The sequence below is a fragment of the Pagrus major genome, chromosome 17 (genome assembly GCF_040436345.1).
Source record: "Pagrus major chromosome 17, Pma_NU_1.0".
Classification (NCBI taxonomy): Eukaryota; Metazoa; Chordata; class Actinopteri; order Spariformes; family Sparidae; genus Pagrus; species Pagrus major.
The window spans coordinates 19,143,777-19,200,760 of NC_133231.1; the positions used below are offsets into that span (position 1 = coordinate 19,143,777).

At 40.2% G+C, this 56,984-nt stretch overlaps 5 protein-coding genes across 7 annotated transcripts; 4 read left to right on the plus strand and 1 right to left on the minus strand.

The window, feature by feature from the left end:
* The first annotated feature begins 9,742 nt into the window (after positions 1-9,742).
* On the plus strand, positions 9,743-11,785 carry LOC141012566 (mpv17-like protein). The gene is made up of 5 exons (XM_073486073.1): positions 9,743-9,871; positions 10,055-10,398; positions 11,214-11,284; positions 11,398-11,427; positions 11,523-11,785. The coding sequence occupies exons 2-5, from the start codon at positions 10,065-10,067 to the stop codon at positions 11,640-11,642; spliced, it is 555 nt and encodes a 184-aa protein (XP_073342174.1). The 5' UTR covers positions 9,743-9,871; positions 10,055-10,064; the 3' UTR covers positions 11,643-11,785.
* An 806-nt stretch (positions 11,786-12,591) lies between these two features.
* Positions 12,592-17,681, plus strand: rpl18 (ribosomal protein L18). The gene is made up of 7 exons (XM_073485336.1): positions 12,592-12,676; positions 13,309-13,395; positions 13,563-13,670; positions 14,739-14,837; positions 14,980-15,103; positions 16,326-16,395; positions 17,548-17,681. Exons 1-7 carry the CDS (start codon positions 12,674-12,676, stop codon positions 17,621-17,623), a joined length of 567 nt encoding a protein of 188 aa, XP_073341437.1. The 5' UTR covers positions 12,592-12,673; the 3' UTR covers positions 17,624-17,681.
* Positions 17,682-18,053: 372 nt separating this feature from the next.
* sphk2 (sphingosine kinase 2) lies at positions 18,054-30,447 on the plus strand. 2 transcript variants are annotated; one of them, XM_073485991.1, is made up of 8 exons: positions 18,054-18,120; positions 20,326-21,982; positions 24,046-24,195; positions 24,689-24,783; positions 24,892-25,007; positions 25,567-25,770; positions 25,895-27,476; positions 28,059-30,447. In XM_073485991.1, exons 2-8 carry the CDS (start codon positions 21,520-21,522, stop codon positions 28,119-28,121), a joined length of 2,673 nt encoding a protein of 890 aa, XP_073342092.1. In that variant the 5' UTR covers positions 18,054-18,120; positions 20,326-21,519; the 3' UTR covers positions 28,122-30,447. The 2 variants fall into 2 exon arrangements, with proteins under 2 accessions (XP_073342092.1, XP_073342094.1); XM_073485993.1 differs by lacking the exon at positions 18,054-18,120 and adding an exon at positions 19,827-19,840.
* Positions 30,448-31,827: 1,380 nt separating this feature from the next.
* cyth2 (cytohesin 2) lies at positions 31,828-42,640 on the plus strand. 2 transcript variants are annotated; one of them, XM_073485995.1, is made up of 12 exons: positions 31,828-31,997; positions 34,671-34,821; positions 35,528-35,594; positions 35,681-35,799; positions 35,886-35,966; positions 36,203-36,315; positions 36,986-37,134; positions 37,240-37,351; positions 37,987-38,063; positions 38,716-38,787; positions 38,886-39,040; positions 39,211-42,640. In XM_073485995.1, exons 1-12 carry the CDS (start codon positions 31,931-31,933, stop codon positions 39,296-39,298), a joined length of 1,251 nt encoding a protein of 416 aa, XP_073342096.1. In that variant the 5' UTR covers positions 31,828-31,930; the 3' UTR covers positions 39,299-42,640. The 2 variants fall into 2 exon arrangements, with proteins under 2 accessions (XP_073342096.1, XP_073342095.1); XM_073485994.1 differs by having other exon boundaries at positions 34,671-34,820; positions 35,518-35,594.
* Positions 42,641-44,406: 1,766 nt separating this feature from the next.
* LOC141012329 (neuronal pentraxin-2) lies at positions 44,407-48,706 on the minus strand. Its single transcript, XM_073485779.1, has 5 exons — positions 48,020-48,706; positions 46,635-47,124; positions 46,003-46,253; positions 44,864-45,043; positions 44,407-44,616 (listed from the first exon to the last, which is right to left on the minus strand). Exons 1-5 carry the CDS (start codon positions 48,704-48,706, stop codon positions 44,407-44,409), a joined length of 1,818 nt encoding a protein of 605 aa, XP_073341880.1.
* Positions 48,707-56,984: the final 8,278 nt, after the last annotated feature.

Here is a 56,984-nt window from a genome sequence, read left to right on the forward strand (position 1 = left end):
GGAATAGTTTCACAGTCTTGAAAGTAAAGTAAAGTAAAGTCGAGAGTTAGACGAGAAGATCAAAACCACTCTCATGTCTGTACGGTAAAAATGAAGCTACAGCCAGCAGCTGGTTAGCTTAGCATACCATAAAGACTGGAAACAAGGGGGAAAGCTAGCCTGGCTCTGTACAATGGCAACAAAATACACCTACCAGCACTTAAAGCTCACAAACTATGTCATGTAAAAATAAGTTGTGGTTTTACAGGGAGTGCCTGAGTACGTCTCGGCCAGGAAGTCACTGCACCCTGCCAAAAAGTAGTCCGACACAAAATTCCTGTAAAAAACGTCAACTTGTTTTTATACGTGTGAAACAAACAAGATCAAACATGTTAACTGGAGAGTTCAGAGGCGCTGGTAGAGACAGGCTAACGGTTTCCCCCTGTTTCCAGTCTTTGTGCTAAGCTAAGCTAAAAGTCCTCTGGCTGTAGCTTAATATTTATTGTACAAACATGGGAGTGGTTTTAATCTTCTCATCTAACTCTTGACAACAAAAGCAAAAAAGTCTTATTTCCCAAAGTGAGGAACTATTCCTTTAAATGATAAAGAATGTCACTGGCGCTTTAACTTTCAATTGGAACTAAAGAAAGATGAAGATTGTGTCGCTGAAATCACAAATGTTTCTGGAATTTCTGGATGTTTTCTTTTTATCCTGGTTATATTTATGTATGATACATGGCAAAGGATTAATGATCACGTTATTGTTTACTGTTAGTGACCAGTTCAGTAGTTTTCGGTAAACAGGGTTGTCATTACTGCTCCCTCCTCTTCCTTCTGTTTTCAATGAACAGGTGTATATTTTAGTGAAACAATGCAACGTTAAGACCTGCACGGACAAAACAAGAACAAGTGTGTACATTATGACTACAGTACGTCCCATGTGTATCCATATTTTCAGACATGTTAAGCTTTCATTTCCGCCATGCCAGGTTCACCGTGATTCAGGTGAAGAATGATCGAAACAGTTGGGTCAAGAAAGAGTTTGACTACTGACGACATATATTTAACGCCCTATTAAAGGGTTTTATTTTTTATTTTCTCTATGTACAATTCTTTTATCTTAGCAATATGCAAAGGATTTGTTTGACGCTTTGTTTTTTTAAGATGTTGTGTAAATGCTGCACTTTACACATGACCCGTGGAGGTAAACACAGCCGGACATCGTCGGCACGTTGCGTCCCTTTTGACGAGTTGTAATATATCTCAAAGAGGCCGACAGCATTAAGCCAAATGAGCTGACATCACGTGTCACCACGATACAGTCTGTCACTCTGAACTTAAATGTCGTAATCTCAGAATGTCGTATCAACGCTTAAACGTGGCGACTTTGTTGGCGCCTTGATAGACCAAAATCTGAAGACGCGTGGATTGAACCGCTGGAACGAGAACAGATGAGGTCTGTTCGTCTGTAGCAAGAGACGAGGCCGGTGCTTCTCTGAGGTGTTACTTTTCTCTCTGTGTTTGTTTATGGCTACTGTGCAACTTGAAACATTTTGGACAAATGTGTTTTAATGTTTTAGCCTTTTTTTTGTTAATGATGCTGTAATTATAAAACATCTGACTGGGGTTACCTTTAATATATGTCGTTGGTTTTGATCTTTGTGTTTCTGTGTGTTTCTTTGAGATCACAAGCTGGGCATGCACACATACTTAGTAACGTCGTACTTTCATAAAGTACTGTACTAAAGTTTGAGACACTTGTACTGTACTTGAGTATTTCCTATTAATAAAATATGATGCATTTTTGTAACAGTAGAAAAACAAACAAAGCTACAACTGTAAAACGCTACTGATAATAACCAAATAATATACTGTCTCATATATAGTGTGTTACACTCACTTTATTCTGCATTATAAGTACTTTTACTTGATACTTTAAGTATATTTTATGATATTTGTGTACTTGAAGCCACATTTTCAATGCATGACTTTAACTTGTAATGGAGTATTTTTATACTGCAGTATTGCCACTTTTAGGATCTGAATATCTCATATTTTAATACTTTCTCCATCACTGATACTGCACACACACATTAGAAAAGACAAGTTATTAACATTATAACAGCATTTATCATCATTTATTGGCATTATGAACATTTTTCATTACTTTAAACATTCACATGTTATACTCAAGCATTAATATCACTGTAATCAATACACAGATTGAGACTCGTACGTAGCTGAAGTAACAGTTAAAAACAGTCCTGATCTTGAATTTGTGGTTGAATCTCAAGCAGTAAATTGATTGAAAATACTAAAACATGTTATTGTAGTTCAGATTATATCTTTTTTTCTCACAAGTAGCAGTTCTTTTTGTGGGAAAAAAACACAATAAGACAAGTGAAGACTAATTACAGTTATATTTGCATATCTTTTCAGTGCACCTCCATTTAAATAAAAGCTGAGAGCTACTGTGGGAGTCTGAAAGCCTGATTAGACCTGTCAGGAAAAGAAAAGATCCAAAACATGGATAAAACTCATCAAGTCACCATGATGAATGAAATATTTTTGACGTTAGAAATTCAAGAGCCTGTTAGCTCCGAGGCACATGAGACAAAGACACAAATGTACAATATGTTATTCCTGGTTGCTCGGTTCCTTCTCCAGTTTCACAGCATTTACAAATAAACTGCTTGAGATTTAAGCAGATTTTTTTGACTTGTGGAGCACATCCTGAAACGCTCCTGCTGAGTTCAGATTGTCAAAACCACAGATTTGTAACTGCATTCAAATCAGGACATTCAAACATTCAAATAAGGAGCATACTTGTGTTTAACCACCTCAATGAAGAAGAGATGGTGCTCCCACTACTCCTTCAAAAGTCAAGTGACCTCCTGTCCTTTAAGATGTCAGTGAACAGCCAGTCATCCTCGTGTGGCAGTGTTGGTATGGGACGATGCTCAGGAATAAGAAGCGGGGCAGAGAATGACTGAGCAACACCCTCAAATGGTGTAAAGTTTTGGTTGTTCACCAGCATACAGGAGCTCTCCTCCTGCTGGTGCTGATATGTCTGCAGCTCAGAGGCGTCGCAGTGGAGGTTGACTGATGTTTGGAGCTGGTTGATGATGCCAGACGGCTTAAAATTGGTAATAATTGTCTCTGAAGTGTCTTCATTTTGTCTCAGGAAGTGGTTAGTGGTCAGTCCCTGATCTGCATGACAGCTGTATCCATAATCATATCTGCACTCACCTGCCTCACAGTGCAGATTCTCCACCTCAGCACTGGATTCCTGCCCAGCATCACCTTGACATGCACAGATACTTTCAAAATAGGCTTCCACATCCACACAGCCTCCTAGTTCCTTACTGCCGACACTGAAAAAATCCAAGATATCTGCCCACTGAGCCTCTGAGATGTCAGCGATGTTCCTCTGGACCTCTGTGCAGGTTGACATGTCTGTGAAGTCACAAGAGTCGAGAGACAACGGCGAGAGCTCTGGAGAGAAGACAGGGTACACGTCTACATTTTGGATGAGACCAGACTCCTGTTGAGCTGTTTGAGAGTCGTCTGAAAGGCTGTGTGCTGACTTCAATGAACTTTGATCATCATGACACTCAGTATGAAAGAGCTCTGCCTCATGGTGATTGTTTGAAGGGGAACTCATAGATGTGGCTTCAACCAGTTTGTGATTTCTACTCGCTTTTTTCTGTCCCCCTTTGCTGTGGTTGGAGGGCTGTGATCTGGGGTGTTGTTTCCAAAGATCTCCCGAGTCCAGCTCCCTCTTTTTACTGATTTCAGCCTCATGTGAGCCAGTAGAGACGTCAAGGTTAGAATTAGAGATGCCATCTGCAACTGTGTGACCGCTGCATTTATCAGGATCTTGTAGATAACCACCTCCAGAGGGGTTACCTGACCGGTCAGGTGTCTCAGGCTCCTGTGACGGCAGAGAGGTCACGTTTTTTTCCGGCTCCTTAAAATAAAGAGCAGATGCCAGCCGGTGGTTTGCTGCTTCTATGTCGGCAAACTTTCTGTCGAGAGAGACAACGAGGAGTAAGATGAAATATAGAACAACACTAGTTTCCAAAATGCTGCAAGGCAGTCATCCCCAGCTTTTTATTAACATGTGCAGCCTGAAAGGAATAGTTCAACATTTTGGGGAAATTATCTGTACATTAAAGGGGCATTATGTAGTTTTGGAGAAGAAATTAAAACTTTTAATATTTGCAACATTAATGAAGTGATAACGCAAAGTTAGAAATATTTATTTTTTCCATAACTGAATAAACAAGCTGTTCTCAGAGGAAAATAAGGTCCCCAGAACACTGTTTGAAGCTAGAAAGGTGGCAGGGTCCGCCAAATATAAACAAAGTAAAAATTGTGTTGTCCTTTAAGGTCAGTTTGTTTATTCAGTTTATTCAGTCATGAAAACAAAGAGAGTTTGTTTATGTAGTTTGTTTAGGCATTAAAAAAAAACAGCCAATGAAGATCTCATCTCCAAAACTACACAGTACACCTTTAAGTATAAAGATACAGCCAGTAGCTAGTTAGCTTAGCTTAGCTTACCACAAAGACTGTAAAGAGAGGGAAAAAGCTAGCCTGGTTCTGCCCAACTCTCGCACGTTTTTATGAGGAATTATATGTGGCGTTATTGTGACTTTTGAGCATCTCAGCTGGTTGCAGCCTCATGAGGACTACAGGTAGGCTAAGGCAGATTTTCTTACATTCGTACAGAGCCAAGATACTGTAGATGTTTGGTGGCGTGCCGATATTTCAACGGCCCTTTATTCCAATTTCCCTGTGGATTTTTTCCCCCACCTGTATCAAATGAAGACCCAGCCCTCTGATTGGCTCTGACCTTAACATCTTTTCTAACCCAAACCACCAAACCATAACCCGAACCAAGCCGCAAACACTAGCCAATCAGAGGGATACTGGGCTGGTGTTTTTGACGTTTTTGGGACTATTGGGGTTTTATAATAATTAGCCGTTTGACATGTTGGGAATCAACTTTCTTACGAACTGGTCCTTTAACAAAAACAACAGAAAGCATTTTTGAAAATTCTGGAGAGAAAAAACCACATAAACTTGTAACAGAAATATATTCATCTACATGTTTCATGTTAATATCAGCTGACATCAGTTTGATTGTGACGCTCCAACACACCTCTGAATCATGTTGTGCAGGAAGCGCCGGTGGTTGACCTGTCGTTTGGACGGTCGGTTCTTGCGAGGTTTCTGAAGTGTCCTCATCATGTGACCTGCTGCTGAAGTCACAAAGGTGTAGAGGTCACGACCCCACGGGACCCCTCGCTCCAACCCGGGCTCAAGAGTCACAGAGATGGATGGCCGCATGGCTGAAAGAGAGAGGGTTGGAGTTAAGAGATGAGAGAAATAAGAAAAATGAAAGGACATTGATTTGATTTTTATTTTTTGAATGATCTGTTTCTGTGCTCGTCTGATTTTAAAGAGACCGTCAAGCATTATTTGTGACTTGACAAATAATTTGCATGAACACTGGGAATGGACTTCAGTACAGTCGGAGACGTCTCCTGTGAAGGAGAGTCCAAATTACACTTAGTTGCGTAATCATAGATTTAGGACATTTTCATGAAGGAGGGTTAGGGTTATTTCCTTCAAAGCCATTGACCTCAATAACATTTATCATGCATTTTAAACATCAACAATACAACAGTGCTCTCTAAAACAGTTTTAAAAATGCTTTTATTTCTAAATGACACGGACAAAATAGATTTACTCAAGTACTTTACATTACTGCAGCGTTTTCCTACTTTAAACTTCACATTTCAAAGGTAAATAATGCACTAAATTAATTGTATTTCAAAACTATAGTTACTAGTTACTCTGCAGATAATGTTATTATACTGTAAACAAAAGCTATGTTGAGCTTATAGAATACACAATCTACAGTACAATATATACGTTAACATTGGCTTCACCTCAACAAGCTGCAACATAAAATGCTACTTAATGGCAAAACTACAGATATAATAATATAACACCAATAAGATAAGATAAGGCTTCACTGATCCGTCACCGTAGAAATTCATTAAAGCAACTCAAAAGTCATCAGCAGAGGGACAGACAGTGATTCAGTGATAGCTTAAAGGGGCAGTATGTAGTTTTTAAATTCAAACTGAGAATTTCAATGTTCACAATATTAATGAGGTAATAATACAACCTCTTTTCCATAACTGAATAAACAAGCTGTTCTCAAAAGGAAAATAAGGTCCCAGAACACTGTTTGAAGCTAGAAAGGTGGCAGGGTCCGCCACATATAAACAAAGTAAAACAGTATGAAATTGTGTTGTCCTTTAAGGTCAGTTTGTTTATTCAGTCATGAAAACAAAGAGAGTTTGTTTATTTAGTTTGTTTAGGCATAAAAGAATCAAGATCAATCAGAAGATCTTTCTCTCATGATAAAAATTCTTCCCCAAAACTACAGAGTGCACCTTTCAACAAAAAATAAATGAGACAAAAGAAGATAAAATAGAATAATAGAAAAATAAAGTAAAAATGTGAATAATACAGATATGACTAAGAAGGACAACTGCACGTGATAATTGCACCCATACTAACAGTAAAACACACATAGAGTGTAGCAATATATTAAAAAAGTATGAAAAACTATAAATATAATTGCACAGACACTGGATTGCACCAGATAGTTGCATAGTGTATAGTGTGTGTTGTTGTGTATATGTTGTACATATAAATATATACAGTGTAGGAGTCATTTTCTATATATATTTTAAGTACATTTGACTGCTAATACACAGGTATATTTGCTTAACATTTTAAATGCTGTCTTATTATCTTGTAGTATTGCTACTTTTATGAAAAGGTAAAGGGAAGGTCAAGTTTTTTACAGGCCTTTACAGAAAAGAGACAGACTAACATGAGCTTGAGATGCACTGTAAAGCTGTATGTTTACATTTGTATTTGATAACATTTGAGCAGAGCAGGCCTGTATTTTTTGATTTTTCGGATGTAGACAGGCTAAAAAACTTACACAGTGCACCTTTCAGTAAAAAAAGTATAAATATATATTTACCTTGTTCCTCCTCAGGCCGCTGTGTGTCTTCTTGAATCCTCCGCCAAACTGCAGTGAGGACTCAGTTTGACATATGCAGGCTGCTTCAGAGGGAGAGAGAGGTGTGGTACATGAATTGTTCCTGTATGTCTGTGTGTGTGTCTGCAGCAAATTAAGTCAAGTGACACAAGCGTTCAATGCAAATGCACAAATTCCCTTTTTCCCCCGGCAGGATGAATGAAACCCAACTTGACAAATTGATAAAGGGTGAGGAAGTGAGACACGATGAGAGGCTCTGAAAAGAAAGAGGCAATTATGTGAGAAGTCAACGGCTCGTGGAGGTGTGGGCACACGTCTCCATTGTTTGCAGCACTAAAGGCGGCTTGTTAAATACTGCCAGACACAAACGCACCAGTTGAGGCAGTTAACAAGCCCTTAATTGATCAGCTTAAACTCTGGCCCTCATTATCACATTCTCAGAGGGAAGAGCTAAGATGGTTGCTAGTGGCTTTAATTGACCTTTGCAATTCAATAGCTCACCTTCCAAATACAGAATTTTACATATCTATGGCAGCAGGTGGGTGAATAGAGGCTGTCCGTTTCACAAAGACTGAGAGGAAAATAAAAATCAAACAAGTTTTATGTGCATCTTTTTATTTTTGCTTCCACATCTTTACTTTGATGAGTCTGATGATTATTTTCACAAATCGCAAGTAATTGTTCAATAAATTGTCCAAAAAAAAGTGTAAAAGGCCCAAAAGTCACATCTTCAAATTGTCTCTTTTGTCCCACCAACGGTCCAAAACCCAGAGACTCTTCATTTACTGTCATAAATGACAAAGAAAAGCAGCAAATGCTCACATTTAAGATGTGTGACCAGCAAATGTCTAACATTTTTACTTGAAAAATGACTGAAACGATCAGTCGCCTAATCGTTGCAGCTCTAATTTGTTTGTTTTTTACATCCAGTGTCCCGTTGAGATACAAAGTCTTCTCCCGGGCTTTCTTTTAGTTAATGCTCTAATTGTTTTTGAGTTTCAACATGTGACGTAACCAACACAGAACAAAACATGCCATGAGATATTCATGTACATTGTCATTTCCAGTTTTTACATATTAAACAGTTAAATTACTTGTTCGGCATTTTATGACATGCAAATGATCCACTTTTTCCAATTTGTGTCTAAAATATATTTTCCTTAACCTTCAAAACACACAAGATCAGGGCCAGATTAAATGGACAGACTCCTCGAGCCAGACTGTATTATTCAGGGCCCCCCTAAAGGTACATTTTGATATTTGGTAAACAAAAAAAATTACTCAAATTACACATTATTATTATTATTATGCTCATTAACTCAATCACTTACCTCAGTTGGTTAGTCATGTACCTGTACAAGTATAGCTGATGTTGTGTGTGTTCAAAAATGAACCAAATAAATATGTAAACATTGAAATAAAGTTTTAGACTGGAGATTATTTTGAATTTTTTACATATCAAACATTAGAATATTTAAAAATGTATGATAAACATTATTTAAGGTAGGCAGTTGTTTTGTCCTCTGTCTGGGCCCTCTAGTGGCAATAAGGCCTTATGTGCCCAGAATGTCTATGTCAAGGATCCTACGCAAGACAGATCAACCTTTCCATCAAACAAATAACTGAAAATTATCAATGACGGATCAAACATTTTTTTTATTCTAAAGATCTGTTTGTTTTATTTGGATGAGATGAGAAATATCCAGTGTTATTGGTGCGACCGCCTGGATTAACATCAATGTCTTACAGCTTCTTAGTGGCTGCAAGCAGTATTTTTGTCGGGTATGTGTCTCTTCTTTGTATTTCCTCCTCGGTCTGACCTGTAAGTACATCACAGCACAGTTGTTTGTAATGAAATACCACATAATATCTTTCTGGTTGCATTTACATTTTCCCAGAATAGCTTTAGTTTGGTGCAACTCCAAGAAGCATGATTATAGTTTGCCTCCAGGTCACCAGAGAGCCTCCGACATGTTGTGTCTGCTGTGAGTGTTTGAAGAACTGAGTTACATTCAGCTGAACTCTGATCCCTGAGTAAGCAGTATTATGTTGTGTTACAAACATCTTGTAGCTCTGTTGAGCCTTGTATTCCTATAACACTCAGTAGTAACAACTTTATGGGCTTGTTTAATGATAAAATCCTATTTATTAGAGACCAAATCAACCACCTCCGGTTCAAGTTGACACTTTATCCCAATGCAACCAGTTGTCTTCTGTTTTTTACTCTAATAAACTGAAAAGTCGTCTTACTTATGTTCCTCAAAGCAAGGAAGCCTTTCTGCGGGAGTGGCCTCTATTTATAGTGATACCACATGTGCTTCTGACTGGAGAGCTGCACAGCTTACTTCCTGCTGTGGTCTCAATTTCAACACTTCAGCAAATGAGAAAAATCTGTGGTGAGTGACATTTACTGTTCTGCACACATTTCACGGGAAATGACTCAAGTGACAAGGTATAAGAGGCTCATCTCCACTGCTAATGGAGCTGCAGCCCTTTAATTCAGTATAATAACTTGACAGGATTTGTTTTTCACAGCTTCTCTACTGTCTTCTGTGGATCTTTGCTGTATGGGTCACTTCTTTAACATTCCTCACAGGTGGTGTTTTCTCAGATTCCTCTCAAGCGGGCTGATAAAGGTCTTATCACACATCCACAGAACTTTGACTTTGGTGAGAAGAAAACCTCCCTCGCTTGTAGATCCATCTCAGCTCCTCCTCGTCCAACAGAACCAATCAGGAAAGAGCTTGTGTCTTGTTGATTTTTGTAAATTAAAGGAGAGGGTGAGAAGAGCTTCACTGAAAGGTAGGTTTAAATACCTCCTGGGAAAAAGCCATATCTTACAGTAGAATGGTTCAGCATTTTCAATTTTGCTTTTTTCCTTTAACATCCTTTTGAAGTATCTAAAAGCCCCCCTCGTAATATAAATCAGTCATACCCAGTGTCTTTATAATAAATGAATTCAGCTGTAATCCTCTCTCTGCTCAGATTTATCACCATGAACCGGGCCTGGGCTGCGTTCAAGGCTCATCCATACATCAGTAACGTCCTGGGATACACAACGCTGTTCGCCTCTGCTGACCTCATACAGCAGAGTGTGCTGGGAGGGAAACACACATCAGGATCCACGTCTGAGGATCCAGCTGGCATCGACTGGTGTCAGACGGCCCGAGTGGCGACTGTCGGCTTTTGTTTCCATGCCAACTTCAACTACCACTGGCTCAGGTGGCTGGAGAGGATGCTGCCGGGAGGCGGAGTGAAGGCGGTGACAGGGAAAGTTGTGGTGGATCAGCTGATTGCAGCTCCACTCACCATCAGTGCCTTTTATATTGGTGAGTGTGTTACAAAAGCCTATTTGAATCATTTGTTGTGCTTATTTTTTTTTCTGTTTTGGTCTTTTATTGTAAGTGATTAAAGCTGGTGTCTGTTGTGGTGCTTTTATTATCTTAAACCCTATTTTTCCCAACAGGCCGAGCTTTTATTTCATATAATCCTTTAAATTCTGCACTCATATACTTATATAATTAGATAAAACACTTTGGTAGAACTTTATTTTATATGTCTACAGTTTCCTAAAAAGAAATGTGTAATATGTGGCCGGTTTCACAAAGACAGACTGAATATGGCTTAAATCAAACTAACAGTCAGCATCAGATAGAAAAAAGAGTCCCTATTAGTCCATACACTTAAAAAACTTTGGCAAGACTAATCAAACAAGAGTATTATTTGTTTTAAATTCTAAATTTTTCACTTTATTTATGCCATTTATTTTACTTGTATTGTTTTTTGTTTTTTTTTATTTACCCAGCTAGTGTAAGTTGTGTCTGTGTAAATGTAACATGTAAACTCTTTGAGTCATAAACCCGCTAATTCTGAGGATATGACATTGGTGTCCTAGACAGTGCTGATTTAGTCGCTGATTATCGGCAAAATGTTGATGTACTGAATGATAAATTGTATGTTTGCTTGTAGACAAATTTCACATTTTTGCATGTACAGCTGAAACTTTATAGAATTATGCATCCAGAACATGAAGTGTTGCATCTTACACATGTGACAAATCTAAATCTTTTAAATAAATGTGTTTCTTAATGATGGCGCCAACAAAGAAACAATAAAACATTTAAGAGCTGCGTCTACTTTTTAGGTTTAAGTTTACTAGAAAACAAAGATGACCCACTTGAAGACTGGAGACAGAAATTCTGGACATCTTACAAGGTACACATTCAGTCAAAGGCTGCTGCCCTTACTCTATAAGTATCAAATGTCTTGTGATAAATCTTCTTGTCTGTCTGTGTATGTATAACTCTACCCTCTGTTCCTCTCGTTAGGCTGGAGTGGTGTATTGGTCCACAATGCAGGTGAGATATTCTTATATTTATCCCATCATTGGTCAATTTCTGTCTGCACATCGGATTCACGTGTTATTTTCTTGTCATCTCTACCACCATCTCAGGCAGTGAACTTTGCCCTGGTCCCACCTGTGGCTCGGACAGTGTTTCTAGGAGGAATCGCACTGACGTTCACAATCTACCTGTGTCACCTCAGACAGCAGCAGGGCCACAAACCTGAATAAACTTAAGATCTTTGGCTTCATGATGCAAGGTTTTGGACTAAATGAGCTTTCTTTCTTTCCTTCTGCTTTTTTATTGATAGTTTTTTCATTCAAATGAATTACAAGGGACCCAACACTGATGTTCTACAGATACGTTGTGACGATGACTGTTTTATTAAGTGTTATATTTGTTTGCAACTCACAGTGACATCAGTTGAGGATGATTTAAGGGCAGAGTCATTACATTTACTGAGGAAACAAGGGAGGATCTCAAATAAGATTTACAAATTTAAATAATGCAACTCTGCATGAGTTTATTCCCGCTGATAACGGTGGCGTTACCTCTGTGACCGCAGAGAACAATGGTTCTGCCACACTGTGTGTCGTTGAATCATATACTGGAATAACTGTTGAAGTTGTCTTTTAATTAATAAAGGTAAAAAGGCTTTTTTTCGGTCTGTACATTTCATTCATTCATTCAGATTATATAATCATGTAAATAAATCCTTTTATCAAATACAAATGACAGTTGTGGGAAGAACAATCTATCTATTATTGACTAGACTGTTAATTCTTTGTACAATAAAATGTCATTTATTACAATAATTTATCAGGGACAGTGTGAAAACTATTGGGGCAGGGAGGGGGGCTGAATACTGAACAATACTTTTTAAAAAGAAAACCCTCCCCGCGGTTGTATTTTCTGTGGACACTCCCTGTGTTGTTGAATAGAAATGCAATACCCTCCCCCAAAATCTAGAAACAAACAAACATTTATGGTAAAATATAAAAGGTGAAAATACAGCCACTCTTAAAATAAAACGAAATGACCCTTTAAATCAGTAATAACGTGAGTGGCATGTGAACTATGGCTCGTCCTGGCTCTCTCTCTGTCTCTACCACTAGAGGCAGCCTCATGGGTCACCACATGTTTTGATTTTGGTCATAGCAGGAAGCGCTAACCCTTCAACCAATCAGAGACCCGAGATTTCAGCGCACAGCTTATCGCGAGACCTTGGCTCTTCCTTTTCCCTTTTCGCTCTGAGTCCAAGATGGTAGGTACCGCTAGTAGAAAACTTAAAATACGAAAGCCTGACTATCCACGGTCATCCTCTGAATTAAAGCATCCCGTATTTTTAATGGCAATCATAAGTAGCTCTCGACATCATTTACGTTGAAGTCCTGTCATGATTTCGTGTTATTTGACCATGTAAACCGTGTTAGCTTAACCTCTTTGCTCGCTCCGTACAGGCAGCCACATCACAACCTCATGTGGGTCAGAAACGAGCTTAGAAAGTGGCTAAAATGCGGAATATTATGTTAAAACAATAATACACGTTTCCTAAAAGTTATCGTGTGTCTAAATGTAGAACTCAGCCGTACGTAAAAGTGTAAGCTGGTTAGCTGTGTAGCTCATGTTAGCTGTGGAGTGTCAACGTGTGAACCGGCCTGTACTGTGACAATTGGAGCTGTTTAAGTTATCTTAAGATGCATAACCATTTAATTAATGCTTTAAATGCTGCTCATACTTATGGTTTGGCAGTGGTAGACTCAAATATAAGCTGTTCAGTGGAACCTGGATGTAATGGGTGTCATTGCTGTTATACAGGATGTTTAATGTCACATTTACATGTGATTGTTACTGCATGAATTTGTTGTATTAATGTTCTTCTGTGTACTTTTTAAGGGAGTCGACATCAGGCATAACAAGGACCGCAAGGTGCACAGGAAAGAACCAAAAAGCCAGGATATCTATCTGAGGCTCCTGGTCAAGGTATTTAAAGTCACATTTAATGCTAGATTTATTGGAAATATATCAGCAGTAGCACGGTTATTCCTCTAAGCCTTGAACGTTCAAATCTGTTGATGATATGCATGTTTTTACCACTACATAGTCTCATCCTGTATAAAGTTACTAACCACCCTGTTTGGTTCTTACAGTTGTACAGGTTCCTGGCCCGTCGCTCCAATGCTCCCTTCAACAAGGTCGTCCTGAGGAGGCTCTTCATGAGCAGAACCAACAGGCCCCCCATCTCCATCTCCCGTCTGGTGAGTCTCTATCCTCTCATCCTGCCCAACACTAATGAATTTTTGCTCTTAGATATGTGTACTGTCTTAGCCAGCATGTCGCTTTTTTAAAGTGGAACACATTTTTGACAAAGTGCATTTATGTCAGTGCCTGTATCATTTGGCGGTGTAAGTTTTTGACTGACTGTAGGGGTTGCACCAGTTCGATCCACTAGATCTGATTAGACTAGATTAAATACAGTGTCTGTCAAGATTTCTAAAATTCCACCATCGGTTTCATTCACTCAGTCACAGTGGGCAGATGTTTTCAGTGCCACAGCATCCTTGGCCTCGTGTGACCTTACATAAAGATGATGCTATGAGTTGTGTGCACTGAGGTGTACAGAATTTGAAATCAGGGGAGGTCGGTGGTATCATTAATAGATGGTATCTGTAGGTATCCTGATTTAAGGTGTGGGTAGTTAGATCATTGTAACTGCTGCATCTCTGGTTGTTTTTCATTAGGCTTTTCTGCTTCCCAGTGGCCCTGAATTTTGTGATGTGGTGGGATTAGGTTAACAAATGTTTATTTGTTTTATTAAGTAGGAAAGAAGTAAGGAAATGCTATTGTAGGCATCATGTTATCCACTTGGACCACAAAGTTAATCAAAATATTATTGAAATTGCAATATGGGCATGTGTAAGATCCAAGTCATAGGTGTAATTTTTTTGTTAAAGGTAAAATATTATAAAACAGCGTTATGACGTACCACAGAGATGCCCTATCTTACAGATCTTGTCCTCCAGATGTGACCCCAACAACTGTCACATTATGATTCAATGAAAAAATTACATACCACTAATCGTGAATAAAATAACAATCCTAATCTGTCTACTCTTTTTTTTTTTTGTTTTTTTTTTGTATCATATTGTGCAGCCCTATTCATGTTATCCAGCCAATAGCGGCACTGAACTTGCATCATATTGACCAATTACCAACCAGACCTTGTAATAATACCAGTTTAATGTTGATTATGTATGACCCTTTTAAGTTGTTCAGACATGTGATTGTGTGTGCTGAATTTCTCACTTTGCTTCCATTGCAACCAGATCCGTAAGATGAAGATGCCCGGCCGTGAGAACAGAACTGCTGTTGTTGTGGGAACAGTCACTGATGATGTCAGGATTCAGGATCTTCCCAAACTGAAGGTAACCTGCCTCCTTTTTTTGAACGGCAGACTTCACCTGTTGGCGTTTCCCTTAAAGCTATACTTCAGTCCATAAAGGATTCTCTCGTAACACTGTTGTTGGCATTCTCTGAGATGGTCCTCATCTTCTGTTTATCCCACAGATCTGCGCTCTGAGAGTTACCGATGGTGCCCGCCACAGGATCCTGAAGGCAGGTGGTCAGGTGATGACCTTTGACCAGCTGGCTTTGGCTGCTCCTAAAGGACAGGGCACCGTGCTGCTGTCAGGTAACCAAACATGTAGATTTATATTCAAATTATATTGTGACAGGATTGTAGTAGATAAAGTAGTTGTTCCATTGGTACTAATTTCAAATGTGGTCCTTTTTAACAGTCTACTCAGTATAACTGTATATAATGTCATTAGGAATACCCATGTTAAATTATACTTTGGGTACTTCAAGGCCATAAGATTGGTGTCTGCAGGGATGAGCGATGAATAGTTGTTTGAGAACTGTTTGTAGTCATCATACTTTTTGTAATTTCACATTGGCAGGTTTTAGTTGCTTTAACAAGGCTTTTGATTATGCTACCGCATGGTAATGCACACCACACTACTGCTCTCATGTTGCGGAGTGATGTAGATTTTTGCTCTTGTGAGGGAATTTGGTCTGTTATGCCGTAGATAAGAATACTGTTTGAGTGAGGAAAGCAGGTTTTGATGTGTAGTCTGGCCTGGTTGACAATTAAATAGTAGATATTCAAATGTCTCTGTCATCATGTGTAAGTTTTGCTGACCTCACTTTGTTTCTATTTGTCGAGTGCTAATTTGTCAGGGTGAGACCCAAATGTGTCTCTGGTAATGCTTTGTGTGACAGAGTTCTATTTAAAGATTAAAAATATTACCTGATGCCGACTATCGGCATCAAGTGTTTGAGTTTTGTGAAGAAATCATGTTGTGATGGTTTTTAGTGAATCAATCCCCCATCAATGTGAGGAATTGGTGTCCGGTATCTGCTGTATCAGGCCGTTATCTTTGAACCATTGTATTGTCAACTATCAGTACAATGGTTCAGTTATATTCTGTACTGTACAGTCTGCTCATCCATATGGTTATTTCATGAGGCCAAAAACAAAGAAGTGGTTAAATTGCAATTTATTACACGTTTAAAAAAAAAACCAGTAAATCAAGAATCACAAAAGAAAGTACATGTTTAACTATTACTTTTCTCTCAACTATTATTTTAAAATTACTTCATCAGATCTGTAATTAAAGGAAATATTGTCAGTCACCTAGCCACTCTTAGGTATTTATAAAGTGTCATTTGAACCAAAATACAACTCTTGGATTAATTTTTAATCTCTGCCACAAGCAGGTACAAATGTGCATATTGTTTTTTTTTTTAAATGTGAAATATTGGCATTAAATATATGATTGAAAATTGTTTTTGAGATGCTATAACATTTGGCACTGCTTTTAACCTGTAACATTTTTTTCCCCCCCCTCCAGGACCCCGCAAAGGCCGACAGGTGTACAGGCACTTCGGAAAAGCCCCTGGAACTCCTCACAGCCACACCAAGTATGTAAACAGTTGACGTGTAAAACTATAATCTTTTATCAATATTTTGGGCTACTAAATTGCCTGGAAATTACAGTAGAAAGGTGTGTTTGTCTTCACATTCAGCATTTACTGACTGTAGTTTCTGCCACATGCACGCTATCGTGCATTGTCTGCGTTTCCCTCCATCTTGCACAGTCGTCATTTTTCCCCTCCATTTCTTGACCTTTATCTCCTCTTTACCTTTTTCCTTTTGTCTCCCTTGTGAAGGAAAATAGATGTTTAGTTGCCAGGTTTGTCTGGTCAATGCGATCATTTACAGCATTTGGTTGGCTGACATGTCCGTAATAGGTAGTAGCCAAATGCATTGTTCAAGTGTACCAGGAATGTGGCCCTGTTAGTCCGATTGTTGGGAAAAACCCTGTTGCCAGGATCTTTTGTTAAATTCTGGCACTTCACCAAAACAAATTTATCTTTATTATAAGTGTTGCTCTTAGTTTATTGAGCGCTGTCATACATGGTTACAGTGTGGTGTGCCGATGTAGATAGATTTATGAGCAGATAATGGGTCTTCTCATAGCAGACGCTTTAATTATCCCTGTAGGAAAAGTACAGGTGTTACATTTAACATTAATGATGACTGTAAGCTGTGACAGTGACCCAGAAAGCACAATACCAGTGCCTTGAGATTTAAGCAGCTTAATGGATGTCAGCCAATGATTTGATCATTTCCAACTGTGCTTTTCCTACTCTTACATGTCATATCTTGTGTTAAAGTAAATAAACTCCACAGCCATCCTTCTTTTTAATGACGATCATGATTTCAAGAGGATCCAAACACCATTGTCAATTGTTTCAGTCAAACTCTTCATTATATCATAGTAAAGAAACTCCTCACATTTGTTAGAGGAAAGAGTTGTTGCGTCAGAGCTTTGAAAACAAGAAACTCACTGCTATTAAGCTACAATTGTATGAGCAATTTACAAACAATGTGTTGTCAGAACATAAACACTGGATGAGTAATTGTCACTCAAGTTGTTGTTTATAACAATGACCAATTTTGGTAATGAGGGCTCAGGTAGAGAGAATGACTAAAGCTTCAAGTATTTGTCTACAGTTATGTGAATGTTTGTGGTGTCATCATCTTATACTAAATTACTCTTTCTCTTCTAGGCCCTACATCCGCTCCAAGGGCAGGAAGTTCGAGAGGGCTCGTGGTCGCAGAGCCAGCCGTGGCTACAAGAACTAGTGTCTGTTTTGTTTTCCATACAATCTGATACGAATAAAAGATCGACTGTACAAAATGAGTTGTTTTTGTGTTTTTTTTTATTGGACTGTTGAAAATGCATGTCTGTGACATTAATTTAACTCAAGCAGCTGGTTAACATCACAGTAGAGGACTGGGAAATAGCAAAAAAATAAATAAATGTACAAGTCATTCCCTGTTTATTACCCTTTATTTCCATGGCCAGCCCTCTGAAGTGTTAACATTTATCTGACGTCGCCAATCTTTTGATTATTGATAAGAGTTGGCCAGGAGAAAAAGTGACTTGGCCAGGAAGTGGTGGTCTGTCAATGATTGGAGAATGTCGGTGGGTGTTGCAATGTTTTCCTTATCGCCATTGGATTTCCTCTCCGCCGCTCAAAGCTGCTGCTGCTGCGTCTCCAGGCACTTCCTGCACCGAGCCACAGTTTTCAAGGCAAGCAAGCGACCATCTGTCGTCGTGAGAGGGGGGACAAGATGAGGTAAATTTGTTAGCTATTTGTTGCTTTGATGTATTATATGTCAACTTGGCTCTTCCTGATCTGGTGCCGGCGAAAATATCACGCTTAAAAGTTGGGATTTTTCGTGTTATCCGGCTTGATAGATCAGATCACATCGCACTGTTAGCTAACGCTGTCATCTCCTGTTTTCTGCGCTAACTTGGTACCTCCATCAAACCAATCAATACATGAGTCAAACGGGAGTTTTCAGTGTACCCATACTGATGCCCGAGTGGTTTTCAAGAGAATAAAGTGACAGTGTTGAAAGTTAGCTTTAACTTGGGCTACGTTAAGTAGCAAACTGCTAGCCAATGCTAACTGAGAACGCTGTGTTGCGCCTGTCTGGCAGCAGTTTACAGTAGCTACTGTATTCATAACATTAGCCTGCGTTTGCTATCCTTGATTTAAGGTTTCGTTTCCTGTGTCCAACTCAAACCACTTTCTGCTTCTAGACAACAATTTAAAAGACTGCAGCCTTGATGAAAACGTCTTTATCTTGTAACTTGAGCTAAAACTGGAGTTAGGTGAAGTATTTCAGCTGGCTAGCAGCCTGTCAACCTGCTAGCTAACATTAGGTGGATGACATCGGTAAAGTTTAACGGTCAAACGTAGCTTTTACTTTGCATCATCGGGGTTGTTAGAAAAGCTGGTAACGCTGATGTTAAGTGTGTTAGCCGTGGCCCGAGTAAGTATGTGTTGAGTTCAAAGTATAAGCTAGCCCCCAAAATACCCCGAAGTCACTCAACAGCAGCCTCATTGTGTGGGGAGACAAAATTAGCCCGCTGACATTATTTGTGGGTGTCCCCGCCCTGCATTTCAAGGACGTAAGGTGCAACAATGGGCATCAGCGAGGTCCTTTTTTTGTGTGTGTGCGTTTTTTTTTAATCAAGACAGGACATCAGCCAAGTATTGATTGTGTCTGCACCACAGATTGCATAATGTTTCCTGCCTGTTATAAACCTTGACAGAAAGATGTGACCAGTCCCACGGTGATAGTCCAATAATTGTACTTTGACGCACTAAAGTTTGATAAACTTGACCCTGGCCTTTAACGTAATTGATCAGCTATATCCCTAAAATGATAATGATAATAACAATAAATGAAACTTTATTATGAGCCATATTACATACAGGGAGACCTTTTTCAAAAGTCATTAAACTAGTCAAAATCATTTTCCATGAGACACTATGTTTCTCCTTATGCACCTATTTCTTGATTGGGAGATTTTGTACTAATGCGTGTTGCAAAACCTCTATAATCTAGTACCATTCAGTTCAGCAATTAGCAAAATCTCAATCCTAGACTTCAGTTGTGAAAGAGAGAATGTTTCCCCAAATCCTGTGTAGAAAAAAGGCCTAAACATGAAGGTGCCAGCCAGATGTGGTCAATCTCATGCAACCTTTCGTCCAAAAGTTACATTTTGTCTAGGGGAATGAAGCTGTGAACTACTGCTGCTGAGTAAGAAGAAATTGTAGATCCAGTGTTTAGGCATTCTGTGAGGAGAGTTAGTTGAAATATTTAATCTTTTTGTGTCAATTCTTGTGAAACTGTTGAAGCTGAGTGGCTATCAGTGAGATTCAGCCAAGTCAGGTGTGGTGAATAGGCTTGATTGTAGGGCGGAGTTAAGACTGCATAAAAGGAGCAGCCAGACGTTGTTCAGTTACAGTTTGTCTCGGGGAGGGAAGCTGTGAACTACTGCTGGTGAGTAAGAAGAAATTGTAGCTCCAGACAAACGGGTCCAATTCCTGTGTAGAAAAAAGGCCTAAACATGCGTGTGCCAATCAGATGTGGTCAATCTCATGCAACCTTTCGTCCAAAATAATGTGACGTCTCAGCAAGGCTGTTGAGGATGTGTGACTGTGAGTCATTCTGTGCAAAGACGCACCTAAGGTCAAGGGGCTTGATGGATCTTGTATTGCTTCACCCTGTAACTGTAATCTCTTCCTCTTATCGTGACCGCTCGCCTCTGTACGCTAAATGTGATACAGAAATATTCACCTTTGCGCAGTGAAACCTCAGGTGAATTTGAAGTATAAGTCATTAGATTTATTTCACTTACTTCTTCATGTCAAATCGTTACCCATCTGCCCTGAAAGTGCCTTTAAGTGAACCTTAAACTTCTGCTATAGTTTTGACCACATCTGCAATTGATCGTTTTTGTCCTCTCCTCCTTTGTCCTCTTTCAGGAACAGAGATCTCCGGGAGGGAACGTGAGGTTTGACTAAAGGACATTACCATGACATAAACTTAAGGACCGTCCTGGAACTGTCTCCTTGTTTGTCTTTTTGTTTTGTTTCTGTTTTTTTATTTGTTTGTTGTCTGGTCTCCACCTGTCTTACCTGGTGTTCACCCTCCTCTTGCGGAGAACAGATAATGAAGTAAATGCTTGAGTATTTCTTTGGATGAAACTCTAATGTATCACACTACTGTCTAGAGGTCTGGCCTTGTCACTCCCCTCGTCTGCCTCGTATATATCACAGAGATTAAAGATAGCAATAGAGGTATCAAAGGTCTTTTCTAAAGCCTGCACTTATCGTATCTTTGTGGCATTAATTACATTTTGGCCAGCACTTATCTTACAGCATACTCTACAGAGGTCTTTTCTTGTGTATTAATTTAATTTAATTGTAGCCTCCTTGTCTCTAAACAAGGTGTGTTTGTCTTATTCTTTCTTAATTTTTTTTCGAAGCAATGAAGATTCAGTTTTGTCCTTTTTGTGTAATTATTTAAAGATTTATTGTTAATGTGTAGTAGCTGCTCAGCTGCCTTATGTTTTTATCACAATAGGCGGATTTATGTTGTAATGTAAAGTTTTTTTTTTGTTTTTTTTTACTTATGCAATCTTTGTGAAGAAAACGTTTTGTTTAAATGACTGATCTCGTAATGGAAAATATACATGTGTAAGTCCTGTTGTTGTCGTTGAATATGTTGAAGTGTTGCTTTTCCACTGGCAGTAAACTGTAGAAGCTGACAGCTCTTCAGATCAAACTGTGATGGGAGCTTTCTAACTGTGACACAAAGACTGGTGGTAGTTCCTATCTTCACTGGATGAATACTCAGAAGAACCTTTAAACTGGAAGAATTTGATTTTTCTTTTCAAATGAAGACATCCTTCTGAAATGGACAGACAGGAACAGAAACTCAGAACTGATTTTTTTTTTGGTGACTTTATCTCTGAATTGAAGCACTGGAGAGGGACAATGATTTTGAGGAGATTTCAGGGATAAAGTTCTCAGACTGACTTTAAGAAACATTTTTCCCTGCATATCCTGCTGCGGTGGAATTTTTTTTTGCCAAATTTCACTCTTCAAGCATCCAGCAGTAAAAAACACTTGTAAGACTGACTTTTTCCTGAAACTGTGTCCGCTTCAGCATTGAGGATGCGATCTCCAGAGCCTTCTTCACCTTCCACGGCAGAAGCCCTCCTTCACGGCCAGTTTGCCAGCTGGGGAACCGGCAGCAACGGCAACAATAACAGCTGCCCCAACAGCCCTGGTGGTCCAGGGGGACTCTCCCCTGCTGCCTCCCCCACTCCGGCTCCGGCCTCCAACTATGCCTTGACCCTCACCCACACTCACATACATATCCAGCGTCTGTCACCACGGCCGGGGAAGGAAGCCCGTCTCCTGCTGCCTTTATCTGAGCTAGTGGGGTGCAGCTGCCCTCGTGCCCCCGCGCCCCCTCTCCTGGTGCTGTACTGGTATCCGCCAGGCAAACGACGGAAAGGGGTGTCCCGGCGCAGGCAGGTGAGGGCCTACCTGGCGGAAAGCAGGGCTGAAGCTGAGAGGTGGTCGGCTGCGGTGCAGTGTCTTCTCAGAGATGTGACCGTCACTGCTGACACAGGTGAGTGTGTCTCACTAGAGGCTGGCTTGTCCATGTTGGGTGCTTGTTGATAGATGGTTTTACATGCTGCAGGGCCATACAGGTGATTGTGGAAACCCATTGACTCCACTGCATAGATTCTAGAGCCTGACTGATACTTTTTGGGTCGATGCTGATACCAATATTAGGAAGTAAAAATATATACAGACATTCTTGGCAGTGATCCTTATGGTATTTGTTCCACGTCTGTCACTGCTGCTCTTATGTTTGTTTAGTTATACATTAGTTATTTAATTATGATTAAAGGTCTTCTTCTATGCACTGGACCTCATGTTTGTTTTGTGTTTTTGTTTTGTTATCTAGACTATAATAACCTGTTTGTCATTTTATCTAGCTGTGGTGGTAATGTTTTGACTGTGGTAGTCCACCACTCCTGAATGAATGTAGAGGAAACACTGCTTTTATTAGGGAGTCCTGGGCATTGACATAGTATTGAGTTTAAGTGCATGGCTTTATCAAAAGGGCACTGTGGTTAGTTTAGAGCAGGTAATGGTGTCGTTTACTTTGCCTGACCTTTAAGGTTGTCCATGTGAATAAGGGCTGAATTCCTGTCCTTCACTACATGAAACCGCACAATGTTGCCTCACACTGCTTTGATTTATGCCTCCTTTGTAAATGCGGCTATACTTAGCTTCATGTCACAGTGACCACAGACCTTTCTGTATGTACAGCACACACATTTTGTCACAGACGACACAATTGTTACCAAGAGCGGTGAAGCGTTTTCTCAGTGTTTGTAGCAAAAAAACAAAGAGGGATTAGCACTAATACACCCTAAGAGGCTGTGAGATTTATTATTCAGAGTATTTAGTTTGGATTTTTGTTTGTTTGTTTCACATAAGTACATCTTATTCTAGACTTTATTTATCTAATACTTCTTTGTTTTTCTGTCCTTATCTGTCCTGCACACGCGGTCTGCATCATTCAGTGTCATATATGGAGACAAAGAGGGTGGGGCTGCTGCACCCCTTCCCATGCGCTGTATCCCCCAGCTTCAATTATCAAGCAGATAGCAAGGCCCCGCTCAGTGTTTACTTTGTCTACTGTGTGTGTGTTTACCTTTTTCTCACAATGACTTCATACAGTTTCCTAGCGTCTCGCATATCTTCCTTTTGCCTTCCTTTTCTGTAAACGTAATCCTTTACTCTCAAATCTCTTTAATCTTCTCTTTTGCTTTCCTCAGTCTTTACCCATCCGCTCACTGCCTCTTTCTCCCAGCAGTGATAGAACTTTCATTCATTTTTAATTTTTCCCAGTCAGTTTGTCTCTCGTCTGCTCCTGCTTCATTCATACTCTGCTGCAGTTTACCCTGTTTTTCTCGTTCATTCTCTCTTCTCTCTGTCACAGTTTGCTTTCCTCATCACTTCATTTCTGAATGACTTTGTTCTGTGAATTTTTATGCTTATTGGCATTATAGCTGTGGTCAGTTGGGTTTCCTGTTAATTTGCCTTGCTGCAGTTTGTTGCATAATCCAGGATTATCTGAGAGTGCAGGCATTTCATCTCCTTCCCTGCACCACTGACGTCCTTGTACACCATACTAAATCTTAGATTGATTTTCAGATGCTTTTTATTTATTCAAAGCTTCACACCTGGGCTGAGGGAAGGGTGCGAGAGAGAGAGAAAGAAGAGAAGTGTCTCAGTTTTCTTGCCTCTTTACCTCAGATGGACAGATGATACATAACTTGCCTCTGTACACAGCTGTTTTGTTTTTACCACCTTGTTTTGTTTAAATCCTATATTCTGATATTAACTGTGTCCTGTACCATGTATCTGAATTTAAATGATTAATGGACACGCTCTTGAGTGACAGCATTGTGCAGTGTGAAGTAGATCCTGTGAGGTGAAATAAAAGAGGCTCAAATGGTTGAATGCACTCAAAGTCCAGGGTTGGGCAACACTGTGTAATGACAGCTCCCCGTTGGCGTGCTTTGAATGCAGTGAACCTCTAGTTCCTTTCTTTGTTCTGAACAAAAAACTGTGTGAGTATTAACTTATTCATACTCTGCCTTCTTTTTCAAACAGAATTTTCAAGAAGTCTGCTACCTCGTCCCAGGCGACTACTGTTATTGGTCAATCCCTTCAGTGGGAGAGGCCAGGCAATGCAGTGGTGTCAGACCCACATCCTGCCAATGATCAGAGAGGCCAACATCAGCTACAACCTTATACAGACAGGTAACACACCAAAGCAAGATTAGGTAGAGAAAACATTTACAACCCTGATTCCAAAAAAGTTGGGATGCTGTTTAAAACGTAAATAAAAACAGAATTCAATCATTTGCAACAAGCTGTGTTTACGGACAACAGTTTTTACGAAGCATTCCTGAGCCTGTGTACTAAAATCCTCCTGTGTTTCACGTCGACAATAACGGAGCATTCGAGGATGCCCCTTTCATACACAATCATGATGCTATCACCTGTTACCAATGAACCTGTTCCATTCCATTCCCAGTCTTCCACTGGCTCTGTCCCAACTTATTTGAAACATGTTGCTGGCATCAAATTCAGAATAAGCATGTATTTACAAAAATCATTGAAGTTGATCAGGTAAAACATTTAATATATTGTCTTTGTGCTGTTTTTATTGAGTGTAAATGCACATTAATATTAGCAAATTATCGGATTCTGCTTTAAGTTTTACAGTGTTGACTTAATTAATCTGTCTTAGAGCGTCAGAACCATGCAAGAGAGCTTATCAGAGAGCTATCACTCCCAGAGTGGGACGGCATCATCATTGTTTCTGGAGATGGCCTGCTGCATGAGGTGGGTAATGTTTAAGATGAAAATATACAGGTCTTTTTGTATCACATACATGTACAGCTTTAAGTGTGTCCACCAATATGATTTTCTGAATTCTTTGTGTCCCTGTAGGTAATTAATGGGCTGATGGAGCGCCCTGACTGGGAACAAGCAATAAAAACACCTGTCGGCATACTGCCCTGTGGCTCTGGGAATGCACTGGCTGGCTCCATCAACCATAATGCAGGGTAAGAGTATCTCATTCATGTCTGTGAAGGTGAGAGTTGTGTGTCCTTTGGTAAATAAGAATAATCAAAGTCATACCTCTTATCTGCATTTTGTTATCTTAGTCTCTGTCTGCAGATAATCAGTCCTGTTAAGTTCATAGGTTGTTCACCACTTGACATTTAAAAATAGTTTATGAGCTCAGCATTATAAGACTCTGCCCCGTGTTGAACTCTCATATCATACATTTTACAATCCATCTTGCTAAACAGTTTGTTGTACTAAAACTTTTATCAACTAAAACAGACTGCTGGCATAAACAGAGATTCAGTGATTATGCATATGTGGATTTATCCAGCTATAATTACAGATTTACCTACTTCCAAACTCGCATCTCGTTGTCTTTAAACAAAAGAACACAACGTTGCTTTTCATCACCTGGTTATCTACAGAGTTATCTCTGCATAGCGGAAGGACTCTGTATTGACCTGTTGTCTGAACCGTTCTTATCTTAACTGACATGAGGTGTTCTTGTCCTCTTCTTCTTCGTTTTTTTTTTTTTTTTCTTTTAATCTTCCTCAGGTATGACATGTGCCTTCGGGAGCCCCTCCTTTTGAACTGCTGCTTTTTGCTCTGTCGAGGCGGTGTCAAACCCATGGATGTTGTCTCTGTGACGACAAGTCCTCCTCCATCCAACAACAATCGTACTGCAGCACCCAGGAGACTGTTTTCTTTCCTTTCTGTTGCCTGGGGCTTTGTGTCCGATGTGGATATAGAGAGTGAGAGGTGGGTGTGTGATTTCTTATACTGTGAGAAACATCCACTGTTGGCCTTGTTGGACTAAGCATTTTTCTATTTCTTACGCAATATCACTTAAAGATACTTTACTTGAAATCTTTCCTTATTCCAGGTATCGTGGCCTGGGCTCTGCTCGCTTCACCCTAGGCACCCTGGTGCGGATAGCTTCTCTTCGATCCTACAAGGGTCGTCTGTCCTACCTGCCTCCCTCTATTTGCACCGCATCACCAGATGCCACACCTCCTCCACCAAGGAGACCCCTCTCCCGCAGTATCACAGAAGGCCTGGAGGGCTTCTGCCGAACGCCCATCCATCGCACCTGCTCTGACATGGGCATCAGCGAACAGAGGAGCCTGCGCAGGGGCGAGGGAGAGAGGGAAAAAGAGGAGAGGCAGAGAGAAAGGGAGAGGAGAAGAGAGAGGGCGAGGGGAGGAGGAACCGGCGTGGTGAGGGCAAGCAGCCTGGCGGAGGACAGAGAGAGGGAGGTGGAGATGGAAGCAGAAGCGGAGAGGTCGGGGACGAGTTCAGAATCAAATGAAAGGGATGAATGCAGTATGGGAAGGGTGGAAAGGTTGGAGGGGATCAAGGATGAAAGGGAAGATGAGGGAAGAGTGGAGCAAGACTCCAGTGAGATGGAGGACGAGGACAGGGGGAAGGATGGGGAAGGCAGTGGCGGCTCTGTTGAGGGGGAGAGAGCGTTGCATGCAGGAGAGAGGTGTGGGGTCGACATGGGGCGAAAGGCAGATGAAGAGCCAGAGGGTGGTTTCACTTACCAAGATGGCCTTCAGGAAGCCAGACAGAAGCTTAGAAAGAATTCAGCCCCATCGAGTCAGATAGCCGCCGCTCTCTTCAACCAGCCTCTCAGTCAGGAGGCCGACACAGACTCTGGCCCTTCATACGGGGTCGAGGACATGGATCTGAATGGAACCTACTACCAGAAAGAACCTTACCCACTGGACGTTTCTCGTGAGCGATCTCTCACCATCTCCTCTCCGTTTCGTCACTCTCCCTTCTCATCTTACAAGCCCAAGACCCTGGACCAAAACCAGAACGCCTCCCGCCCGAGGCCCCTCTCCCTCCTCCAGCACTCCCATTCAAACTCCCTCCCCCCTAAACTCCCCTCCCTCTCCTTGTCTCTTTCTCCCACACCACCATCTTCACCTTCATGTGCCTCCCCACACTCCTCATCCTACCTCGTCCCCCGTCCGAACACCCCGAATTCCACCTCGCCCTCGCCGTCTATACGCACACCGTCCTCATCTTTTAACTTTGACATTGCCGAGCCAGCAGGACCCCAAAAGAACCGTCCGTTCTCACTGCCTTTAAATGTCCCTAAGGATGACTTGTTACCCCCTCTGGACCAGCCCCTTCCCACCAGAGACTGGGTCACCATCGAAGGGGACTTTGTCCTGGTCCTGGCCCTTTATCAGACCCACCTTGGGGCTGATCTTCATGCTGCACCCCAGGCCAGGTTTGACGATGGGCTGATCCACCTGACCTTTGTGCGGGCGGGGATCTCCAGAGCCACGCTGCTGAGACTGTTCTTTGCCATGGAAAGAGGAACCCACCACTCCGTCAACTCGCCGTATGTGAGCCATGTAAGCTGCAGGGCCTTCAGGCTGCAGCCTCTGTCTACACGGGGGACGCTCACTGTGGATGGAGAACTGGTGCCCTATGGGCCACTGCAAGCGCAGGTCAGAAAAGGGGAAAGGGCGCTTGATAGTGGCTATACTTATCATGAAGTGTTGTAATCTGAGTTTAGTGAGTGTACATGATTAGATAAGGTTTGACACTGAAGGCAGGGCTTTTGATTCCCTCTACATCCACACATACACAAACCACATGCTCATGCAATGATCATATGTTTTGCAGAGGTGTGATAGATTAGTCAATCAAAACAAATGTAAAATATAAAAGACTGTTAAATTCCCATGTCATCTTACTGTTGTAATATATCGGCACATCTAATTATGTCCTCCAGAAAAGACTTGACTGTGCAGAATTATGTGAAATGTTTTGAATTTTGTTTGGCACTGTGATGACATGGCAAAAAAGCAGGTACTTTATAAACTTATAATTATTAATTGATTGTTAATCATTCACATGGTTGACATAACGAATGATAATTTTGTCCAGCTAGTAGAGAGGTGTGTTGCATCTTTAGCTGATGTACTGTAAGCCTCTTCAGTACAAAGTATTAATGCTGTGAAATTATGTTGATGAGTTACTGTGAGATTTTTCACTGTTAATGTATGTTTTCTCCCTATATTTCACAGGTTCATCCTTCCATGGCTCGTCTCATCGTCGGCGACTCTGGAGTGAAGATTACCAGATTCTAATCAGGGATTGGTTGAGCTGATTGACAGATAAACAGCACTCTACTGAATTATGTAATCTCTGTTGTCATCTATACTCTGAGAGGGGGGGGGAGTATCTGAGAGACTTAAAATAGCCTGGATTGCAGAAACTGCTATTCTGGGGTTTAATGAAAGGGATAACCCACCGAGCCACGCATCATTGGAGCATGACTGCAGGGATTAATAGCAAATTTGAAAATGGATGAAAAATGCGCCTCATTGCACAGCTGTCGGATTACGCTCCGCGTACCCTGAGATGCATGAAAACTGCACAGCTTGGGATAATAAGAGGGAAGAACAATCGAATGTTTATGGGATTTTTTGTGCAGATAGTGCATGTGTTGGATGTATGCATAGTATGCATGCAGAGAAGCACTACCTGATTGTTGCCTTTTAATGAGATGGAAAGAAATCGGATTAAATTCAGAGAAAGTTGCTCTTAAACCATAAAATGCTATAAAAACACATTGAGATTCACTTGGGCCAACACCCCATTTAAAATTGGTCCAAACCCTTTATCCTAAACCCCTCCCCAACGTCCAAATGTTTGAGTATAAATACGTCCGTTCCTAGAAGGAATGCCTTATCTGACACTGGACAGTACAGTTGTACCTTTACCCTTTCTTACTTGTATAAGAAACCCAACTCCTGGTAATCTCTAGCCACCTATCAGAGAGTCCGTCCACTACATAAATACAACCTGGTAGACCCACCTGCCTACTGTTATCTTTGAGCACGCTTCTCTCCATTGTTTAATGACCATTTTGTTCATGCAAGTGACTCAATGTAGAGCAGCGAGATCAAGCTTGTTAGGGTCATTACACTAGTAGGAGCTATGGAACCGTTGAACGGTGACCATTACTGACATTTTTACATAATCTGCCTGTTTTTCTTAGCCAGTGGATGCACGATGATGATGTCAATGATATCAGCCTTTGCAACATATTGAACATAATAATGTCTGGACAAAGCAAGCTTCTTTGTCAGTGGTTTTAGACTGTTCACGTTCAAGAAATGTTCCAGAATCACACACACAATAGCCCTCAGCACTATTTTATGTCTAGAATACATCACTATCTCTGAGTAATCATCTTCGGAAAGGTAGAGGACATTACCTGCCTCTGTTAGGTAGTAATGAGTGCATTGATTTTGCACAATGACTGGAGTTGAAGCAGCACAGAAAATCACAACACTAGAAATCATATTAACTTTTAGAAACATCTAACGCAGAATCAGATGCAGTGTTTTGTTCTAGAAATGGATGCACTAGTATTAATAGCCTAGTCCAGATACTATAATAATGGATCACATTACATTCCTAGCTGAAATGAATTTAATGCCTCAAAGTTGAACACACATAGCTTTATAATGGTAGGATAAAATCATTTAGACGCTTTAAAATACTGCTGTGGAGAGATCATGGCACAATATTAAAATCCAGCAGCTCTGTGTTGTCACATCAGACTTTTGATCTAGACATAAATCAGAAGTTATGAGAAGAGAAATTATCCAGCAGCATAGCCAATCTATTGAAGTAAGTGATAAAGAATAACTTGAGAATTTAAGTACTTCCAAATGATGATAACAGCAGACCTTGGAGCCCTACTAAGAAATGTGTTTTATGAATTAATATTTTTGAAATGTTGTAATAAAACCTGCTGATATACTCTGGACAAAAGAATAAATCATTAGCATGTGCAGTGTATCAATCAGCGGGATCATGTGCCAACTGCTTGGGTCATCATCAACATATTGTATCTCATGCCTGGACAAATTAATGCCTTTGTATGATAAGCCTGTAAATTCTGGCTGTTGATCATGAACTGTTCAAACCTGACTGCAGAAAATTGAGTAAAACTCTTTGCTCACCAGGCTGTTATTTTTCTTCTTTCTTCTTTTTTTTTTTTTTTACCCTTTGAGTGCACAATGCAGCTAGTCTACCATGATTACACTGTGCTTACACACAGCTACAGAATGTGAATACAACATGTTGAGTCTAGGTTTGTAACATCACCAAATAGAAGAATCTATACACACTGAGTTTTTTCTCTCTTTCTCTCGATGTTTAGGAGTTATAATAGTTTACCTTCCTGAACATGGCGCCATGGTGTTATAAACCAATTTGATTTGACAATGTCGGGGTGTAAACCCTCAATTGATAATGCCATTAAGATGTCTGTCGTGGACTGCCTGTAATGAATTTGTAATTATTACTAAAATGATGAACATATACACATATACAATGTACAGTTAATAGTTGTATATGGTTTTGAATAAATGTAACTTGAAAAGTTCTGTCTGGAGCAAATCTACTGTACTTTTGTCACATCAATGTGCCTTGTTATTTATATGATACGGTCAGAATAGCTCCTGTTATCCAGGGGGAAGCTGCTTTTATCAGTAACATTCTTTTGATATCTTATAGCATTGTTTAAACTACTTCCCACAAATCAAAACATAGCCTGTCTCCGCTCCTCTCAGTCATAGTATACTAACAAACAAAGGAGATAACCATAAAACAGTTTCATTACTCCAGTAGATTGGTCCCTCAGGCAGGTAACTCAGTAAAAACAACCAGTCACTAAAGATGTTCTCACAATATGAATATACAGTAGTTGTGATGATATAACCTCTCGTTTGCTGTATGACCATTTTGGGAAATTTATTAGTGATTTAGGTCCAATATTAAGGGGCAAAAGCAATATATTATTTTTATACTGGTAAGTAGACGTTTGGTATCCCATGATCTTGCCCAGTTGGAATCGAAAGCTCCAGACGGCTACTAAATATAGACCTTCAGGTGATATTGTATTGTCAACTGCTGTTTCAAAGGTAAAAAATTAACTTTCAATCTCAACTTGTGAGCTAAGGTGGACAAAGTGTCCTTAGATTGCTCAGAAAAATGGAAATTTGCACATCTACCTTTCCATGACAACTGAAGATAAAGACAATCTGGTACAATCAAAAGCCCCAAAACAGCTACTAGATTGTGATATTCAGATATTCAGATAAAGGTTTGCAATACACAGGTCTCATTGGGTGTCTTTGTATTTTGTGTCTTTGCAACAACTGACTTTTTTAAAATAATAAATGATAAATTACTTATAAAAATATATATACAAATTAGTGAATAACATTTATATTTTTACATAAAAGGGTACACAATCTAATTTATAATGAACACAATCTGGTACAATCAAAAGCTCCAGAACGCTATTAAAGAAACATCGTGGTGAGATCCAGTCAGTAAATAATTGTAAAGGTCTAACTGTTCTTCTGAACCTTCGTATTTCATATCTTTGCAATAACAGACCTTTTTATGGAATTTCTATTTTTACATAAAGGGTACAAAATCTAATTTAGTAGAAAATGATAAATGTCTATATCTTTATCAAGATATTCTCCTTGATCCCCTAAAGAAGCTTGTGTCCAGCTACCTGTCAACAGTTTACTATTAGTTTACTATTAAAATAATGTAGAAAGGTTTGTGAATAGACTAGGTAACATGAAATAACTACATTCCCATACAGGAACATATCAGTGTTTAACCATCTACTTGTAATCTAACAGACTTTTGTTCATTAATGTTTTATATTTGCTTTAATAAATATAATTGACTTTATTTTGAAAAACAACTGACCGGAACTTGACTACCCGAAAGTCTGACACCGCTTCCGGTGTCGCCACCTTCTTTGTCTCCGGCCCAACATTTCGACACCAGGGGTTGTCTATTTTTTCCCTTTAGTTTTGAGGATATATTTATACATATATCCCTAGTTTTCTGATATTGAATGACAGTCGACTCTGAAATATTTATGCCTAAAAGTAAAGCGCCAAAAATGGATGACCTGGACTACAGTAAGTGGGCTTACTAATTAGCTATTTGCATAGGCTATCGCTAGCTAGCCGTGGCTAGTTGTAGCTAATGGCTCAGTTTATTTGCTCAGGTGTGACACACTGATCATCCCGCTGAACTAAATGGAAGTGATTGACCATATACCTTTTGCCTCCTTTTCCAAGAAGCATGCCTGTGCATGTATACCACATGTATGTTAAATCAAGCCACGAAGATGCATTAGCTTAGCCTGACGCCAACTAAATATTGATTATTCCACTGTGTGCTCGGAGCTAAAACGTTTCGGCTAACGTCGGTGGACATTTAACACTCTGATCAGCATCCGTCTGCACAAGGGCTTGTTAAAATGGGGTATTGATTATTCTGAACGGTCCCTCTCCTGTTAGCAGCACCCTGACTGCTGTAGTATGAATCAAACAGCACAGTTAATCCAGACTGTGGGCGTGGTTGGTGGTGTTTTAGAGCAGCTGTTTGTTTTTGCAGAGTAAACACACTGGTCTGGGAACCTTTGGATGCTGCCAACCACAGCTGATCACATGCTGCTGCTTGGAGCTATAGATCTGGGTGGTGTGGAGGAAATAAATCATCACGATAATTTGTGCAAAATACATCAACTTCGAGAATGTGACCATCATAGAGCATTCAGACACTTACATTAATCCAGTCTAATGCAACAACCCTGTAACACCCTCAAGTTTTGAAAGTTATACTATAATGTTTGGTTCAATATATCAGAGATGTGTTGATTAAAATGTGTGGTTATAGTTTATGGTTTGCAGTTGTTTGGGGAATTACACCACTTTTTGCTTTAGTCTACAATCTGACTAAATTCACAAAAACTTAGTATAACATGTATTAATATAGGATTTAGTGCACGTCTGCCTTAATTTATGCTAGGTATCATCTGGTAGCGTAGTGTTTGAGTCCATCAAAGTTTGTTTGTGTTGTCAGATCATATTTACACGGCAGCATTCTTCACCAAACAGGTAGAGTCAAGTTTTAGTGGCTTGTGTAACTCAGCTGTAACACAGCCTTCAAAACCATGAAAAAACAAATATGATTTTACAATATCTGAAAAAGAAGATGCCTGGTTAATAATAACAATAATCACCTTATTTCTATAACGCTTTTCAAAACCTGAGTTACAAGGAGGTTCACAAAATACGGCACTGTACAATATAGATGCAAAGCTAGCGAATGTTAGAGAAATGCAATAAAATTAATGAATTCAAGAGCACACAGGAAATTAAAAAACATAGATAGATAAAACAAAATATAAAAGAGCAACATTAAAACTTGAATAGACATTATCCTAATGCATGCAGGTGTGTTTTTTAAAGCAAATCTGATATTTAGGGGAGTTTGTTCCATAAAATTGCCATTCAGTCTAAATTTTACACAGTGTTCGTACAAGTGCTGGAAATCCTTGAAAATGCTTGAATTTTAATGTGGTTTTTTCAAGGCTTGAAAGATGTTTGCATTTTAGATAAAATCCTTGAAACTGAATGAAAGTTTTATATTGTCTCAGCTATGTTATATAGTATGGCAGATCTACTTACAGACAGGTGACACATTTTGAAACATAAAACTCTTTGGTGTTTTGTTTTTATTTGTCATCCATGTGTAGACTGCTATAATGAAACATCATTTTGGTTCTTTAGCACAATTATATAATTTAAAGTGATGAAGTAAAATAATAATTTTGAGTACATATGTGTATAAATATATCATTTACTACAGACGTAGGTTGCTGGGAAAACTTGAAAATGCTTGAAAAGTGCTTGAATTTGGCTGTGGAAAAGGTGTTGGTACCCTGTGTTATAGTACCTAACTGTGGATACTATAAATGTGGACTACGTCTTCAGCACAAAGTAGTTACAATGAAAACAGTTCACAGTGAGCAAATCAAACGGAAATACATTCACCTTTATTATATTGCTGTGGTGCCTAAAGTCTCAGAGGGGATATCTCAACACCCAGCTCATATAACAAAAACTAATTGCTCAGCTTAATACCACAAGTATTAAACAAGAAAATATATTTTTGTGATTTTGTTCAACCAAGCTTTAAACTAATACGTTTTTTTTACCAGCGGGTGGCTGGAACTGGCAATTAAAACCAAACCCCACTTGTTAACTTGTGGTGAGAACGTTTGAGAGGGACCTCTAGAATTTAAGCTGACTGTCTGACTTGAGCTTTACAGTAATCTTCTTGTGCCTCTGTCTGTGTTGGTGTCTGTGTCCAAGAAGTGTTTGTCTGCTCTTTTATTAGAGCATATCACAACTCAGTCAATGGGCAGCGTTGAAGCTCTCATGCATCAAATTCTACTGACAAAATATGAGCTAGCTGAGTGTAGAGTAAGAGTATGAGGGGCGAGAAAGAGTGACGTGAAGGAAAAACATTTGCAAGTTTGCCACTGTCTTTCCATTGTATGTTTTATATTGAGCTTCAGTTACTACTGTTACTATCCCACTTCCGCCACACCTCTCTATTGTAAGATATTGATAGAAGGAATAAGTCAGAACCAATTGTAGTAACAATGCAGTTCTCAAAATAGTTGTATTTGGGGTTTTGTAGAATATTAATAAGTCTTCCTTAGGTTGTTTGGGTACAGTTACAATATGTTATATCTGCAGCAGCAGCGATGGAGTCATTCTTCTTCTCTTCCCTTACAGTCCCAGTAGACCTGAGCCCAGAGGAGCGCTCTGAGCTGGAGGACATCCGCAGGAGGAAGGGCGTCCTGCTGCAGGAGATCCAGAGGCTCAGAGAGGAACTAAGAGAGGCAATTTTGGAGGTGGAGGGACTGGAGACCAGCACGGAGGGCAGGTAAGAAGTAAAAAGAAATTGCCTTTGATCGTCACAGTGTGCACAGGTTCAATCACCATCCCTAACACGTATTACTGTTAAAACTGCGATTGGTTTCATTTTTTATGTGTCATTGATCACATATTTTTTTCGTTTGAACCTGTCATCATCCCAGTATCAAACCGACAGAGCTCTCTTAATGAGCTTAATTTGCTCACATCAGCCTATCCAGCAGCTTTTAAAAACATGTTAGGTTTGATTTAGTCCGGAGTTTACTGCCGTCCATGCTGCTGTATATTCATACCACCTTTTCATACATGGTCATCTTTTTAATCGCGTCATATTATATACAAGTGTTGTGGTTCTTCAGCTGACATTATTGTGTCATTGATATTGATTCTTTGATAAATTGCCTTCTTTAGAACATAATTCAAGGTTGTTATTGCTTATAGAGTGGCAATGATTAGTCAACTAATCAGTTAATTGACTGATATTGATATGATATTATCACCAGTTAACACGATTAAAGGTTTATCGTTATGCTGTTTCCATCCTTTCAAATATGGAGATTTCCTGCTTTTCTCTTTCTTATATGTAATAAATAAATGTGTGATATTAAATAAAATAGTTTAAGTATTGCACTAATATGATTTTCAAGTCTAAGCTGTTATTCTGATGTGAAATGCTGCTAAATTTTGTTTTTTTCTTACCTCTTACGATTTTGCAGCAAAACTCTACAGAAAAGTCGGCATGTGGCAATGGGAAGGAAAAAATTCAACATGGACCCGAAGAAGGTAAAATTTTTTGATATTTGTACATGTGGACTGTGTCTTTACTCTCTGTAAGCTGTGTGGTGACGAACTCTTCCCCCTCTCTGCAGGGCATTGTGTTTCTGGTGGAGAATGAGCTGCTCAGACACACTTCAGAGGACATTGCTCAGTTCCTCTACAAAGGAGAGGGCCTCAACAAGACTGCTATAGGAGATTACCTTGGAGAGAGGTGCTTGTTCTCAAAATATCTTCTGTTCTTATTTTCCTTCTGTGCCAGCTATTTGTAACCATGCTCTTTCTGTTGCTGCTCTGCAGGGATGACTTCAACATCAAAGTTCTTCAGGCCTTCGTTGACCTCCATGAGTTCACTGATCTCAACCTCGTCCAGGCCCTCAGGTAAACTGTGTGTGTTTGGCTTGTTATTGTCTTTGAATCAAGGACAAAATCTCTTGATCGTGTCCTGGCACTCTCTGGTAAACAAACCTTCTCATCAACGGAAAGTCCCACTCTCACTGCTCCAACAGGTTAGGGAGGGAAGACTTGCGCAAGAGAGCAGTAGTGAGCGTAATACTGCCTTGATTGCAGAATTTGTTCTCTCTTACTTGACCCAAACCTTGACCTCTTTTCTGCAGACAGTTCCTGTGGAGTTTCCGTTTGCCTGGTGAGGCCCAGAAGATTGACAGAATGATGGAGGCCTTTGCTCAGAGATACTGCCACTGCAACCCCGGCGTCTTCCAGAGCACTGGTAAACACAAACACATTCACAATTACACTGCATTTCATGTAGGGTAGGCCAAGTAGCCTACCTAATGTACCCACTGTAGGATGTGTACGTTTGGGAGATGTCCCACTAAATCAAACTTTATTTTCCTGTGATGGATCACAGGAAGGGACATTTCCTTGAAGGTGTGCACTTACACGAACAACAAGCCCCTTACAAGAAATGACCTGTAAGGCCACACAGTCTGCCAATTCATACAAACATTGATTTTTAGTACTATTTTTAGACTATTTTGCGTTTGTGTTTTCACTAATTATTTCCTTAAATTGTTTGAGATGAGGTCTCTTCAGTGTTCCCAGATTTTCATATCTCTCTGCTGGCGATAGCCATGGCCGTAGGCATTATGTTTTCAGGTTGTGAACACAGTATCTTAAGAATGCCTTGATGTAATTTATTCAAAGTTGCACAAATGTCCAGTCGGGCTCATGTATGAACTGTTTATTATTATAATCATGAGCAAACATTTTACACAGATGTCTAATAGGATAAATGATTACTGAAGTGATTACTAGTGGAGTATAGACCTATTTAACACTTAATAAAAAAAAATCACTTCAAGCAGCTTTAAGGTAAATATGTTTAATAATACATTTTAGTCTTTGTGTTGATCAATACATGTCTCTCCTGTTTGCAGACACATGTTACGTGCTGTCATTTGCCATCATTATGCTGAACACAAGCCTCCATAACCCAAATGTGAGGGACAAACCTGGAGTGGACCGTTTCATCTCAATGAATCGAGGCATCAACGAGGGGGGCGACCTGCCTGAGGACCTGCTCAGAGTACGATAAGCTACACGTTGCTCTACATTAAGGCAGCTAAGTGCCTAAAATAAACCTACTGAAGAGATTCTTGGTGAACTCATTTTACTATCTTATCTACTCCAGAATCTCTACGAAAGTATTAAAAATGAGCCATTCAAGATCCCCGAGGACGACGGCAACGACCTGACGCACACGTTCTTCAACCCTGACAGAGAGGGTTGGCTTCTTAAACTTGGTGAGATGATGCCACTGAGGTCTTCCTGCTTTGCTTTTCTATATGTTTAACACAGATTTTAGAGAATATCACAAATCTAATATGTCAGTGTTACGGGTGTCAGGAGTGTAAATTTCCTTTGACTAAAGAAAGTGATGTGTTCTGTGTGCTACTGTACTCTTCAAGGCTTTGTGCTATGATGAACCTGCTCCTGTCTCTGAGGTTTGCTGGCTCTTTGCCTCCACTTGAATCGTCAGCTCACAGTGTCGTGGCATTTTGATAAGAGACTCACTTTCTTGCGTCACAGCAGTCTAAAAATCTGATTGTTTTCTTTTGCATGGCGGGGCCTGTGATCTTTGTGTCACTAATATAATCTCCCTCTCTATCTCTTCTTCCACCCCACCTGTCTCTCTCTTTGTCTGTTTGTCCCCGGTCTTCCCCTAAATCCTCTGGTCCCTTTTTGTCTCTGCTTCTTCCCTGCGATTTCCACCGCTGCTTGTTTTCTCAGGAGGTATGTACTGACAGAGTTGCTGTAGTCATAAAGTTGTAGAAAACATTAGCCATGTATTTAGCTGTAAGCATGTAGAGATAGTAGAGTAGTATCCTTTCAGCTATTTCTTCTCCTCTCACTCATCATCTGTCTTCTTTTGTTTCAGGGGGACGAGTGAAAACCTGGAAACGGCGATGGTTTATTCTCACAGACAACTGCCTTTATTACTTTGAATACACCACAGTAAGTGTTTATGTCCATGAGGCATATTTCTATTAAATTGTCACAGGATATTGCTGTATTTACATTGGGTTTTCTGTGGAAATAAAAAGAGAATTAAAGAATAAAATGTGGTAATGTTCAGGAGCTACAAGGCCACTGGAAAACATTAGCAATAATGTACTGTATCTTCGAGGGAGTGGGGTTGCTAAACTCAAGGATTAGATGCATGACTGTAGTAATCTTCCAGCGGAAAAACTGGTTTTGTTGAGACACAAGACAGTCTGGTCTCAAGATAAGACATTCCAAAGACAAACTACAAATGCGGGACTAACACAAACACACAACTAACACACATTCCACAAAGGCATCAGTATAGATCAGGATCGCACTGAGCCTAAAGGTTAAGTCATGAGTGCTGCTGCTAAAACCATGACGATGACTATTTTGGATATGAGGTGATTTTTTTTTTTGTGGAAAGTATTTGCAAGTTCCCCTCAATTTGACAGTTTTTTAGCAGTAATAATAAGGAGATTGGATGAATTTTTGCTCATTGTTACACTTTAAAATTGCTTTTGTGACTGATTAAACACATATAACATAAAATAAAACCTTTTCGAATGTTGAATCAACTCTTGTAGCCCTAATCTGCTGTGGTCGTGTGTTTCTCTCACAGGATAAGGAACCGCGAGGTATCATTCCCTTGGAAAACCTTAGCATCCGTGAGGTGGAAGACCCAAGAAAACCTGTAAGTTTGCATTTTTGATGCACAGAATTAGGCAAATGTAATTATTGTATTTATAATTTCCACATTTTCATGTACAATCTTTGCATTTCTCCCCACAGAACTGCTTCGAGCTGTACATCCCCAACAACCGTGGTCAGCTGATCAAGGCGTGTAAGACAGAGGCTGATGGGCGAGTAGTGGAGGGAAACCACATGGTGTACCGTATCTCTGCCCCCACACCTGAAGAGAAGGACGAATGGATTCACAGCATCAAGTACGTAAATAGAAAAATGAGGGCTAATGTGGAACACCAGTGAGATATTTTTGACAAACACTGGGCAGCCTCTTGTTTAAGGGCCTAATTTAATGTCTGGATGATACATGTACCTTTTTAATTGTTTATTTTCATATTCAATTCACTCACTCTGTTTGTCTCTTATACAGATCTGCTGTCAGTGTTGATCCCTTCTACGAAATGCTTGCTGCCAGGAAGAAACGTATATCACTGAAGAAGAAGGAGGAACAACCGTAGAGTATTCCCTCCGCTCTCTCCCTGTCTTCCTTTGACCTCCTCATCCCTTCCTCCAACACTGGACACATGTTTTCATCCCTGCTCCTCACTGCTACCTGTTCATAAGTTTTGTTACAGTGCACCATCATCCAACTCTTTGCTATCCTGTCTACCAGACTCTTGAAAGCGACATTCAGAGTGAAGAGCTCACCCGCTGTGGCTCCTCCTCTTCTTCTCTTGGTTCTTACACTACTGCTGTTATACACAACCTGACACACTACAGCCAGAGCACACCGTCTGTCCCGTCTTCTCACCACAGTCGTCTGTGAAACATGTCTTAGACCATATTTACACTAATGTAACCACCTTCTTCTTGTTTTGACCTTTAATCCACACTTAAACAGCTTTGTGGACAAATTTTCCAAAGCTGAGAACAAGGAAGATTCACAAGTGTTATGATTGTTGTTATCACAGGTATCTGTGCGTCTTATTTCCTTTGTACTTTATTCTTCTTCAGCTGTAAACCACAAACAAAACATCAGACAGTTGTGTGGAGGTCCTGACACACCAGGCCGACCGTCAGCCAATGTCAGTGCCAGCATCTGTGGCCCTAGTTGTTGCATTGTGTCCTGCACCATTTGCATTATTGGCCAAATGAGCATGTAGAAACAGCGGTGGCTGTTCAGCTAAGCGAATCAGTGCCCAAGAAGCAAAATAGAAAAGGAAAGGGAAAGCCCCTTGAGCCTGTCGCTGTAATATCCATTATTTGACCCATTTACGCGGTTTCTCCTTTCTTTTTGCCTCCACCTCTTCGCCACTGCCATTTGCAGCTTTTTATCAGACATATTCTCAATTAGAAGTGGCTATATTGGCGAGAGCGGTGTCAAAAACCTGCTTTATAATAACGCTTTGTATATCCACAGTCGGCTTGTAGTCATTGCAGTGTGTTGAGGTGCAGCTTTTTGGCCGAGAGCAGGAACAGTCAGCCTTCGTCACCACTAGTTTATGTCGGTTTGTTGTGTCTGAGCCCTAAGGCTGCTGGCTGAATATTTCTCGATTCTTTTGGCCTTTTAGTATGCACAGCAGACTTTTGGACTACCCTCTGAAAATCTTCTAAACATGCATCTTTTTGATGTCTATCTGCATTAGTGTGAATATGGTCTTATTCAGGGTAGCAAGCAGCTTCAGTCCTTGTGTCTTTTTTCACATCTGTTGATGCTGCCTGAATGAGAAATGGCCTTTCTTGATTGTGCTTACCCCCAGACAAAATGTGAACTCACTTTTCAAACACTAACAACACTTTTATTCATTTAGTATTGATGAGAGAGGATGGAGGATTCAGTTTAAGTGGCTAAGATGCAAACAAAGCAGCAAATAATTTCAGAATACTGAGATTGCTTCCTATAGTACTCTTAATGGCTTTGATACAAGTAACTACTGTCTACACTTAGATACTGTTAGCATTATGTGAGGAAAATGTCACTGTTCATTACTGTTTATACTGACACTAAGTTTATATCACCAAGTTACTGTTGTTCTTCAATTATGGTCGAGTTTTGAGGCAAAACGGTTTCTTTACTCGCAGAATTAATGGAGACAAACTCGAGCAGCTTCTCTTCCAGATAGCCGCTTCTTCCAGCTCACTGACTCAATATGTATATGTTCTTTAGCACGTTCTCAACATGTTTGAGCAATAGCAGAGAAAACCGTAGTTCCAGGCTGGAAGCTTGTTAACAAATCCTTTATCACACTATACTGAGCAACGATCATCATGTTCTTGCAATGTTCTCGCATGCCACAAATCATTTCCTTCACGCTCAAACACTACAAGACAAACACCGACATCTCTCTCACAAGTAATAACTCTGTCAGACATGTAACTGTTAGAGCCTGGTCTGTCCGCTATAGTGAGTTTTCAAGAAATCACAAAGGCAGCTCATTACAATGTATACTTTTTTGTAAATAGATGTTAGCATATTTGTTTACGATACACATAGAAATGATTTAATTTATTCTTTATCTTTTGTTAAGATCTGATTTTTGTACGAGCTACTGTAGGACTGCATGTTGATAAACTGAGGCGTCAGTCGTAGGGGCTGATGCATCGCTGATCATGCTAGTGCACTGATTTGAGAAGTGTTAGTGTTCCCTGTTGACCTTGAAAAATGTAATTAAATATGGAAGTTGATTTATGCTTAGAGTAAATTGTCTTAATTGTAGTTTATTTGGAAAATAAGAAGATATTTAGGAGATGTTTCGTAGTCTGGTTTATCTCTTGACCACTTTGTTGGTTTTGGAGTAAAACAGACTCAGTTAAAGCACAAGCAGTAATCAAGTCTCACACTCTGTTAAACTAACGTCCAGTTTTTGCTTCATTGGCTGCTCAGCGTCCACTTGAAGTGTGAGGAAGATATTCACAAGCTGACATTGAGAATTGGCATCACACCACAGTGATGAAAATGAAGAAGACAACAAAACATGGAACACTAACAAAGCTTTGATTCATTATATGATAGTAAAAATATTCAGATGTAATGAATCAGTAACAAGTTTAGATTTGTGTCCAGTGATAGATTTGCTTGACATCCAGTTCATAAACTTATTTCTAGTAGTTTATTGAATTGGCATTCTTAGATGGTAGTAAAAATAATTGTCTACTGCACTTTATCAATTTTAGCATTTTGGGGAAAATGCTGTTACTTTGACTGACAATACTCCAATACTCTGTAGCACCCTCTACTGGTGATCCACACACACTGCAATATGCTGAAGGATGAACCATGAACTGTGTAGAAATACTGCATAACACCACCACCTGGTCAGTGCCAGCTATAGCACTAACAATTTCTGACCAGCAGGTACTGTTTTGATTCATTTGTTCAAGGATTGTGCTGTTTGAAGCTGAATGAAGTCTTTTCTCTGTGATCAGAACATGTAGACCTTGTTAAGTGATTGGTCCTTTAAATACAAATCTAGGATTGCCTTTTATTCTCCATCAACCAGACAAAAACCTTAACTTTATATCTCCATCTTAGTGCTTCTACACATTACATGGGCTCTCTGTAGGCCTTCACCTTCTGGGTATTCTTGAAGTGCAAAGTTGCCAAAAAAAAACAGTTTGGGACAACAAATGTTTCCATTAGAACAAAAGAATGAACACTGAAATGATCAGACTGAAACTGGGCCTCTGTTTCTGATTCCTGTGACCCCAGAGCCACCTCTTTCAGAAATTGTGTTTTGTATTTATTTATTTTTATTTACTGTGAGGTGAAGATGGATAGATCATCTGTAAATGTAGCAAAAGGAAAACCACGATACATTGGTGCCAGTAAACTACTGTGTAACAATAAAAGGTAAACAAGAGATGATTGGTTTGTTGTTTGTGTTGTTATTTCTTCTGGCTTTTTGTCTTCTATTTTAACTGTCAAGTCAACCTTATTTTGATAGCTCTCTATCCTTTGATCCTTGATTTGGTAATGAGAAACTCCTTTACTGGGAAAGAAATGGAAGAACCCTCAGGAAGGGCAGCAGATTAAATCGATGTATAAATAATGTGGGCCTTTGCAGCTGCAGCAGCTTTCTAAGTCTTAGAAGTTGTAATATGTTTTAAAGCCTTGAGAACCCAAATTGTTTTGAAAAGATGTTTACACCCTTTTTAAGCCAAAATATTCACTGTAGCCGCTCAGCTAAAAGTGTGAACTGAGAGCGAACTGTCGTCCTTCACGCGAATTTGTTCGCTGGACCGTTTATTCGCCGACAACCCCGCGAAGGGATACCAGACTGTTGTAGCAGCACAATGACGGGATTAAGTACAGCTAAGAGGGTCTCCCTGGCTGAAAAACGGGTACACTGGTAAGATAAATCGAATAATATAGGCAGATAAAACTAAAATAAGAAAATAATACAAAATAGGAGCTACAGCAGAGGTAAAGTAACTAGCTAACGTTAGCCGTAAGCTAGCTAGCAGCTACTTATGTGTGTATTTGTGTTCAGCTACCTCACCTGAAACTCAGTTTTTGTATTATTTCCCTCCAGTCTCTTTTTTTCCTCTAGTCTGTGTACGCTTATGAAGCAGGTGAAGTTAAAGTGATTAATACTGTCCATGATAACCAATAAACAGCCCAACAGAGACGCTATCTTTCACACTTTTATTTACACTGTCATAATACTTGAAGAAAAAAAACACACAACTTACATACAAAGATACCCGGCCGGAGTTCAGTGTTTTATATACAGTACAGTAACAAATATACAGTCAAGGCCAGATCATTTCAGACATTAAAAAGCCACAGTGCAATGACTTGATAACACAAAACACATCATTTCAAAAAAGATAGATCTAATTTATTGGAGACAAAAAAAGTGAGAAAGGTCAGCGATTTGTTCAGTGAAGAAACAGATGTAAAAAGTTGTTAAAAAACAGGTATAATAAAATGTTACTGTTAGTTTGAAGCCGCACTGCTGGATTACAATATCATGCCGAGAGTCCATGTTAAACCAGCAGAGGCTGACAGGCTTTTCAGTGTTTCCCTCGAAAACAAAACAACGATCTATCTATGACACATAGAAATTATACAGGATAACACAAATCAATTCTACATTTTCTTTGGTAAATTAGCTGTATTTCCTGTTTAAACCTTTATAAAAAAGATCATCCAGTTTACAAATTGATTTCTCAGCACATTTCTATGAATATCATTCAGACTAACAACACTTCACCACCACAGAACCCACGTAAGGTCCGTTCATTTTAACACACAGACCCTACAGTATTATTAACAATATGACAATATGTCACATACAGCACTTGTCTGTTTAAAACAAAACACTACCTCATGATTACAGTGGAGTCCAAAACCAGTGAAGGCCCAAGACCACTAAGTCCCTATACAGTATCTGTAAACACAGATTGAACGTATTGTTATTTTTCTTTTTTAAGAAAAAGTCACTGATTAAGTTCAGGAAGGCATTGATGCTGGGTTTGGAGGAGTTGGTGCCACTGAGTGAGCATCCTGAAAAATGACTGAAAGTCAAAGGAACTTTTGTTTTATTCTTGCAGCTGTGAAACATTTTAAATGTTCTCAGTATGTTCCAGGATATCTCCAAGTTCTTCATTGTGTCACCGCCTTTTAGTGACAGGGCTCAAAGGGGTATCTGGAGACGCCTCCACGAAGCTCCACCTCCGAGTCGGACCAAGCAATGACGTCTCCTCTGAGGTGGCTGCCGCAGGAGGCCAGGCTGTAGATGTCACTGGCAGTCAGGACATGCGACCACATGTGCAGGTCTGCCATATCACCCACAAATGACTGAGTTGCGTCAAAACGGCCTCCCAGAGTGTCCTGATGAAGAGAGGGCAAAGAACAGTCAATGGTGAGAGTTGTAATTGCTCTGTTTTGAAGATTTTGTAAAATCTGAAATAATATATATACAGTAAGCAGTCAGTGGTCAGTGGTCAGGCCAAATGTTTAAAGAAACTCATTTTAGAAAACTGAATCCACAATAAAAATGAAAAAAGGCTTCCCGAATACAAGCCAGTATTTTTCTGCAACTGCAACGTGCATCGAGAATGAATGTCTTTGTCTTTACCTGTTCCTGTCCTAGAATGAAGACCCCTCCAGGTTTGATCGGGTGCCAGGGGGCAAGATTGATCCCGGACCCCTTCTGCACTCCATCCTGGTAGGCCTCCCACTGTCCGTCCCGTGTTGACCAAGTCACACACACGTGGTGCCATTTCCCATCACCCAGAGACAGGGGGAGTGTCACAGCCTGGGGATAATGAAAATGGTGAGACACTAATATATATACATCCTGGGATAATACAGTCAAGTACAGAAGCAGGCACACAGGACAAATATCTTTTTCAGATCTGCTTTTGAATAAAAGATGTAAGCCAGAATTAACCTCTAAAATACTCAGATATAAGACTCAGAAAACTTGAAACTGCATCCTCATGTAAACTCATACTTGAGATGTTTTGAAGTTGTTTAGACAGCATGTACGGATGATTAGAGCTGTCATTGTACAAGCTCCTGACAAAATATTTCTGATTCACTAGGTAACAGTCAACGTTTATAAATAATGCTTAAGGATATGTTTAAGGGTTTAACACAACTCAGCTGATGTGGTTTTTTAACAACCGACTGTCATCAGATTCTGAATGTTTCTAAATCCTGATTGGTGCACAGAAGTATGTGACATCACCTATTTTTAACATGGCCCCGCCCACTTCAAACCAGTGAGACGAGCACAGAGGAAAAATATAGAAATACCTAATGTGAAATAACCAAAAACTGAGAAAAGAAACATATCTCCTGTCACTCACAGTAAGAAACTGAAAGGAAAATGAGTTCTGATAAATTGCCTACAGTGATGTCACTCTGGCTAAGATGAATTGTGGGTAATGTAGGCGAAAAAACATTTTCGAAAACCAGTCCACTGGTCTAGCTTTGCACGTCTGTTGGAGTCATTATGCACAGTTTAAAATTAAAGGATCGAAATCGATACAGCAGAACCAGAAATTTCACCTTTTTTATTGCACACTTCTTCTTCCTTTCCAAAACCTTGGACCTACATTACCCACAGTGCAACTCAGCTGCTGAGTGACATCACTGGAGGCAGTTTATTAGATTACATGTAGCCTGCTCTGGAGCCACAAAAAGCTTTGCACTACCTTTTTCACCTGTAAACGTCAACATGTAAAATAGTTAATTTTTATTGCCTCTCACCTTGTCATCGATCAGCAGTTCCATGGGGTTGTTCCCCCACTCGATGAGCACCAGTTCATTGGCCTGTCCGGGGGCAGAGTAGGAAAAGGGCGTCCCCAGGCCGGGCCCCGCGCCTGCCTTCATCCAAAGGCACAAAGTCAGAGCGAAGATCTCCTGCAACAGAGTCCTCTTCATCCGCCCGTACATGTAGTTGGTTCTCATGGGGAAGCTGATCTGGAAGGCATCAGGACTCTTGGATTTCTTCCTGGAACCTGTTTTGAAAGAAGAAGTCCATTTGGTAACTGTTCTGCAGCTTTCTACTGTCTCATACACGCTTCCTCAGCAGAATGAGTTTGCCTAGTCTTCATGAAATTGTATTGTAGAAACTCAAATTTACATTTTTCTGAGCAATTTAGGTACATCACATTCACGTTGGCTTTAAAATAATTAAAGTCACAGTTTGTTCTTGACCAACAGCGGTTAACAAAACAACCTAAGATCTCAAATGCTCTTTTAGAAGCAGTTCTGGAGCTTTTGATCTTCAGATTGTTTTGACAAGAGCTGTTTCCCAGTTCAAGAATGAACTCTGAAATATTCGTCACTGCTGTTTTGTTTTATGAAAATGTTAGATTCATGTTTAAGTGGTTGTGTACCTGCGAGGTGCAGCTGGTTGAGCATTGTTTCCAGTTTATTGGAGTGGAAACCAACATGTGGCCCTGGAGCTCTGTATCCTGTGTGTGGAAGGTAACTGTGACTGTCTGCTTCATTACTGTGGTGGTGGTCATCATCATCATCATCATCATCATCATGATCATAATGGTGGCTGTCATCGTGGTCGTCATGGTCACTGTCTGCATCGTGATGGTCATCATTGTGGCTGTCGTCGTCATGGTCTGTGTGGTTCCCGCCGTGACTGTGATCGCTGTCGTTGTGGTCGTCCTTGTGGTCGTTGGAGTGTCCATCATCGTGGTGATCATCATCATCGTGGTGGTCTCCGTCGTTCCTGTGGCTGCCGTCATCATCGTGATGGTCAGGGCTGTTGAGGGCGGAGGTGCGATGATGCAGCTGCCGCTCCAGAGCGTTGATCTTCCTCTGGAGCAGCTCCTTCAGAGAGCTGGAGTAGGTCATGGATGTGTTCCTTTTCTGCTGAGGTGAAAAACAAAGGTGAGGTGAAGTCTTGATAACAATGACTATTTCCTGTCTTTTACAACAGAGGGAACAAAGGTGTCCGCGGTGGTTTTGCAGGGACACAAAATCTGCTTATATGTCACCTACAAGCCTCACAGAACACTTCCTACGTTCACCAATAATTTTGTTTGTCAAATACAATAGTCAGGTATGCTGTTGTTCTATACGTCTTCCTGTATCTGCCTCTGCCTCTCTTCCTCTCAGGTAATCCAGGCTTTGTCCTGGTGCGTGCCCTGATTACCAGTGTGTCAAGGGAGATCACGATAATTACTGCTGATGTTAGACCCGTGCCGCCCTCAACAGCCCCCAACCCCTCCTACACACTTCACAGCTCCTGACATCTGTCTGTGATCACGATCCAAGGAGGACAGACAGCAGGAAAGCACAGATAAATGTGCCAAGACAGTCAAAACTAAAGAGAAAACAGGATCCACATTTCCACCAAAACTTAACAGTCGATCCACCATAAGCTATCTTACATCCTCTAAGCTGGCTGCTGCCCACTGAGGGACTTCAGAGTGACTCTTTTGCTAATGTAGTGAGTGGCTTTATGAGATTAAGTAAGTCATTGTTCCTTTGTCTAAAGTACTTAGCCGACACATCGCTTTGGGACTTGATTATTCGCCAAACAATCCGGTGACGACAGCATTAATGTGTCCAAACAAGGAAGAGCCATATATGGGCATGCTGCACATCACGAGCCTCCCCCTACATCCAACTCTTTTTCTATCCCTTAGTTTTAACATATTTTCTTATAACTCACTTTTTCATTTCTATGCTCTTCCTCTATATTTTTGTTCTATAGTAATGTTAATTTCCCAGTATAAAGTTGAAAAAGTTTGCTGCTCACCTGCAGGTTCTCCAGCCTCTCCTTCAGCGCCTGCAGCATCCTCTCCATCTGCTCTGGCGATGATGTGAAGTCCCCTGGTGTCACATGTTTATCCTTCCCCTGGTTGTTGCTGCTGTGGCCTCCATCAGATCGTTGCCCCCCCACCGAGGGGTAGTGAGGTGAGTCCGGTATGAGGTTGCTGTTACCATGGTGACCATGCTGGTTGCTATAGTGCCCGTTGTCGGTGGTGTACGTATGATGACCGCCCCCCTCTGCGTGATGGGAGTGCGAGGCCGTGCCGTGGTGCTCGTCATGAGGCACCGCGCCCCGTCCAAGGCCCTCACACAGGGTGAGCTTGGCTGTCAGCTCTCTGATGGTCTCCCTCTGGTCCAGGATGGTCTCTTTCTGCTGGACAAGGCTCTCCCTGAGGTGGAGGATGGTGGCTTTGGCTTCTTCGCTCGCCCCCCACCAGCCAGCAGGAGGTGCACTTTGATGGCCTGTTCCTGGTCCTACGCTTGGACCTGCTGCAGGGAAGCAGGCAGGGTCTGCATCCATGGGAATAGGGGTGCAAACAAAGCGTGGGTGGGCTCCATAGTCATAGTCAGACCCTGAACTGGCAGATGCGGGGCACAGGAGGAGTGAAAGTAAATAAAAAACAATGGGCAGAAGGAACAGGTGGAGAGACTGAGAGTTACTCATGATCTCCATCCACAGTTCAGCTGGTAAGACTAAGGAGCTTGGCTTCACTTCAAAATGTGTGATGCCAGTTGAAGTAAAGGCTGCGTTGACTTCTCTGTTGTTGTAAAGCAGACATCAGGGATAACTAAGATGTCCATCCACAAAGTATCCACTCATCTGTGAGTTGAAATCACCGTTTTGTCTTCAGAATGTTGTCGTCTTTGTCATGCTAGGGAATTGGTTTTATTCTGGATTTTGCCTTGTCTCTCTCTCCGTCTGTGAGGAATGGAATAAACCTGCAAAACAAAACATCACATTTTAGATAAAGTTTTTTTAGATGTAACCACAGAGGGTGAACACAATAATATAATCACCTGTGCAATGAGGAATTCAGCTTTTTGTTCCTGCTCTGTCAGAGAAGTATTGATTCAGCTCTATTCCTGCTTATAAGGCTCCTGTTGATTTGGATTGCATCTTTTTTTCTTTTTAGTCTACCAATATTTTGTCCCAGTACCCTATATTTGTATCTACAGGTAAACAAACAGAGTAAAAAATGTCTGTTTTTGCTTTTTGCTGTTCTTGTAAGTGTCCATTCCCTTGAGCAAAAGCGACAGCAGGAAGAGACACTTTTAGGACCAGCTGACAGATATAAAGGTCTTCACTTCTCAGCAGGATGTGACGGTAGATGAACACCTCAGTGTGACGTCCTCGGCCCCTGTTAGCTGCAGTCTGTCTGACCAGTAACCTTACATGGCATAGGCATGAGCCAGAACAACCAAAGCCTGCCCAGACAAGGATTAGTCCAAATCAGAGGTGTGACATCCTGACTTCTGGGGACTTCTGTTGGTACCTTTATAGTGAGTTAGTTTGATGGTTTTGACTTTCTGGAATGCTATAATCCAGTCAAACTTTTATTCAAAGGTATAAATTCATGAGTTAAATTTGGTGGATGATGATAAAAAGTAGTATAGGAGACTAAAGCACAGATGGAAATATACTCTGGATCCTAAAATGACCCCCAAACGTTACACTGAGTCTAAGTGCTTCCCCTATGTCTATATCATAAAGGCATGCTGTCCTCTCTACTCGAACACGTCCTTCATTATACAGGGTCGACATTTCGAAATGGCACACACGTGATGTGGCAGCTAAACCTCGCTGACCACCTGTTGCTCGCAGTGACCAGCCTCTACAATGTGTGTGTGTTTGTGTTGATAGTTCATACATGATTCACTGCATTTTATCAATAATGAAACAGTGAAAAATACTTACAAATATACCCATTTGCATGACAAAGAGCATGTCTGCCTTCATATGAATCTCCTCAAAAGCTAATGCCAAAAAAGATTAATTGTGCTGCAGAAACCAAACAAGAATAATTCTTTGCTTTTTAATTGAGAATCACACAGATTGCAGTAACGTTCTTATCATTATAAAGGGGAGGCAAGCCTTGAACAAGAACATGTTCTGCCTCTGCAGTTGTGATTTACGAGGCTTAGAGGAGAGACAGATGGTCGAGGTGCAGAACCATGTCACACCCAATCTCCACAGTTTAGCCCTAGGTTTATTACCACCCACAGGTCACTTAATTAACCTAATTGCAAGCAGTTGTTGTGCTACCTTAGCGAGAGATAAGTGGGCTTTCTCAGCCTTACATGCTTCTTGTGTTTGCGTGTGTGTGTGTGTGCATGGTAATCCGTGTTGAACACTGGGGTCGTGCACCATCCCTGCACCATATGGTCAAGGTGGATATTTAAGTAGTGCGATTAGTCCTTAAATTAAAAACTGACAACTGCAGTTAGACCTGTGATTAAAAAACAGTTAACAAAATGAAGTCATCTATTTGTAAACAAACAAGCTTCTTTCTGGACAGAGAAAAACTATAATCATCCAGCTGCATTACAAGATTAATGTCAGCATCATTTTGTGTGGCGAGTTGCTGCTTCTCCCAGAATTTGTTTGGACACAAAGTTTAAAAAAAGTCTTGCTTGTGTCTCCGGTTTAATGCCACTTTTCATCCCTGCTTTATTATATAGTAAAGTTTTTTTTCACATTTACACTTTAAAGCAACACTAGGTAGTTTTTCGACCTTAAAATATTATTACACACAAACAGTCTAGTACATTGTCATGGCTAGCTTCACATATTGGGACAGTGAGTGAAGATATTGAAGCGTTCATTTGCAAAAACTGATAAAAGACTTTCCTTCAAATGAAAAAAACAATTTGATTAAAATTCCCTGGAATAAACAATTTATAAAACATGATTAAGGCAATTAAAAAAAAGAGATATCTCATCAAAACAACCCAAAAACAACTTGATAAAGCACAGAAATAACAATCAGGAAGACGTTTTTTTGCAATTAAACCTTTCGTATGTATTTTCTGATTTCTACTTTTTATTGCCCCTTACAGTGGTTGGAATCTCTGCAGCCTATTCCTTAAACATCCATTAAACAAAATATGTTATATTGTAAAGTTAAATGATTTAAGATGACTTAATTTTCCATCGACACCACATTTTGAGAAAACAAAAACATATGAAACTTGTTCTAGCACCAGTACTGGAGTTGAAAACACCCAAATCCATGTTGATGCAAGCATCCATCATCCCTCTAACTACGTCTTTTAATTCAGTCAGATCTGACATGCAACCACATCACTGGGGATCCCTCACCTGGCTTCACTTACTGTGTAAGTTACATGCTTAAGGAAAGAATGAATAAACAAAAATAAAATGCTTGTCGATATCAACCATCCCCAAAAACATGTTACTAGCTTTTTTTTTTTACAAATGCAAAAACAAAACCAAAGTTATTCAATGTCATTTAACGATCAACTAATTATCATTTATTGTTTTTAACAAGATGTTCACATTTCTGGACTGTTTTGTTGTCTTTGGCTCTAAAAGGTAAATACAAAACCTCTCTATGGCTCTTAACTAACCTCTTTGTTACTTCTCACTGAAATCGTTGAGGTAATATAAGACAGCATTAACACTCTGTTCCAGTTAACTTAACATTGAGAAAGCATCCTTACCTTGGAGTCCCTGTGAGTGCAGCTAGTGTATCCACACTGTGAACTTGTTGTAGGCTAGTGAGTTAGTCAGCCTCTCACACTGATCAGATTGAAGAGATTTACAGCAGAGGGGAGCTCAGTGCTTTCTATCCCTCCTTCATTGTCTCAACCTCTCTTGTCTCTTCTCCACGCCTCCCCTCCTTCAGCTTTGTTGTGTTTTTCTTGGAAGACCACACCTCTTTTCCTGTCAGACTCTTAAGACTTTCTGGCCCACTTTCTTATCCCATCTTTTTCATTAATTCTTGAAAAGTATAAATTTGCCGTTGATGATATGACTCCACTCTGATAACCTACATAAACACTTTGATTTTAAAAAATGTGACCCCTGATCTACAATCACAATGATTGGCTCAGCTCCTCCAGTACGACGTCACACTGCTCACCTAGATCTCAGCGTGGGAGTAATTGGCCTGATTAATTCCTCGTCTCTTCCAGTCTGACTGACAGCCACAGAGGCGGTGACGGCGGGACAGCAGATGGCTGCTTTCAGGTCAAAGAAAATCACACAACACGCAAACAATGGAGCCAGCATGTTGATTACAGGCTCAGACACTTATACTTACATTAACATTAGATAATAGGTTCAGACTGAATGGCATGTATGGGGCACCACCACCACTGTACCTTGTCAGGCCTTTAGGTATCTATTTAAAATTTATATTTAATTCATTTTTAAATTCTTTTTTGAAAGACTAGTACAAGGATGATAATACAGGATTTCAATTTCTTAGAGTCTGTTTTTTCTACTTTTTCATTAGCTCAAAGTTGCTGTGAATGTTTGATTAGATCTTAAATTACTGCCATTATCAAAAAATAGTAAGTAGATGTTGAGTGAATATATTTTCCTGACAGTCGACAGCTTGTAACAACCAGAGCAGGCAGATAAAACTTGAACTTAACCTCCTCTCAGTTCATTCGACGCACGTTGTCTACTGGGGATTAAGTTGGAGTGAGTAAGGTGAGGAGTCAAAGTTTGCACCCTGGCTCTGTGACTCGTAATCCGTCTGCCAATTTATTGCCAGAGCTTAGTCTACAGGAAGTGTCCAAATATATAGTGTAAATTTTTGTTGCCAAATAGTTTTGCTTAAAAAGTCTGCAAAACCCTGAAAAATCATATCTATATTATTCGTAATATTTATTAAATTAGACTCACATTGTAGTGTTGTGTTTTTTAGCATCATGAAATCACAAAGTGTTTGAAAAGAGCAAACATCTACATCATTTAAAGTCACAGGTCATTCAGTTGTTAGCTGTAATATGCCAGATAAGCAAGTTACTTTCAAAATACAATATATGATATATTACTAGTTACCTTCATTTTAAAGTAATATATCACGTTACAATATTACTGTCTGCATAGAGGAATAAAATAATTAATACACTACTTTCAACAAAACAAATGGCCTTCGACATAGATGAGCAGGCAGGTAAAGGATCCTGTTATTAAAAGGATCTTTTAATAACAGGACACTTTTTTCTTTTATATGGATTTAGCTCACAGTGCACTTCAACAAGAGAATATTTGTACTTTTAGAACCTACATGTACTTTTCAGCTTTTGACTGGTACACCTGTGCTGGATGTGAACGGTCTCTGATGACGCAGTGAGATGAGGCAGGACATTCATCTGAAACACTGTTTGTACTGTTGGTGACACATTTGGACTCAGTCCGAGGCAAAACGTGAAGTAAAGATCAGCTTACTAATCTAAATTCAGAGCAGCTCACAACCTGTCTCAGAGTGTCTGATGAACCACCTCGTGATGACATGATGGCAGATAAATGCGTAGATAGGAGAGATGTAAATAATTCATGTTAATTGTTTAATAGGTCAGTGTGAGCAGAGTTCTGCTGTCTGTCAATCTCCTTAGTGCGTGTGAATTAGGCCCTGAGGAAGCGAGCCGACACAAACAGCTTTAGGGCTCAGGTCCAAGGACACGAGACCACAGACGCTCCAATGTTCCCCCTCGACTCGGAACCAAGTGACCCAGAACCCCACAGAGCACACCCGCCTGCTGTGGCTTGCAAACTGGAGGCCAATCTGATGACGGAGAGAGAAGATGTCTCGTCTATTCTAAGGGAGAGATGATGGTCCTGGACAGTCCTGCTGCTGAGTAAAGACACTATGATCTGTTCTTTAATGTGGGTTTGATGTGCTCAGACACACAATGTTAGTGACTGTAGTGTTTGTGATTGTGTGGAGAGGCGATGATCTCCAGTGATGAGGTAAGATCTGGACAGTGTAGACTGCAAAGTAACACCTGAAGAGAGGATGCTTTACATGGTAGCTGCACTAAGTGTATCCTCTTTATCCAAATTGTGTTAAATTGTCGACATGATAAATGACATGTCTTTATAAAGGTGTGTGTGGTAATGGGTTTTGTACCTGCCTGTTTTGCTCTAAAGACACGGTTCTACTGTTGTAGTAAAATGTGACTACAGTCTGCACTTGTTGCACCACACTGGCTCTTCAGTCTCACGCAAGGGAAGTGCTGCAGGGAGTCATGTCACACTAGCGCCACCGCCTGGGGAAAACCCGCAACTGCAACATAGGACAGCTTCAGTCAGACACATGAGGTTCCCTCCAAGTGATGTGACATTATCGTATAAGGTTATTTTCATGTCACTGGAAATTAAGTAGGAATGGAGCTCAAGAGCAAAAATAAACATCAAATATATACAGGATGTACATGAAGTGCAGTTGTAAAGCTCTGACACTTATCCTAAGACCGCTCCACTACATTGTAGGTAGAAATACTTTCTTCTACTAAAATGATTTGATAGTTATAATCAGTATTTGTGTTCATTTACTGATTGGATCTACATGCAAACCATGCTCAGGAGTCGTATAATGTTATTATTCTCATAGTTTAGTCAAGCCAGCAGTATATGGAGTGTGTTTCTGTGAAAACTATCTGTCACAGAAATATCACCGCCACTCTGCAGCTCCAAAATAACTTTTTTGCCTCTTTTAGCTCAATGTTTTGATTTTCTGTATGATGGAGTCTCATTGTTCTCCACTTTCATTCTATCTTACATTTGATGTTGTAGAAGTGGAGCTACTTTGAGTAAACCAATTGAATTTAGTATAAAACTACAAGTAGGTCAACACGCTGTGGCTGCTGTTGAGAACCCTGACCTCTGTAAACTTAGTGCATATTTAATAAGCTGTGGACAAACAGAGATTTTTGTGACCTCAAATCGTTCATAAGTACAGTACTTGAGTAAATGTACTTAGTTACTTCCACCTCTGTCAAATACATGAAATGGAGATATTACTGTAAGTAGCAGAAAGTTGAGATACTTAAGTAAAACTACCTCAAATTGTACTTAAGTACAGTACTTGAGTAAAAGTACTTAGTCTCCACCACTGTCAAATACATGTGGTGTAACTATAAAGTGACAGGAGGTTGAAGTACTTAAGTACAACTATCTCAAATTGCACCTAAGTGCAGTACTTGAGTAGATGTACTTAGTTACTTTCCACCACTGTCAAATAGACATAGTGGAGATGTAAAGAGGCAGAAAGTTGAGATACTTAAGTAAAACTATTTCAAATTATACTTAACTACAGTACTTGAGTAGATGTACTTATTTAGTTCCCACCACTGACTACAACTAAACTCTCCTCTGGTGACCTCTTCACAACTTTAAACTCTTCTCTCCAGCCCCTTTATTTCTTACAATAACCTTTAATCTTTCCAGCAGTTTGTAGCAGTCGATGGAGAGTCCATGCAGGGGCCTCCTCCTCCTCCTCCTCCTCCTCCTCCTCCTCCTCTGTCCCCCCTCTGAGAACGGGGGAGCAGCAGGAACATGGTGATGGTCCGGGTGTATGTAGGCCAGTGATAGGCCTGCCTGTGCTGTGGCTTAAAAAGTTCAAGTCATTATTCTCCTCCTGCTCCTATTCACACGAGGTCCCGTTGGCTCATTGTTATTCTGCCCGAGTGACAGAGAGAGAGACAGAGCGAGGCAGACATAGAATGGGAGGCTGACTGTGGTTTTCCAACGGCAGGGAGCTGCTGGTTGTACTGGGCGGGGGTTTGTGTCGGTGCTGTACTGGACTTTTTTTTTTTTTTTTGTCGGGCGTGAAGGCATGTCTGTAATCGGCTCAGTAATGAGGAGAGGTACTGAACGGCACCAAATATCTGACCCCGATTCCTGGGAGTAAAGGGAGGCAGAGAGAGGGAGAAAGTGTGAGTGTGAGAGAGAGGGGAGGAAAAAAGAGAGTGAGGGCCATGTGAAAAAGGGGTGGAGGGGAGTTGAGATTTAGTGCTCTGCTGGATGAAACAACCCCCCACTAACTAACGGAGAGGGAAAGTAGCCTAATAGGAAGAAAAGAGGGGGTGTTGTACTGTTCATTTAACACTCAAAGACGCGGAGGAAGCTTTTATCGTTTCCCACAATGAGATCTGAAAAGGTATGTAACTTTTTTTATTAAGTAGCTGATTTATTTGTGACTGTTTTACAAATGGAAGTGGAGCTGAGAGTTTGGGGATCAACAGGTAGCTGTTATTGAGCTGCACTGTGTGGGCAAATGGCAGAATGCATTTTAAACTCAGGCAAACATCCACTGTGTAGCATCTGATCTATTTATATTTCTATTTTAAGGCAGGTTTGGTGTATTTAACTTGTCATTTTTGTGTTATTTCGCATGTGCCTCAGAGATTCACTTTGATGTAGTTGTTGAAATGAGGTGAGATGGTGTGGAAGAAATGGCTCATTTAGCACTGGAGTGCTGTTTTAGCTGCAGTGTTACACCATTCATTGATCTTTAAAGAAATGCAAGAAGTCTGGCAGCATTTTATCATAAAACAGGACCTTCAAAACTACCAGAAATGCACATTTATTCTTGCATGAATCTTTTTATTTTTGGTGAATCTCATTCTGTAGTTTCTTGGGATTTAAAATTTTGTAGTGACATTATGGCTGCAACTACAAAGTGTCAGAAAACCGTAAAATGTGTTGCTTGTTTTGGGCAACTATCAGTCCAAAAAACCCAAAGACATTCAGTTTGCTATCATAAAAAAACAGGGAAAAACAGCAAATCCTCACAGCTGTCAAGTTTAAATTTGGCATTTTTGCTTTAAAAAGGACTCAAATGTGTGACAGATTATCAGAAAATAGTTGCAATTATTCTTCTTCTGACTGACTAATTGTTGACTCAAGTAATCCTTACAGATTTGAGTGACATTCGTGCTTTTTAAATGTTTGCTTCCAAACCAGTTGAAGAAAT

Coding starts and splice junctions, on each gene's coding strand:
- sphk2 (XM_073485991.1), top strand. CDS start 21,520: ATGCGATCTCCAGAGCCTTCTTCACCTTCCACGGCAGAAGCCCTCCTT. Junction 24,784..24,891: donor GAGATGGCCTGCTGCATGAG/GTGGGTAATGTT, acceptor GTGTCCCTGTAG/GTAATTAATGGGCTGATGGA. Junction 27,477..28,058: donor ATGGGCCACTGCAAGCGCAG/GTCAGAAAAGGG, acceptor TATATTTCACAG/GTTCATCCTTCCATGGCTCG.
- LOC141012566 (XM_073486073.1), top strand. CDS start 10,065: ATGAACCGGGCCTGGGCTGCGTTCAAGGCTCATCCATACATCAGTAAC. Junction 10,399..11,213: donor CATCAGTGCCTTTTATATTG/GTGAGTGTGTTA, acceptor TCTACTTTTTAG/GTTTAAGTTTACTAGAAAAC. Junction 11,285..11,397: donor AATTCTGGACATCTTACAAG/GTACACATTCAG, acceptor TCCTCTCGTTAG/GCTGGAGTGGTGTATTGGTC.
- cyth2 (XM_073485994.1), top strand. CDS start 31,931: ATGACAGTCGACTCTGAAATATTTATGCCTAAAAGTAAAGCGCCAAAA. Junction 36,316..36,985: donor CGGCGTCTTCCAGAGCACTG/GTAAACACAAAC, acceptor TCCTGTTTGCAG/ACACATGTTACGTGCTGTCA. Junction 37,352..37,986: donor GGGTTGGCTTCTTAAACTTG/GTGAGATGATGC, acceptor CTTTTGTTTCAG/GGGGACGAGTGAAAACCTGG.
- LOC141012329 (XM_073485779.1), bottom strand. CDS start 48,706: ATGGAGATCATGAGTAACTCTCAGTCTCTCCACCTGTTCCTTCTGCCC. Junction 45,044..46,002: donor AACTGCTGATCGATGACAAG/GTGAGAGGCAAT, acceptor CATTATCCCCAG/GCTGTGACACTCCCCCTGTC. Junction 44,617..44,863: donor TCATTCTAGGACAGGAACAG/GTAAAGACAAAG, acceptor TCTCTTCATCAG/GACACTCTGGGAGGCCGTTT.
- rpl18 (XM_073485336.1), top strand. Junction 13,671..14,738: donor CCATCTCCATCTCCCGTCTG/GTGAGTCTCTAT, acceptor CATTGCAACCAG/ATCCGTAAGATGAAGATGCC. Junction 16,396..17,547: donor ACTCCTCACAGCCACACCAA/GTATGTAAACAG, acceptor TTTCTCTTCTAG/GCCCTACATCCGCTCCAAGG.